We start from the raw sequence: 72,089 nt of genomic DNA, 5'->3' as shown, positions 1-72,089 counted from the left end.
ATTCCGATGCAATTTCTGTGTTTCACCGCCAATAAGAAGGTCCAAGGGATGCAGTAAACCTGAAGTGAAGCATTTGAATCTATAACGAGTGTTACAGGAATGGTTCATAACATAGTCAGTAAGAAGTGTCGGTCTTCATGTACTTAAGTCGGCATTGTGCCTTTTGTATTTAATTACGATGCAACAATTTCTGTGTTTCATCGTCAATAAGATGGTCCAAGGGATACAGTAAACCTGAAGTGATGCATCGGAATCTATAACTAGTGTCACAGGAATGGACAGTAGGAAGAGTCAGTCTTCTTGTCCTTAAGTCGGCATTGTGCCCTTTGTATATATTTCCGATGCAATTTCAGTGTTTCATCGTCAATAAGAAGGTCCAAGGGATACAGTGAACCTGAAGTGAAGCATCGGAATCTATAACTAGTGTCACAGGAATGGTTCAAAACATAGTCAGTAAGAAGTGTCGGTCATCATGTACTTAAGTCGGCATGGTGCTTTTGTATTTAATTCCGATGCAATTTCTGTGTTTCATCGTCAATAAGAAGGTCCAAGGGATATAGTAAACCTGAAGTGAAGCATCGGAATCTATAAATAGTGTCACAGGAATGGTCAGTAGGAAGAATCAGTCTTCTTGTCCTTAAGCCGGCATTGTGCCTTTTGTATTTAATTCCCATGCAACTTCTGTGTTTCATCGTCAATAAGAAGGTCCAAGGGATACAGTAAGCCCGAAGTGAAGCATCGGAATCTATAACTAGTGTTACAGGAATGGTTCAAAACATAGTCAGTAAGAAGTGTCGGTCTTCATGTACTTTAGTCGGCATTGTGCATTTTGTATTTAATTACGATGCAATTTCTGTGTTTCATCGTCAATAAGATAGTCCAAGGGATACAGTGAACCTGAAGTGAAGCATCGGAATCTATAACTAGAGTCACAGGAATGGTCAGTAGGAAGAGTCAGTCTTCTTGTCCTTAAGTCGGCATTGTGCCCTTTGTATTTAATTCCGATGCAATTTCAGTGTTTCATCGTCAATAAGAAGGTCCAAGGGATACAGTGAACCTGAAGTGAAGCATCGGAATCTATAACTCGTGTCACAGGAATGGTTCAAAACATAGTCAGTAAGAAGTGTCGGTCTTCATGTACTTAAGGCGGCATGGTGCCTTTTGTATTTAATTCCGATGCTATTTCTGTGTTTCATCGTCAATAAGAGGGTCCAAGGGATATAGTAAACCTGAAGTGAAGCATCGGAATATATAAATAGTGTCACAGGAATGATCAGTAGGAAGAGTCAGTCTTCTTGTCCTTAAGTCGGCATTGTGCCTTTTGTATTTAATTCCCATGCAACTTCTGTGTTTCATCGTCAATAAGAAGGTCCAAGGGATACAGTAAACCTGAAGTGAAGCATCGGAATCTATAACTAGTGTTACAGGAATGGTTCAAAACATAGTCAGTAAGAAGTGTCGGTCTTCATGTACTTAAGTCGGCATTGTGCCTTTTGTATTTAATTCCGATGCAATTTCCGTGTTTCATCGGCAATAAGAAGGTCCAAGGGACACAGTAAACCTGGAGTGAAACATCGGAATCTATAACTAGTGTCACAGGAATGTATCAAAACATAGTCAGTAAGAAGTGTCGATCTTCATGTACTAAAGTCGGCATTGCGCCTTTTGTATTTAATTCCGATGCAATTTCTGTGTTTCATCGTCAATAAGAAGGTTCAAGGGATACAGAAAACCTGAAGTGAAGCATCGGAATCTATAACTAGTGTCACTGGAATGATCAGTAGGAAGAGTCAGTCTTCTTGCCCTTAAGTCGGCATAGTGCCTTTTGTATTTAATTCCGATGCAGTTTCTTTGTCTCATCGTCAATAAGAAGGTCCAAGGGATACAGTAAACCTGGAGTGAAGCATGGAAATCTATAACTAGTGTCACAGGAGTGGGTCAAAACATAGACAGTAAGAAGTGTCAGTCTTCATGTACTTAAGTCGGCATTGAGCCTTTTGTATTTAATTCCGATTCAATTTCTGTGTTTCATCGTAAATAAGAAGGTCCAAGGGATACAGTAAACCTGAAGTGAATCATCGGAATCTATAACTAGTGTCAGAGGAATGGTTCAAAACTGAGACAGTAGGAAGAGTCAGTCTTCTTGTACTTAAGCCAGCATTGTGCCTTTTGTATTTAATTCCGATGCAATTTCTGTGTTTCATCGTCAATAAGTAGGTCCAAGGCATACAGTAAACCTGGAAGGAAACATGGAAATCAATAACTAGTGTCACAGGAATGGATCAAAACATAGTTAGTAAGAAGTGTCGGTCTTCATGTACTTATGTCAGCATTGTGCCTTTAGTATTTAATTCCGATGCAGTTTCTGTGTTTCATCGTCAATAAGAACGTCCAAGGGATACAGTAAACCTGGAGTGAATCATGGAAATCTATAACTAGTGTCACAGGAGTGGGTCAAATCATAGTAAGTAAGAAGTGTCAGTCTTCAAGTACTTATGTCGTCATTGAGCCTATTGTATTTAATTCCGATTCAATTTCTGTGTTTCATCGTCAATAAGAAGGTCCAAGGGATACAGTAAACCTGAAGTGAATCATCGGAATCTATAACTAGTGTCAGAGGAATGGTTCAAAACTGAGACAGTAGGAAGAGAGTCGACATTGTGCTTTTTGTTCTTAATTCCGATGCAATTTCTGTGTTTCACCGTCAATAAGAAGGTCCAAGGGATACAGTAAACCTGGTGTGAAGAATCGGAATCTATAACTAGCGTCACAGGAATGGTCAGTAGGAAGAGCCAGTCTTCTTGTCCTTAAGTCGGCATTGTGCCTTTTGTATGTAATTCCGAAGCAATTTCAGTGTTTCATCGTCAATAAGAAGGTCCAAGTTATACAGTAAACCTTACGTGAAGCATCGGAATCTATAACTAGTGTCATAGGAATGGTTCAAAACATAGTCAGTAAGAAGTGTCGGTCTTCATGTACTTAAGTCAGCATTGTGCCTTTTGTATTTAATTCCGATGCAATGTCTGTGTTTCATCGTCAATAAGAAGGTCCAAGGGATACAGTGAACCTGGAGTGAAGCATCGGAATCTATAACTAGAGTCACAGGAATGGTTCAAAACATAGTCAATAAGAAGTGTCGGTCTTCATGTACTTAAGTCGGCATTGTGCCTTTTGTATTTAATTCCGATGCAATTTCTGTGTTACATCGTCAATAAGAAGGTCCAAGGGGTACAGTAAACCAGGAGTGAAGCATCGGAATCTATAACTAGTGTCACAGGAATGGTCAGTAGGAAGAGTCAGTGTTCTTGTCCTTAAGTCGGCATTGTGATTTTTGTATTTAATTCCGATGCAATTTCTGTGTTTCATCGTCAATACGAAGTTCCAAGGGATACAGTAAACCTGAAGTGAAGCATCGGAATCTATAACTAGTGTCACAAAAATGGTCAGTATGAAGAGTCAGTCTTCTTGTCCTTAAGTCGGCATTGTGCCTTTTGTATTTAATTCCGATGCATTTTCTGTGTTTCATCGTCAATAAGAAGGTCCAAGGGATACAGTAAACCTGAAGTGAAGCATCGGAATCTGTAACTAATGTTGCAGGAATGGTTCAAAACATAGTCAGTTTGAAGTGTTGGTCTTCATGTACTTAAGTCGGCATTGTGCCTTTTGTATTTAATTCCGATGCAATTTCTGTGTTTCATCGTCAATAAGAAGGTCCAAGGGATAATGTAAACCTGAAGTGAAGCATCGGAATCTATAACTAGTGTTGCAGGAATGGTTCAAATCTTAGTCAGTAGGATGTGTCGGCTTCATGTACTTAAGTCGGCATTGTGCCTTTTGTATTTAATTCCGATGCAATTTCTGTGTTTCATCGTCAATAAGTAGGTCCAAGGGATACAGTGAACCTGACGTGAAGCATCGGAATCTATAACTAATGTCACAGGAATGGTTCAAAACATAGTCAGTAAGAAGTGTCGGTCTTCATGTACTTAAGTCAGCATGGTGCCTTTTGTATTTAATTCCGATGCGATTTCTGTGTTTCATCGTCAATAAGAAGGTCCAAGGGATATAGTAAACCTGAAGTGAAGCATCGGAATCCAAAAATTGTGTCACAGGAATGGTCAGTAGGAAGAGTCAGTCTTCTTGTCCTTAGGTCGGCATTGTGCCTTTTGTATTTAATTCCCATGCAACTTCTGTGTTTCATCGTCAATAAGAAGGTCCAAGGGATACAGTAAACCTGAAGTGAAGTATCGGAATCTGTAACTAGTGTTACAGGAATGTTTCAAATCATAGTAAGAAGTGTCGGTCTTCATGTACTTAAGTCGGGATTGTGCCTTTTGTATTTATTTCCGATGCAATTTCCGTGTTTCATCGGCAATAAAAAGGTCCAAGGGACACAGTAAACCTGGAGTGAAACATCGGAATCTATAACTAGTGTCACAGGAATGTATCAAAACATAGTCAGTAAGAAGTGTCGTTCTTCATGTACTTAAGTCGGCATTGCGCCTTTCGTATTTAATTCCGATGCAATTTCTGTGTTTCATCGTCAATAAGAAGGTCCAAGGGATACAGTAAACCTGAAGTGAAGCATCGGAATCTATAACTAGTGTCACAGGAATGATCAGTAGGAAGAGTCAGTCTTCTTGCCCTTAAGTCGGCATTGTGCTTTTTGTATTTAATTTCGATGCAATTTCTGTGTTTCATCGTCAATAAGAAGGTCCATGGGATACAGTAAACCTGAAGTGAAGCATCGGAATCTATAACGAGTGTTACAGGAATGGTTCATAACATAGTCAGTAAGAAGTGTCGGTTTTCATGTACTTAAGTCGGCATTGTGAATTTTGTATTTCTTTCCGATGCCATTTCTGTGTTTCATCGTCAATAAGTAGGTCCAAGGCATACAGTAAACCTGGAATGAAACATGGAAATCAATAACTAGTGTCACAGGAATGGATCAAAACATAGTTAGTAAGAAGTGTCGGTCTTCATGTACTTAAGTCGGCATTGTGCCTTTTGTATTTAATTCCGATGCAGTTTCTGTGTTTCATCGTCAATAAGAAGGTCCAAGGGATACAGTAAACCTGGAGTGAAGCATGGAAATCTATAACTAGTGTCACAGGAGTGGGTCAAAACATAGTAAGTAAGAAGTGTCAGTCTTCATGTACTTATGTCGGCATTGAGCCTTTTGTATTTAATTCCGATTCAATTTCTGTGTTTCATCGTCAATAAGAAGGTCCAAGGGATACAGTAAACCTGAAGTGAATCATCGGAATCTATAACTAGTGTCAGAGGAATGGTTCAAAACTGAGACAGTAGGAAGAGAGTCGACATTGTGCTTTTTGTATTTAATTCCGATGCAATTTCTGTGTTTCACCGTGAATAAGAAGGTCCAAGGGATACAGTAAACCTGGCGTGAAGAATCGGATTCTATAACTAGTGTCACAGGAATGGTCAGTAGGAAGAGTCAGTCTTCTTGTCCTTAAGTCGGCATTGTGCCTTTTGTATTTAATTCCGATGCAATTTCTGTGTTTCATCGTCAATAGGAAGGTCCAAGGGATACAGTAAACCTGGAGTGAAGCATGGGAATCCATAACTAGTGTCACAGGAATGGTTCAAAACTTAGATAGTAGGAAGAGTCAGTCTTCTTGTACTTAACTCGGCATTGCGCATTTTGTATTTAATTCCGATGCAATCTCTGTGTTTCATCGTCAATAAGAAGGTCCAAGGGATACAGTAAACCTGAAGTGAAGCATCAGAATCTATAACTAGTGTCACAGGAATGGTCAGTATGAAGAGTCAGTCTTCTTCTCCTTAAGTCGGCATTATGCCTTTTGTATTTAATTCCGGTGCATTTTCTTTGTTTCATCGTCAATACGAAGGTCCAACGGATACAGTAAACCCGAAGTGAAGCATCGGAATCTATAACTAGTGTTGCAGGAATGGTTCAAAACATAGTCAGTATGAAGTGTTGGTCTTCATGTACTTAAGTCGGCATTGTGCCTTTTGTATTTAATTCCGATGCAATTTCTGTGTTCCATCGTCAATAAGAAGGTCCAAGGGATACAGTAAACATGAAGTGAAGCATGGAAATCTATAACTAGTGTCACAGGAATGGTCAGTAGGAAGAGTCAGACTTTTTGTCCTTAAGTCGGCATTGTGCCTTTTGTATTTAATTCCGATGCAGGTTCTGTGTTTCATCGTCAAAAAGAAGGTCCAAGGTTTACAGTAAACCTGAAGTGAAGCATCGGAATCTATAACTATTGATACAGGAATGGTTCAAAACATAGTCAGTAAGAAGTGTCGGTCTTCATGTACTTAAGTCGGGATTGTGCCTTTTGTATTTAATTCCGATGCAATTTCTGTGTTTCATCGTCAATAAGAAGGACCAAGGGATACAGTAAACCTGAAGTGAATCACCGGAATTTATAACTAGTGTCAAAGGAATGGTTCGAGACATAGTCAGTAAGAAGTGTCGGTCTTCATGTACTTAAGTCGGCATTGTGGCTTTTGTATTTAATTCCGATGCAATTTCTGTGTTTCATCGTCAATAAGAAGGACCAAGGGATACAGTAAACCAGAAGTGAAGCATCGGAATCTATAACTAGTGTCACAGGGATGGTCAGTAGGATGATTCAGTCTTCTTGTCCTTAAGTCGGCATTGTGCTTTTGTATTTAATTCCGATGCAATTTCTGTGTTTCATCGTCAATAAGAAGGTCCAAGGGATACAGTAAAAATGAAGTGAAGCATCGGAACCAATAACTAGTGTCACTGGAATGGTCAGTAGGAATAGTCAGTCTTCTTGTCCTTAGGTCGACATAGTGCCTTTTGTATTTAATTCCGATGCAATTTCTGAGTTTCATCGTCAATAAGAAGGTCCAAGGGATACAGTAAACCTGAAGTGAAGCATCGGAATCTATAACTAGTGTTGAAGGAATGGTTCAAAACTTAGTCAGTAAGAAGTGTCGGTCTTCTTGTACTTAAGTCGGCATTGTGCCTTTTGTATTTAATTCCGATGCAATTTCTGTGTTTCATCGTCAATAAGATGGTCCAAGAGATACAGTAAACCTGAAGTGAAGCATCGGAATCTATAACTAGTGTCACAGGAATGGTTCAAAACATAGTCAGTAGGAAGTGTCGGTGGTTATGTACTTAAGTCGGCATTGTGCCTTTTGTATTTAATTCCGATGCAATTTCTGTGTTTCATCGTCAATAAGAAGGTCCAAGGGATACAGTAGACCTGGAGGGAAGCATCGGAATCTATAACTAGTGTCACAGGAATGGTTCAAAACATAGTCAGTAAGAAATGTCGGTCATCGTGTACTTAAGTCGGCATTGTGCCTTTTGTATTTATTTCCGATGCAATTTCTGTGTTTCATCGTCAAGAAGAAGGTCCAAGGGATACAGTAAACATGGAGTGAAGCATGGGAATCTATAACTAGTGTCACAGGAATGGTCAGTAGGAAGAGTCAGACTTCTTGCCCTTAAGTCGGCATTGTGCCTTTTGTATTTAATTCCGATGCAGTTTCTGTGTTTCATCGTCAAAAAGAAGGTCCAAGGTATACAGTAAACCTGAAGTGAAGCATCGGAATCTATAACTAGTGTCACAGGAATGGTTCAAAGCAAAGTCAGTAAGAAGTGTCGGTCTCCATGTACTTAAGTCGGCATTGTGCCTTTTGTATTTAATTCCGATGCAATTTCTCTGTTTCATCGTCAATACGAAGGTCCAAGGGATACAGTAAGCCTGAAGTGAAGCATCGGAATCTGTAACTAGTGTTACAGGAATGGTCAGTAGGAAGAGTCTTTCTTCTTGTCCTTAAGACGGCATTGTGCCTTTTGTATTTAATTCCGATGCAATTTCTGTGTTTCATCGTCAATAAGAAGGTCCAAGGGATACAGTATACCTGAAGTGAAGCATCGGAATCTATAACTAGTGTCACAGGAATGGTTCAAGACATAGTCAGTAAGAAGTGTCGGTCTTCATGTACTTAAGTCGGCATTGTGCCTTTTGTATTTAGTTCCGATGCAATTTCTGTGTTTCATCGTCAATAAGAACGTCCAAGGGATACAGTAAACCTGAAGTGAAGCCTCGGAATCTATAACTAGTGTCACAGGAATGGTCAGTAGGAGGAGTCAGTCTTCTTGTCCTTAAGTCGGCATTGTGCCTTTTGTATTTAATGCCGATGCAATTACTGTGTTTCATCGTCAATAAGAAGGTCCAAGGACACAGAAAACCTGATGCGAAGCATCGGAATCTATAAGTAGTGTCACAGGAATGGTTCAAAACATAGTCAGTAAGAAGTGTCGTTCTTCATGTACTTAAGACGGCATTGTGCTTTTTGTATTTAATTCCGATGCAATTTCTGTGTTTCTTCGTCAATAAGAAGGTCCAAGGGATACAGTAAACCAGATGTGAAGCCTCGGAATCTATAACTAGTGTCACAGGAATGGTCAGTAGGAATAGTCAGTCTTCTTGCCCTTAAGTCGACATTGTGCCTTTTGTATTTAATTCCGAGCAATTTCTGTGTTTCATCGTCAATAAGAAGGTCCAAGGGGTACAGCAAACCTGAAGTGAAGCATAGGAATCTATAACTAGTGGCACAGGAATGGTCAGTAGAAAGAGTCAGTCTTCTTGTCCTTAGGTCGGCATTGTGCCTTTTGTATTTAATTCCGATGCAATTCCTGTGTTTCATCGTCAATAAGAAAGTCCAAGGGATACAGGAAAACTGAATTGAAGCATCAGAATCTATTACTAGTGTCACAGGAATGGGAGCTAAACATAGTCAGTAAGAAGTGTCGGTCTTCATGTACTTAAGTCGGCATTGTGCCTTTTGTATTTAATTCCGATGCAATTTCTGTGTTTCATCGTCAATAAGAAGGTTCAAGGGATACAGTAAACCTGAAGTGAAGCATCGGAATCTATAACTAGTGTCACAGGAATGGTCAGTATGAAGAGTCAGTCTTCTTGTCCTTAAGTCGGCATTGTGCCTTTTGTATTTAATTCCGATGCATTTTCTGTGTTTCATCGTCAATAAGAAGGTACAAAGGATACAGTAAACCTGAAGTGAAGCATGGGAATCTATAACTAGTGTTGCAGGAATGGTTCAAAACATAGTCAGTATGAAGTGTTGGTCTTCATGTACTTAAGTCGGCATTGTGCCTTTTGTATTTAATTCCGTTGCAATTTCTGTGTTTCATCGTTAATAAGAAGGTCCAAGGGATACAGTAAACCTGGAAGGAAGCATCGGAATCTATAACTAGTGTCACAGGAATGGTTCAAAACATAATCAGTAAGAAGTGTCGCTCTTCATGTACTTAAGTCGGCATTGTGCTATTTGTATATAATTCCGATGCAATTTCTGTGTTTCATCGTCAATAAGAAGGTCCAAGGGATACAGTAAACCTGAAGTAAAGCATCGGAATCTATAACTAGTGTCACAGGAATGGTCAGTAGGAAGAGTCAGACTTCTTGTCCTTAAGTCGGTATTGTGCCTTTTGTATTTAATTCCGATGCAATTTCTGTGTTTCATCGTCAATAAGAAGGTCCAAGGGATACAGTAAACCTGAAGTGAAGCATCGGAATCTATAACTATTGTTACAGGAATGGTTATAAACATAGTCAGTAAGAAGTGTCGCTCTTCATGTACTTAAGTCGGCATTGTGCCTGTTGTATTTAATTCCGATGCAATTTCTGTGTTTCATCGTCAATAAGAAGGTCCAAGGGATACAGTGAACCTGGAGTGAAGCATCGGAATCTATAACTAGAGTCACAGGAATGGTTCAAAACATAGTCAGTAAGAAGTGTCGGTCTTCATGTACTTAAGTCGGCATTGTGCCTTTTGTATTTATTTCCGATGCAATTTCTGTGTTCCATCGCCAATAAGAAGGTCTAAGGGATACAGTAAACATGAAGTGAAGCATGGAAATCTATAACTAGTGTCACAGGAATGGTCCGTAGGAAGAGTCAGACTTCTTGTCCTTAAGTCGGAATTGTGCCTTTTGTATTTAATTCCGATGCAGTTTCTGTGTTTCATCGTCAAAAAGAAGGTCCAAGGTATACAGTAAACCTGAAGTGAAGCATCGGAATCTATAACTATTGTTACAGGAATGGTTCAAAACATAGTCAGTAAGAAGTGTCGGTCTTCATGTACTTAAGTCGGGATTGTGCCTTTTGTATTTAATTCCGATGCAATTTCTGTGTTTCATCGTCAATAAGAAGGTCCAAGGGATACAGTAATTCTGAAGTGAAGCATCGGAATCTGTAACTAGTGTCACAGGAATAGTCAGTAGGAAGAGTCAGTCTTCTTGTCCTTAAGTCGGCATTGTGCCTTTTGTATTTAATTCCGATGCAATTTCTATGTTTTATCGTCAATAAGAAGGTCCAAGGGATACAGTAAACCTGAAGTGAAGCATCGGAATTTATAACTAGTGTCACAGGAATGGTTCAAGACATAGTCAGTAAGAAGTGTCGGTCTTCATGTAGTTAAGTCGGCATTGTGGCTTTTGTATTTAATTCCGATGCAATTTCTGTGTTTCATCGTCAATAAGAATGTCCAAGGGATACAGTAAACCTGAAGTGAAAAATCGGAATCTATAACTAGTGTCACAATAATGGTCAGTACGAAGAGTCATTCTTCTTGTCCTTAAGTCGGCATTGTGCCTTTAGTATTTAATTCCGATGCAATTTCTGTGTTTCATCGTCAATAAGAAGGTCCAAGGGATACAGTAAACCTGAAGTGAAGCATCGGAATCTATAACTAGTGTCACAGGAATGGTTCAAGACATAGTCAGTGAGAAGTGTCGGACTTCAAGTACTTAAGTCGGCATTGTGGCTTTTGTATTTAATTCCGATGCAATTTCTGTGTTTCATCGTCAATAAGAAGGACCAAGGGATACAGTAAACCTGAAGTGAAGCATCGGAATCTATAACTAGTGTCACAGGGATGGTCAGTAGGAAGAGTCGGTCTTCTTGACCTTAAGTCGGCATTGCGCTTTTGTATTTAATTCCGATGCAATTTCTGTGTTTCATCGTCAATAAGAAGGTCCAAGGGATACAGTAGACTTGGAGGGAAGCATCGGAATCTATAACTAGTGTCACAGGAATGGTTAAAACATAGTCAGTAAGAAGATTCGCTCTTCATGTACTTAGGTCGGAATTATGCCTTTTGTATATAATTCCGATGCAATTTCTGTGTCTCATCGTCAATAAGAAGGTCCAAGGGATACAGTAAACCTGAAGTGAAGCATCGGAATCTCTAACTAGTGTCACAGGAATGGTCAGTAGGAAGAGTCAGTCTTCTTGTCCTTAAGTCGGCATTGTGCCTTTTGTATTTAATTCCGATGCAATTTCTGTGTTTCATCGTCAATAAGAAGGTCCAAGGCATACAGTAAACCTCAAGTGAAGCATCGGAATCTATAACTAGTGTCACAGGTATGGTTCAAAACAAAGTCAGTAAGAAGTGTCGGTCTTCATGTACTTAAGTCGGCATTGTGCCTTTTGTATTTAATTGCGATGCAATTTCTGTGTTTCATCGTCAATACGAAGGTCCAAGGGATACAGTAAGCCTGAAGTGAAGCATCGGAATCTGAAACTAGTGTTACAGGAATGGTCAGTAGGAAGAGTCTTTCTTCTTGTCCTTAAGACGGCATTGTGCCTTTTGTATTTAATTCCGATGCAATTTCTGTGTTTCATCGTCAATAATAAGGTCCAAGGGATACAGTAAACCTGAAGTGTAGCATCGGAATCTATAACTAGTGTCACAGGAATGGTTCAAGACATAGTCAGTAAGAAGTGTCGGTCTTCATGTACTTAAGTCGGCATTGTGCCTTTTGTATTTAATTCCGTTGCAATTTCTGTGTTTCATCGTCAATAAGAAGGTCCAAGGGATACAGTGAAAATGAAGTGATGCATCGGAACCTAAAACTAGTGTCACTGGAATGGTCAGTAGGAAGAGTCAGTCTTCGTGTCCTTAGGTCGGCATAGTGCCTTTTGAATTTAATTCCCATGCAATTTCTGTGTTTCATCGTCAATAAGAAGGTCCAAGGGATACAGTAAACCTGAAGTGAAGCATCGGAATCTATAACTAGAGTTACAGGAATGGTTTAAAACATAGTCAGTAAGAAGTGTCGGTCTTCATGTACTTAAGTCGGCATTGTGCCTTTTGTATTTAGTTCCGATGCAATTTCTGTGTTTCATCGTCAATAAGAAGGTCCAAGGGATACAGTAAACCTGATGTGAAGCCTCGGAATCTATAACTAGTGTCACAGGAATGGTCAGTAGGAAGAGTCAGTCTTCTTGCCCTTAAGTCGGCATTGTGCCTTTTGTATTTAATTCCGAGCAATTTCTGTGTTTCATCGTCAATAAGAAGGTCCAAGGGATACAGTAAACCTGAAGTGAAGCATCGGAATCTATAACTAGTGTCACAGGAATGGTCAGTAGGGAACAGTCAGTCATCTTGTCCTTAAGTCGGCATTGTGCCTTTTGTATTTAATTCCGATGCAATTTCTGTGTTTCATCGTCAATAAGAAGGTCCAATGGATACAGTAAACCTGAAGTGAAGCATCGGAATCTATAACTATTGTTACAGTCATGGTTCAAAACATAGTCAGTAAGAAGTGTCGGTCTTCATGTACTTAAGTCGGCATTGTGCCTTTTGTATTTAATTCCGATGCAATTTCTGTGTTTCATCGTCAATAAGAAGGTCCAAGGGATACAGTGAACCTGGAGTGAAGCATCGGAATCTATAACTAGTGTCACAGGAATGGTTCAAAACATAGTCAGTACGAAGTGTCGGTCTTCATGTACTTAAGTCGGCATTGTGCCTTTTGTATTTATTTCCGATGCAATTTCTGTGTTTCATCGTCAATAAGAACGTCCAAGGGATACAGTAAACATGAAGTGAAGCATGGGAATCTATAACTAGTGTCACAGGAATGGTCAGTAGGAAGAGTCAGTCTTCTTGTCCTTAAGTCGGCATTGTGCCTTTTGTATTTAATTCCGATGCAATTTCTGTGTTTCATCGTCAATAAGAAGGTCCAATGGATACAGTAAACCTGAAGTGAAGCATCGGAATCTATAACTATTGTTACAGGAATGGTTCAAAACATAGTCAGTAAGAAGTGTCGGTCTTCATGTACTTAAGTCGGCATTGTGCCTTTTGTATTTAATTCCGATGCCATTTCTGTGTTTCATCGTCAATAAGAAGGTCCAAGGGATACAGTGAACCCTGGAGTGAAGCATCGGAATCTATAACTAGTGTCACAGGAATGGTTCAAAACATAGTCAGTACGAAGTGTCGGTCTTCATGTACTTAAGTCGGCATTGTGCCTTTTGTATTTAATTCCGATGCAGTTTCTGTGTTTCATCGTCAAAAAGAAGGTCCAAGGTATACAGTAAACCTGAAGTGAAGCATCGGAATCTATAACTAGTGTCACAGGTATGGTTCAAAACAAAGTCAGTAAGAAGTGTCGGTCTTCATGTACTGAAGTCGGCATTGTGCCTTTTGTATTTAATTCCGATGCAATTTCTGTGTTTCATCGTCAATACGAAGGTCCAAGGGATACAGTAAGCCTGAAGTGAAGCATCGGAATCTGCAACTAGTGTTACAGGAATGGTCAGTAGGAAGAGTCTTTCTTCTTGTCCTTAAGACGGCATTGTGCCTTTTGTATTTAATTCCGATGCAATTTCTGTGTTTCATCGTCAATAATAAGGTCCAAGGGATACAGTAAACCTGAACTGTAGCATCGGAATCTATAACTAGTGTCACAGGAATGGTTCAAGACATAGTCAGTAAGAAGTGTCGGTCTTCATGTACTTAAGTCGGCATTGTGCCTTTTGTATTTAGTTCCGATGCAATTTCTGTGTTTCATCGTCAATAAGAAGGTCCAAGGGATACAGTAAACCTGAAGTGAAGCCACGGAATCTATAACTAGTGTCACAGGAATGGTCAGTAGGAAGAGTCAGTCTTCTTGTCCTTAAGTCGGCATTGTGCTTTTGTATTTAATTCCGTTGCAATTTCTGTGTTTCATCGTCAATAAGAAGGTCCAAGGGATACAGTAAAATTGAAGTGATGCATCGGAACCTAAAACTAGTGTCACTGGAATGGTCAGTAGGAAGAGTCAGTCTTCGTGTCCTTAGGTCGGAATAGTGCCTTTTGAATTTAATTCCCATGCAATTTCTGTGTTTCATCGTCAATACGAAGGTCCAAGGGATACAGTAAACCTGAAGTGAAGCATCGGAATCTATAACTAGAGTTACAGGAATGGTTTAAAACATAGTCAGTAAGAAGTGTCGGTCTTCATGTACTTAAGTCGGCATTGTGCCTTTTGTATTTAGTTCCGATGCAATTTCTGTGTTTCATCGTCAATAAGAAGGTCCAAGGGATACAGTAAACCTGATGTGAAGCCTCGGAATCTATAACTAGTGTCACAGGAATGGTCAGTAGGAAGAGTCAGTCTTCTTGCCCTTAAGTCGGCATTGTGCCTTTTGTATTTAATTCCGAGCAATTTCTGTGTTTCATCGTCAATAAGAAGGTCCAAGGGATACAGTAAACCTGAAGCGAAGCATCGGAATCTATAACTAGTGTCACAGGAATGGTCAGTAGGGAACAGTCAGTCTTCTTGTCCTTAAGTCGGCATTGTGCCTTTTGTATTTAATTCCGATGCAATTTCTGTGTTTCATTGTCAATAAGAAGGTCCAAGGGATACAGTAAACCTGAAGTGAAGCATCAGAATCTATAACTAGAGTTACAGGAATGGTTTAAAACATAGTCAGTAAGAAGTGTCGGTCTTCATGTACTTAAGTCGGCATTGTGCCTTTTGTATTTAATTCCCATACAAAAATCTGTGTTTCATCGTCTATATGAAGGTCCAAGGGATACAGTAAACCTGAAGTGAAGCATCGGAATCTATAACTAGTGTTGCAGGAATGGTTCAAAACATAGTCAGTAAGAAGTGTGGGTCTTCATGTACTTAAGTCGGCATTGTGACTTTTGTATTTAATTCCGATGCAATTTCTGTGTTTCATCGTAAATAAGAAGGTCCAAGGGATACAGTAAACCTGAAGTGAAGCATCGGAATCTATAACTAGTGTCACAGGAATGGTCAGTAGGAAGAGTCAGTCATCTTGTCCTTAAGTCGGCATTGTGCCTTTTGTATTTAATTCCGATGCAATTTCTGTGTTTCATTGTCAATAAGAAGGTCCAAGGGATACAGTAAACCTGAAGTGAAGCATCGGAATCTATAACCAGTGTTGCAGGAATGGTTCAAACCATAGTCAGTAAGAAGTGTCGGTCTTCATGTACTTAAATCTTCATTGTGCCTTTTGTATTTAATTCCGATGCAATTTCTGTGTTTCATCGTCAATGAGAAGGTCCATGGGTTACAGTGAACCTGGAGTGAAGCATCGGAATCTATAACTAGTGTCACAGGAATAGTTCAAAACATAGTCAGTAAGAAGTGTCGGTCTTTATGTACTTAAGTCGGCATTGTGCCTTTTGTATTTATTGCCGATACAATTTCTGTGTATCATCGTCAATAAGAAGGTCCAAGGGATACAGTAAACATGAAGTGAAGCATGGCAATCTATAACTTGTGTCACAGGAATGGTCAGTAGGAAGAGTCAGACTTCTTGTCCTTAAGTCGGCATTGTGGCTTTTAAATTTAATTCCGATGCAATTTCTGTGTTTCATCGTCAAAAAGAAGGTCCAAGGTATACAGTATACCTGAAGTGAAGCATCGGAATCTATAACTAGTGTCACAGGAATGGTTCAAAACATAGTCGGTAAGAAGTGTCGGTCTTCATGTACTTAAGTCGCATTGTGCCTTTTGTATTTAATTCCGATCCAATTTCTGTGTTTCTTCGTCAATACGAAAGTCCAAGGTATACAGTAAAAATGAAGTGAAGCATCGGAACCTATAACTAGTGTCACTGAAATGGTCAGTAGGAAGAGTCAGTCTTCTTGTCCTTAGGTCGGCGTAGTGCCTTTTGTATTTAATTCCCATGCAATTTCTGTGTTTCATCGTCAATAAGAAGGTCCAAGGGATACAGTAAACCTGAAGTGAAGCATCGGAATCTATAACTAGTGTTACAGGAATGGTTCAAAACATAGTCAGTAAGAAGTGTCGGTCTTCATGTACTTAAGTCGGCATTGTGTCTTTTGTATTTAATTCCGATGCAATATCTGTGTTTCATCGTCAATAAGAAGGTCCAAGGGATACAGTAAACCTGGAGTGAAGCATCGGAATCTATAACTAGTGGCACGGGAATGGTTCAAAACATAGTCAGTAAGATGTTTCGGTCTTCATGTACTTAAGTCGGCATTGTGCCTTTTGCATTTAATTCCGATGCAATTTCAGTGTTTCATCGTCAATAAGAAGGTCCAAGGGATACAGTAAACCTGAAGTGAAGCATCGGAATCTATAACTAGAGTCATAGGAGTGGTCAGTATGAAGAGTCAGTCTTCTTGTCCTTAAGTCAGCATTGTGCTTTTTGTATTTAATTCCAATTCAATTTCTGTGTTTCATGGTCAATAAGAAGGTCGAAGGGATACAGTATACCTGAAGTGAAGCATCGGAATCTATAACTAGTGTCACAGCAATGGTTCAAAACGTAGTCAGTAAGAAGTGTCGGTCTTCATGTACTTAAGTCGGCATTGTGCCTTCTGTATTTAATTCCGATGCAATTTCTGTGTTTCATCGTCAATAAGATGGTCCAAGAGATACAGTAAACCTCGTGTGAAGAATCGGAATCTATAACTAGTGTCACAGGAATGGTCAGAAGGAAGAGTCAGTCTTCTTGTCCTTAAGTCGGCATTGTGCCTTTTTTTTTTTAATTCCGATGCAATTTCTGTGTTTTATCGTCAATAAGAGGGTCCAAGGGATACAGTAAACCTGGAGTGAAGCATCGGAATCTATAACTAGTGTTACAGGGATGGTTCAAAACATAGTAAGACGTGTCGGTCTTCATGTACTTAAGTCGGCATTGAGCCTTTTGTATTTAATTCCGATGCAATTTCTGTGTTTCATCGTCAATAAGAAGGTCCAAGGGATACAGTAAACATGAAGTGAAGCACGGGAATCTATAACTAGTGTCACAGGAATGGTCAGTAGGAAGAGTCAGACTTCTTGTCCTTAAGTCGGCATTGTGCCTTTTGTATTTAATTCCGATGCAATTTCTGTGTTTCATCGTCAAAAAGAAGGTCCAAGGTATACAGTAAACCTGAAGTGAAGCATCGGAATCTATAACTAGTGTCACAGGAATGGTTCAAAACATAGTCGGTAAGATGTGTTGGTCTTCATGTACTTAAGTCGGCATTGTGCCTTTTGTATTTAATTCCGATGCAATTTCTGTGTTTCATCGTCAATACGAAGGTCCAAGGGATACAGTAAAAATTAAGTGAAGCATCGGAACCTATAACTAGTGTCACTGGAAAGGACAGTAGGAAGATTCAGTCTTCTTGTCCTTAGGTCGGCATAGTTCCTTTTGTATTTTTTTCCCATGCAATTTCTGTGTTTCATCGTCAATAAGAAGTTCCAAGGGATACAGTAAACCTGGAGTGAAGCATCGGAATCTATAACTAGTGTCACAGGAATGGTTCAAAACTTAGACATTAGGAAGAGTCAGTCCCCTTGTACTTAAGTCGGAATTTTGCTTTTGTATTTAATTCCGATGCAATTTCTGCGTTTCATCGTCAATAATACGGTCCAAGGGATACAGTAAACCTGAAGTGAAGCATCGGAATCTATAACTAGTGTCACAGGAATTGTTCAAAACTTAGACAGTAGGAAGAGTCAGTCTTCTTGTACTGAAGTCGGCATTGTGCCTTTTGCATTTATTTCCGATGCAATTACTGTGTTTCATCGTCAATAAGAAGGTCCAAGGGATACAGTAAACCTGGAGTGAAGCATCGGAATCTATAACTAATGTCACAGGAATGGTTCAAAAATTAGACAGTAGGAAGAGTCAGTCTTCTTGTCCTTAAGTCGGCATTGTGCCTTTTGTATTTAATTCCGATGCAATTTCTGTGTTTCATCGTCAATAAGAAGGTCCAAGGGATACAGTAAACCTGGAGTGAAGCAACGGAAACTATAACTAGTGTCACAGGAATGGTTCAAATCTTAGACATTAGGAAGAGTCAGTCTTCTTGTCCTTAAGTCCTCATTGTGCCTTTTGTTTTTAATTCCGATGAAATTCCTGTGTTTCTTCATCAATAAGATGGTCCAAGGGATACAGTAAACCTGAAGTGAAGCATCGGAATCTATAACTAGTGTAACAGGAATAGTTCAAAACATAGACAGTAAGAAGTGTCGTTCTTCATGTACTCAAGTCGGCATTGTGCTTTTTGCAATTAGTTCCCATGCAATTTCTGTGTTTCTTCGTGAATAACAAGTTCCAAGGGATACAGTAAACCTGATGTGAAGCATCGGAATCTATAACTAGTGTCACAGGAATGGTCAGTAGGAAGAGTCAGTCTTCTTGCCCTTAAGTCGGCATTGTGCCTTTTGTATTTAAATCCGATGCAACTTCTGTGTTTCATCGTCAATAAGAAGGTCCAAGGGATACAGTAAAAATGAAGTGATGCATCGGAACCTAAATCTAGTGTCACTGGAATGGTCAGTAGGAAGAGTCAGTCTTCTTGTCCTTAGGTCGGCATAGTTCCTTTTGTATTTTTTTCCCATGCAATTTCTGTGTTTCATCGTCAATAAGAAGTTCCAAGGGATACAGTAAACCTGGAGTGAAGCATCGGAATCTATAACTAGTGTCACAGGAATGGTTCAAAACTTAGACATTAGGAAGAGTCAGTCCCCTTGTACTTAAGTCGGAATTTTGCTTTTGTATTTAATTCCGATGCAATTTCTGCGTTTCATCGTCAATAATACGGTCCAAGGGATACAGTAAACCTGAAGTGAAGCATCGGAATCTATAACTAGTGTCACAGGAATTGTTCAAAACTTAGACAGTAGGAAGAGTCAGTCTTCTTGTACTGAAGTCGGCATTGTGCCTTTTGCATTTATTTCCGATGCAATTACTGTGTTTCATCGTCAATAAGAAGGTCCAAGGGATACAGTAAACCTGGAGTGAAGCATCGGAATCTATAACTAATGTCACAGGAATGGTTCAAAAATTAGACAGTAGGAAGAGTCAGTCTTCTTGTCCTTAAGTCGGCATTGTGCCTTTTGTATTTAATTCCGATGCAATTTCTGTGTTTCATCGTCAATAAGAAGGTCCAAGGGATACAGTAAACCTGGAGTGAAGCAACGGAAACTATAACTAGTGTCACAGGAATGGTTCAAATCTTAGACATTAGGAAGAGTCAGTCTTCTTGTCCTTAAGTCCTCATTGTGCCTTTTGTTTTTAATTCCGATGAAATTCCGGTGTTTCTTCGTCAATAAGATGGTCCAAGGGATACAGTAAACCTGAAGTGAAGCATCGGAATCTATAACTAGTGTTACAGGAATGGTTCAAAACATAGTCAGTAAGAAGTGTCGGTCTTCATGTACATAAGTCGGCATTGCGACTTTTGTATTTAATTCCAATGCAATGTCTGTGTTTCATCGTCAATAAGAAGGTCCAAGGGATACAGTAACCTGAAGTGAAGCATCGGAATCTATAACTAGTGTCTCAGGAGTGGTTCAAGACTTAGACAGTAGGAAGAGTCAGTCATCTTGTACTTAAGTCGGCTTTGTGCCTTTTGTATTTAATTCCGATGCAATTTCTGTGTTTCATCGTCAATAAGAAGGTCCAAGGATACAGTAAACCTGAAGTGAAGCATCGGAATCTATAACTAGAGTTACAGGAATGGTTTAAAACATAGTCAGTAAGAAGTGTCGGTCTTCATGTACTTAAGTCGGCATTGTGCCTTTTGTATTTGATTCCGATGCAGTTTCTGTGTTTCATCGTCAAAAAGAAGGTCCAAGGGATACAGTAAACCTGGAGTGAAGCAACGGAAACTATAACTAGTGTCACAGGAATGGTTCAAATCTTAGACATTAGGAAGAGTCAGTCTTCTTGTCCTTAAGTCCTCATTGTGCCTTTTGTTTTTAATTCCGATGAAATTCCTGTGTTTCTTCGTCAATAAGATGGTCCAAGGGATACAGTAAACCTGAAGTGAAGCATCGGAATCTATAACTAGTGTAACAGGAATAGTTCAAAACATAGTCAGTAAGAAGTGTCGTTCTTCATGTACTCAAGTCGGCATTGTGCTTTTTGCAATTAGTTCCCATGCAATTTCTGTGTTTCTTCGTGAATAACAAGTTCCAAGGGATACAGTAAACCTGATGTGAAGCATCGGAATCTATAACTAGTGTCACAGGAATGGTCAGTAGGAAGAGTCAGTCTTCTTGCCCTTAAGTCGGCATTGTGCCTTTTGTATTTAAATCCGATGCAACTTCTGTGTTTCATCGTCAATAAGAAGGTCCAAGGGATACAGTAAAAATGAAGTGATGCATCGGAACCTAAATCTAGTGTCACTGGAATGGTCAGTAGGAAGAGTCAGTCTTCGTGTCCTTAGGTCGGCATAGTGCCTTTTGAATTTAATTCCCATGCAATTTCTGTGTTTCATCGTCAATAAGAAGGTCCAAGGGATACAGTAAACCTGAAGTGAAGCATCGGAATCTATAACTAGAGTTACAGGAATGGTTTAAAACATAGTCAGTAAGAAGTGTCGGTCTTCATGTACTTAAGTCGGCATTGTGCCTTTTGTATTTGATTCCGATGCAGTTTCTGTGTTTCATCGTCAAAAAGAAGGTCCAAGGTATACAGTAAACCTCAAGTGAAGCATCGGAATCTATAACTAGTGTCACAGGTATGGTTCAAAACAAAGTCAGTAAGAAGTGTCGGTCTTCATGTACTTAAGTCGGCATTGTGCCTTTTGTATTTAATTGCGATGCAATTTCTGTGTTTCATCGTCAATACGAAGGTCCAAGGGATACAGTAAGCCTGAAGTGAAGCATCGGAATCTGAAACTAGTGTTACAGGAATGGTCAGTAGGAAGAGTCTTTCTTCTTGTCCTTAAGACGGCATTGTGCCTTTTGTATTTAATTCCGATGCAATTTCTGTGTTTCATCGTCAATAATAAGGTCCAAGGGATACAGTAAACCTGAAGTGTAGCATCGGAATCTATAACTAGTGTCACAGGAATGGTTCAAGACATAGTCAGTAAGAAGTGTCGGTCTTCATGTACTTAAGTCGGCATTGTGCCTTTTGTATTTAGTTCCGATGCAATTTCTGTGTTTCATCGTCAATAAGAAGGTCCAAGGGATACAGTAAACCTGAAGTGAAGCCTCGGAATCTATAACTAGTGTCACAGGAATGGTCAGTAGGAAGAGTCAGTCTTCTTGTCCTTAAGTCGGCATTGTGCTTTTGTATTTAATTCCGTTGCAATTTCTGTGTTTCATCGTCAATAAGAAGGTCCAAGGGATACAGTAAAAATGAAGTGATGCATCGGGACCTAAAACTAGTGTCACTGGAATGGTCAGTAGGAAGAGTCAGTCTTCGTGTCCTTAGGTCGGCATAGTGCCTTTTGAATTTAATTCCCATGCAATTTCTGTGTTTCATCGTCAATAAGAAGGTCCAAGGGATACAGTAAACCTGAAGTGAAGCATCGGAATCTATAACTAGAGTTACAGGAATGGTTTAAAACATAGTCAGTAAGAAGTGTCGGTCTTCATGTACTTAAGTCGGCATTGTGCCTTTTGTATTTAGTTCCGATGCAATTTCTGTGCATCATCGTCAATAAGAAGGTCCAAGGGATACAGTAAACATGAAGTGAAGCATGGCAATCTATAACTTGTGTCACAGGAATGGTCAGTAGGAAGAGTCAGACTTCTTGTCCTTAAGTCGGCATTGTGGCTTTTAAATTTAATTCCGATGCAATTTCTGTGTTTCATCGTCAAAAAGAAGGTCCAAGGTATACAGTATACCTGAAGTGAAGCATCGGAATCTATAACTAGTGTCACAGGAATGGTTCAAGACATAGTCAGTAAGAAGTGTCGGTCTTCATGTACTTAAGTCGGCATTGTGCCTTTTGTATTTAGTTCCGATGCAATTTCTGTGTTTCATCGTCTATAAGAAGGTCCAAGGGATACAGTAAACCTGAAGTGAAGCATCGGAATCTATAACTAGTGTTGCAGGAATGGTTCAAAACATAGTCAGTAAGAAGTGTGGGTCTTCATGTACTTAAGTCGGCATTGTGACTTTTGTATTTAATTCCGATGCAATTTCTGTGTTTCATCGTAAATAAGAAGGTCCAAGGGATACAGTAAACCTGAAGTGAAGCATCGGAATCTATAACTAGTGTCACAGGAATGGTCAGTAGGAAGAGTCAGTCATCTTGTCCTTAAGTCGGCATTGTGCCTTTTGTATTTAATTCCGATGCAATTTCTGTGTTTCATTGTCAATAAGAAGGTCCAAGGGATACAGTAAACCTGAAGTGAAGCATCGGAATCTATAACCAGTGTTGCAGGAATGGTTCAAACCATAGTCAGTAAGAAGTGTCGGTCTTCATGTACTTAAATCTTCATTGTGCCTTTTGTATTTAATTCCGATGCAATTTCTGTGTTTCATCGTCAATGAGAAGGTCCATGGGTTACAGTGAACCTGGAGTGAAGCATCGGAATCTATAACTAGTGTCACAGGAATAGTTCAAAACATAGTCAGTAAGAAGTGTCGGTCTTTATGTACTTAAGTCGGCATTGTGCCTTTTGTATTTATTGCCGATACAATTTCTGTGTATCATCGTCAATAAGAAGGTCCAAGGGATACAGTAAACATGAAGTGAAGCATGGCAATCTATAACTTGTGTCACAGGAATGGTCAGTAGGAAGAGTCAGACTTCTTGTCCTTAAGTCGGCATTGTGGCTTTTAAATTTAATTCCGATGCAATTTCTGTGTTTCATCGTCAAAAAGAAGGTCCAAGGTATACAGTATACCTGAAGTGAAGCATCGGAATCTATAACTAGTGTCACAGGAATGGTTCAAAACATAGTCGGTAAGAAGTGTCGGTCTTCATGTACTTAAGTCGCATTGTGCCTTTTGTATTTAATTCCGATCCAATTTCTGTGTTTCTTCGTCAATACGAAAGTCCAAGGTATACAGTAAAAATGAAGTGAAGCATCGGAACCTATAACTAGTGTCACTGAAATGGTCAGTAGGAAGAGTCAGTCTTCTTGTCCTTAGGTCGGCGTAGTGCCTTTTGTATTTAATTCCCATGCAATTTCTGTGTTTCATCGTCAATAAGAAGGTCCAAGGGATACAGTAAACCTGAAGTGAAGCATCGGAATCTATAACTAGTGTTACAGGAATGGTTCAAAACATAGTCAGTAAGAAGTGTCGGTCTTCATGTACTTATGTCGGCATTGTGTCTTTTGTATTTAATTCCGATGCAATATCTGTGTTTCATCGTCAATAAGAAGGTCCAAGGGATACAGTAAACCTGGAGTGAAGCATCGGAATCTATAACTAGTGGCACGGGAATGGTTCAAAACATAGTCAGTAAGATGTTTCGGTCTTCATGTACTTAAGTCGGCATTGTGCCTTTTGCATTTAATTCCGATGCAATTTCAGTGTTTCATCGTCAATAAGAAGGTCCAAGGGATACAGTAAACCTGAAGTGAAGCATCGGAATCTATAACTAGAGTCATAGGAGTGGTCAGTATGAAGAGTCAGTCTTCTTGTCCTTAAGTCAGCATTGTGCTTTTTGTATTTAATTCCAATTCAATTTCTGTGTTTCATCGTCAATAAGAAGGTCGAAGGGATACAGTATACCTGAAGTGAAGCATCGGAATCTATAACTAGTGTCACAGCAATGGTTCAAAACGTAGTCAGTAAGAAGTGTCGGTCTTCATGTACTTAAGTCGGCATTGTGCCTTCTGTATTTAATTCCGATGCAATTTCTGTGTTTCATCGTCAATAAGATGGTCCAAGAGATACAGTAAACCTCGTGTGAAGAATCGGAATCTATAACTAGTGTCACAGGAATGGTCAGAAGGAAGAGTCAGTCTTCTTGTCCTTAAGTCGGCATTGTGCCTTTTTTTTTTAATTCCGATGCAATTTCTGTGTTTTATCGTCAATAAGAGGGTCCAAGGGATACAGTAAACCTGGAGTGAAGCATCGGAATCTATAACTAGTGTTACAGGGATGGTTCAAAACATAGTAAGACGTGTCGGTCTTCATGTACTTAAGTCGGCATTGAGCCTTTTGTATTTAATTCCGATGCAATTTCTGTGTTTCATCGTCAATAAGAAGGTCCAAGGGATACAGTAAACATGAAGTGAAGCACGGGAATCTATAACTAGTGTCACAGGAATGGTCAGTAGGAAGAGTCAGACTTCTTGTCCTTAAGTCGGCATTGTGCCTTTTGTATTTAATTCCGATGCAATTTCTGTGTTTCATCGTCAAAAAGAAGGTCCAAGGTATACAGTAAACCTGAAGTGAAGCATCGGAATCTATAACTAGTGTCACAGGAATGGTTCAAAACATAGTCGGTAAGATGTGTTGGTCTTCATGTACTTAAGTCGGCATTGTGCCTTTTGTATTTAATTCCGATGCAATTTCTGTGTTTCATCGTCAATACGAAGGTCCAAGGGATACAGTAAAAATTAAGTGAAGCATCGGAACCTATAACTAGTGTCACTGGAAAGGACAGTAGGAAGATTCAGTCTTCTTGTCCTTAGGTCGGCATAGTTCCTTTTGTATTTTTTTCCCATGCAATTTCTGTGTTTCATCGTCAATAAGAAGTTCCAAGGGATACAGTAAACCTGGAGTGAAGCATCGGAATCTATAACTAGTGTCACAGGAATGGTTCAAAACTTAGACATTAGGAAGAGTCAGTCCCCTTGTACTTAAGTCGGAATTTTGCTTTTGTATTTAATTCCGATGCAATTTCTGCGTTTCATCGTCAATAATACGGTCCAAGGGATACAGTAAACCTGAAGTGAAGCATCGGAATCTATAACTAGTGTCACAGGAATTGTTCAAAACTTAGACAGTAGGAAGAGTCAGTCTTCTTGTACTGAAGTCGGCATTGTGCCTTTTGCATTTATTTCCGATGCAATTACTGTGTTTCATCGTCAATAAGAAGGTCCAAGGGATACAGTAAACCTGGAGTGAAGCATCGGAATCTATAACTAATGTCACAGGAATGGTTCAAAAATTAGACAGTAGGAAGAGTCAGTCTTCTTGTCCTTAAGTCGGCATTGTGCCTTTTGTATTTAATTCCGATGCAATTTCTGTGTTTCATCGTCAATAAGAAGGTCCAAGGGATACAGTAAACCTGGAGTGAAGCAACGGAAACTATAACTAGTGTCACAGGAATGGTTCAAATCTTAGACATTAGGAAGAGTCAGTCTTCTTGTCCTTAAGTCCTCATTGTGCCTTTTGTTTTTAATTCCGATGAAATTCCTGTGTTTCTTCGTCAATAAGATGGTCCAAGGGATACAGTAAACCTGAAGTGAAGCATCGGAATCTATAACTAGTGTTACAGGAATGGTTCAAAACATAGTCAGTAAGAAGTGTCGGTCTTCATGTACATAAGTCGGCATTGCGACTTTTGTATTTAATTCCAATGCAATGTCTGTGTTTCATCGTCAATAAGAAGGTCCAAGGGATACAGTAACCTGAAGTGAAGCATCGGAATCTATAACTAGTGTCTCAGGAGTGTTTCAAGACTTAGACAGTAGGAAGAGTCAGTCATCTTGTACTTAAGTCGGCTTTGTGCCTTTTGTATTTAATTCCGATGCAATTTCTGTGTTTCATCGTCAATAAGAAGGTCCAAGTATACAGTAAACCTGAAGTGAAGCATCGGAATCTATAACTAGAGTTACAGGAATGGTTTAAAACATAGTCAGTAAGAAGTGTCGGTCTTCATGTACTTAAGTCGGCATTGTGCCTTTTGTATTTGATTCCGATGCAGTTTCTGTGTTTCATCGTCAAAAAGAAGGTCCAAGGGATACAGTAAACCTGGAGTGAAGCAACGGAAACTATAACTAGTGTCACAGGAATGGTTCAAATCTTAGACATTAGGAAGAGTCAGTCTTCTTGTCCTTAAGTCCTCATTGTGCCTTTTGTTTTTAATTCCGATGAAATTCCTGTGTTTCTTCGTCAATAAGATGGTCCAAGGGATACAGTAAACCTGAAGTGAAGCATCGGAATCTATAACTAGTGTAACAGGAATAGTTCAAAACATAGTCAGTAAGAAGTGTCGTTCTTCATGTACTCAAGTCGGCATTGTGCTTTTTGCAATTAGTTCCCATGCAATTTCTGTGTTTCTTCGTGAATAACAAGTTCCAAGGGATACAGTAAACCTGATGTGAAGCATCGGAATCTATAACTAGTGTCACAGGAATGGTCAGTAGGAAGAGTCAGTCTTCTTGCCCTTAAGTCGGCATTGTGCCTTTTGTATTTAAATCCGATGCAACTTCTGTGTTTCATCGTCAATAAGAAGGTCCAAGGGATACAGTAAAAATGAAGTGATGCATCGGAACCTAAATCTAGTGTCACTTGAATGGTCAGTAGGAAGAGTCAGTCTTCGTGTCCTTAGGTCGGCATAGTGCCTTTTGAATTTAATTCCCATGCAATTTCTGTGTTTCATCGTCAATAAGAAGGTCCAAGGGATACAGTAAACCTGAAGTGAAGCATCGGAATCTATAACTAGAGTTACAGGAATGGTTTCAAACATAGTCAGTAAGAAGTGTCGGTCTTCATGTACTTAAGTCGGCATTGTGCCTTTTGTATTTGATTCCGATGCAGTTTCTGTGTTTCATCGTCAAAAAGAAGGTCCAAGGTATACAGTAAACCTCAAGTGAAGCATCGGAATCTATAACTAGTGTCACAGGTATGGTTCAAAACAAAGTCAGTAAGAAGTGTCGGTCTTCATGTACTTAAGTCGGCATTGTGCCTTTTGTATTTAATTGCGATGCAATTTCTGTGTTTCATCGTCAATACGAAGGTCCAAGGGATACAGTAAGCCTGAAGTGAAGCATCGGAATCTGAAACTAGTGTTACAGGAATGGTCAGTAGGAAGAGTCTTTCTTCTTGTCCTTAAGACGGCATTGTGCCTTTTGTATTTAATTCCGATGCAATTTCTGTGTTTCATCGTCAATAATAAGGTCCAAGGGATACAGTAAACCTGAAGTGTAGCATCGGAATCTATAACTAGTGTCACAGGAATGGTTCAAGACATAGTCAGTAAGAAGTGTCGGTCTTCATGTACTTAAGTCGGCATTGTGCCTTTTGTATTTAGTTCCGATGCAATTTCTGTGTTTCATCGTCAATAAGAAGGTCCAAGGGATACAGTAAACCTGAAGTGAAGCCTCGGAATCTATAACTAGTGTCACAGGAATGGTCAGTAGGAAGAGTCAGTCTTCTTGTCCTTAAGTCGGCATTGTGCTTTTGTATTTAATTCCGTTGCAATTTCTGTGTTTCATCGTCAATAAGAAGGTCCAAGGGATACAGTAAAAATGAAGTGATGCATCGGGACCTAAAACTAGTGTCACTGGAATGGTCAGTAGGAAGAGTCAGTCTTCGTGTCCTTAGGTCGGCATAGTGCCTTTTGAATTTAATTCCCATGCAATTTCTGTGTTTCATCGTCAATAAGAAGGTCCAAGGGATACAGTAAACCTGAAGTGAAGCATCGGAATCTATAACTAGAGTTACAGGAATGGTTTAAAACATAGTCAGTAAGAAGTGTCGGTCTTCATGTACTTAAGTCGGCATTGTGCCTTTTGTATTTAGTTCCGATGCAATTTCTGTGTTTCATCGTCAATAAGAAGGTCCAAGGGATACAGTAAACCTGATGTGAAGCCTCGGAATCTATAACTAGTGTCACAGGAATGGTCAGTAGGAAGAGTCAGTCTTCTTGCCCTTAAGTCGGCATTGTGCCTTTTGTATTTAATTCCGAGCAATTTCTGTGTTTCATCGTCAATAAGAAGGTCCAAGGGATACAGTAAACCTGAATTGAAGCATCGGAATCTATAACTAGTGTCACAGGAATGGTCAGTAGGGAACAGTCAGTCTTCTTGTCCTTAAGTCGGCATTGTGCCTTTTGTATTTAATTCCGATGCAATTTCTGTGTTTCATCGTCAATAAGAAGGTCCAATGGATACAGTAAACCTGAAGTGAAGCATCGGAATCTATAACTATTGTTACAGTCATGGTTCAAAACATAGTCAGTAAGAAGTGTCGGTCTTCATGTACTTAAGTCGGCATTGTGCCTTTTGTATTTAATTCCGATGCAATTTCTGTGTTTCATCGTCAGTAAGAAGGTCCAAGGGATACAGTGAACCTGGAGTGAAGCATCGGAATCTATAACTAGTGTCACAGGAATGGTTCAAAACATAGTCAGTACGAAGTGTCGGTCTTCATGTACTTAAGTCGGCATTGTGCCTTTTGTATTTATTTCCGATGCAATTTCTGTGTTTCATCGTCAATAAGAACGTCCAAGGGATACAGTAAACATGAAGTGAAGCATGGGAATCTATAACTAGTGTCACAGGAATGGTCAGTAGGAAGAGTCAGTCTTCTTGTCCTTAAGTCGGCATTGTGCCTTTTGTATTTAATTCCGACGCAATTTCTGTGTTTCATCGTCAATAAGAGGGTCCAATGGATACAGTAAACCTGAAGTGAAGCATCGGAATCTATAACTATTGTTACAGGAATGGTTCAAAACATAGTCAGTAAGAAGTGTCGGTCTTCATGTACTTAAGTCGGCATTGTGCCTTTTGTATTTAATTCCGATGCCATTTCTGTGTTTCATCGTCAATAAGAAGGTCCAAGGGATACAGTGAACCCTGGAGTGAAGCATCGGAATCTATAACTAGTGTCACAGGAATGGTTCAAAACATAGTCAGTACGAAGTGTCGGTCTTCATGTACTTAAGTCGGCATTGTGCCTTTTGTATTTAATTCCGATGCAGTTTCTGTGTTTCATCGTCAAAAAGAAGGTCCAAGGTATACAGTAAACCTGAAGTGAAGCATCGGAATCTATAACTAGTGTCACAGGTATGGTTCAAAACAAAGTCAGTATGAAGTGTCGGTCTTCATGTACTGAAGTCGGCATTGTGCCTTTTGTATTTAATTCCGATGCAATTTCTGTGTTTCATCGTCAATACGAAGGTCCAAGGGATACAGTAAGCCTGAAGTGAAGCATCGGAATCTGCAACTAGTGTTACAGGAATGGTCAGTAGGAAGAGTCTTTCTTCTTGTCCTTAAGACGGCATTGTGCCTTTTGTATTTAATTCCGATGCAATTTCTGTGTTTCATCGTCAATAATAAGGTCCAAGGGATACAGTAAACCTGAAGTGTAGCATCGGAATCTATAACTAGTGTCACAGGAATGGTTCAAGACATAGTCAGTAAGAAGTGTCGGTCTTCATGTACTTAAGTCGGCATTGTGCCTTTTGTATTTAGTTCCGATGCAATTTCTGTGTTTCATCGTCAATAAGAAGGTCCAAGGGATACAGTAAACCTGAAGTGAAGCCTCGGAATCTATAACTAGTGTCACAGGAATGGTCAGTAGGAAGAGTCAGTCTTCTTGTCCTTAAGTCGGCATTGTGCTTTTGTATTTAATTCCGTTGCAATTTCTGTGTTTCATCGTCAATAAGAAGGTCCAAGGGATACAGTAAACCTGATGTGAAGCCTCGGAATCTATAACTAGTGTCACAGGAATGGTCAGTAGGAAGAGTCAGTCTTCTTGCCCTTAAGTCGACATTGTGCCTTTTGTATTTAATTCCGAGCAATTTCTGTGTTTCATCGTCAATAAGAAGGTCCAAGGGATACAGTAAACCTGAAGTGAAGCGTCGGAATCTATAACTAGTGTCACAGGAATGGTCAGTAGGGAACAGTCAGTCTTCTTGTCCTTAAGTCGGCATTGTGCCTTTTGTATTTAATTCCGATGCAATTTCTGTGCTTCATCGTCAATAAGAAGGTCCAATGGATACAGTAAACCTGAAGTGAAGCATCGGAATCTATAACTATTGTTACAGTCATGGTTCAAAACATAGTCAGTAAGAAGTGTCGGTCTTCATGTACTTAAGTCGGCATTGTGCCTTTTGTATTTAATTCCGATGCAATTTCTGTGTTTCATCGTCAATAAGAAGGTCCAAGGGATACAGTGAACCTGGAGTGAAGCATCGGAATCTATAACTAGTGTCACAGGAATGGTTCAAAACATAGTCAGTACGAAGTGTCGGTCTTCATGTACTTAAGTCGGCATTGTGCCTTTTGTATTTATTTCCGATGCAATTTCTGTGTTTCATCGTCAATAAGAACGTCCAAGGGATACAGTAAACATGAAGTGAAGCATGGGAATCTATAACTAGTGTCACAGGAATGGTCAGTAGGAAGAGTCAGTCTTCTTGTCCTTAAGTCGGCATTGTGCCTTTTGTATTTAATTCCGATGCAATTTCTGTGTTTCATCGTCAATAAGAAGGTCCAATGGATACAGTAAACCTGAAGTGAAGCATCGGAATCTATAACTATTGTTACAGGAATGGTTCAAAACATAGTCAGTAAGAAGTGTCGGTCTTCATGTACTTAAGTCGGCATTGTGCCTTTTGTATTTAATTCCGATGCCATTTCTGTGTTTCATCGTCAATAAGAAGGTCCAAGGGATACAGTGAACCCTGGAGTGAAGCATCGGAATCTATAACTAGTGTCACAGGAATGGTTCAAAACATAGTCAGTATGAAGTGTCGGTCTTCATGTACTTAAGTCGGCATTGTGCCTTTTGTATTTAATTCCGATGCAGTTTCTGTGTGTCATCGTCAAAAAGAAGGTCCAAGGTATACAGTAAACCTGAAGTGAAGCATCGGAATCTATAACTAGTGTCACATGTATGGTTCAAAACAAAGTCAGTAAGAAGTGTCGGTCTTCATGTACTGAAGTCGGCATTGTGCCTTTTGTATTTAATTCCGATGCAATTTCTGTGTTTCATCGTCAATAAGAAGGTCCAAGGGATACAGTAAAATTGAAGTGATGCATCGGAACCTAAAACTAGTGTCACTGGAATGGTCAGTAGGAAGAGTCAGTCTTCGTGTCCTTAGGTCGGCATAGTGCCTTTTGAATTTAATTCCCATGCAATTTCTGTGTTTCATCGTCAATACGAAGGTCCAAGGGATACAGTAAACCTGAAGTGAAGCATCGGAATCTATAACTAGAGTTACAGGAATGGTTTAAAACATAGTCAGTAAGAAGTGTCGGTCTTCATGTACTTAAGTCGGCATTGTGCCTTTTGTATTTAGTTCCGATGCAATTTCTGTGTTTCATCGTCAATAAGAAGGTCCAAGGGATACAGTAAACCTGATGTGAAGCCTCGGAATCTATAACTAGTGTCACAGGAATGGTCAGTAGGAAGAGTCAGTCTTCTTGCCCTTAAGTCGGCATTGTGCCTTTTGTATTTAATCCGAGCAATTTCTGTGTTTCATCGTCAATAAGAAGGTCCAAGGGATACAGTAAACCTGAAGTGAAGCATCGGAATCTATAACTAGTGTCACAGGAATGGTCAGTAGGAACAGTCAGTCTTCTTGTCCTTAAGTCGGCATTGTGCCTTTTGTATTTAATTCCGATGCAATTTCTGTGTTTCATTGTCAATAAGAAGGTCCAAGGGATACAGTAAACCTGAAGTGAAGCATCGGAATCTATAACTAGAGTTACAGGAATGGTTTAAAACATAGTCAGTAAGAAGTGTCGGTCTTCATGTACTTATGTCGGCATTGTGCCTTTTGTATTTAATTCCCATACAATTTTTGTGTTTCATCGTCTATAAGAAGGTCCAAGGGATACAGTAAACCTGAAGTGAAGCATCGGAATCTATAACTAGTGTTGCAGGAATGGTTCAAAACATAGTCAGTAAGAAGTGTGGGTCTTCATGTACTTAAGTCGGCATTGTGACTTTTGTATTTAATTCCGATGCAATTTCTGTGTTTCATCGTAAATAAGAAGGTCCAAGGGATACAGTAAACCTGAAGTGAAGCATCGGAATCTATAACTAGTGTCACAGGAATGGTCAGTAGGAAGAGTCAGTCATCTTGTCCTTAAGTCGGCATTGTGCCTTTTGTATTTAATTCCGATGCAATTTCTGTGTTTCATTGTCAATAAGAAGGTCCAAGGGATACAGTAAACCTGAAGTGACGCATCGGTATCTATAACCAGTGTTGCAGGAATGGTTCAAACCACAGTCAGTAAGAAGTGTCGGTCTTCATGTACTTAAATCGGCATTGTGCCTTTTGTATTTAATTCCGATGCAATTTCTGTGTTTCATCGTCAATGAGAAGGTCCATGGGTTACAGTGAACCTGGAGTGAAGCATCGGAATCTATAACTAGTGTCACAGGAATAGTTCAAAACATAGTCAGTAAGAAGTGTCGGTCTTTATGTACTTAAGTCGGCATTGTGCCTTTTGTATTTATTGCCGATACAATTTCTGTGTATCATCGTCAATAAGAAGGTCCAAGGGATACAGTAAACATGAAGTGAAGCATGGCAATCTATAACTTGTGTCACAGGAATGGTCAGTAGGAAGAGTCAGACTTCTTGTCCTTAAGTCGGCATTGTGGCTTTTAAATTTAATTCCGATGCAATTTCTGTGTTTCATCGTCAAAAAGAAGGTCCAAGGTATACAGTAAACCTGAAGTGAAGCATCGGAATCTATAACTAGTGTCACAGGAATGGTTCAAAACATAGTCGGTAAGAAGTGTCGGTCTTCATGTACTTAAGTCGCATTGTGCCTTTTGTATTTAATTCCGATCCAATTTCTGTGTTTCTTCGTCAATACGAAAGTCCAAGGTATACAGTAAAAATGAAGTGAAGCATCGGAACCTATAACTAGTGTCACTGAAATGGTCAGTAGGAAGAGTCAGTCTTCTTGTCCTTAGGTCGGCGTAGTGCCTTTTGTATTTAATTCCCATGCAATTTCTGTGTTTCATCGTCAATAAGAAGGTCCAAGGGTTACAGTAAACCTGAAGTGAAGCATCGGAATCTATAACTAGTGTTACAGGAATGGTTCAAACATAGTCAGTAAGAAGTGTCGGTCTTCATGTACTTAAGTCGGCATTGTGTCTTTTGTATTTAATTCCGATGAAATATCTGTGTTTCATCGTCAATAAGAAGGTCCAAGGGATACAGTAAACCTGGAGTGAAGCATCGGAATCTATAACTAGTGGCACGGGAATGGTTCAAAACATAGTCAGTAAGATGTTTCGGTCTTCATGTACTTAAGTCGGCATTGTGCCTTTTGCATTTAATTCCGATGCAATTTCAGTGTTTCATCGTCAATAAGAAGGTCCAAGGGATACAGTAAACCTGAAGTGAAGCATCGGAATCTATAACTAGAGTCATAGGAGTGGTCAGTATGAAGAGTCAGTCTTCTTGTCCTTAAGTCAGCATTGTGCTTTTTGTATTTAATTCCAATTCAATTTCTGTGTTTCATCGTCAATAAGAAGGTCGAAGGGATACAGTATACCTGAAGTGAAGCATCGGAATCTATAACTAGTGTCACAGCAATGGTTCAAAACGTAGTCAGTAAGAAGTGTCGGTCTTCATGTACTTAAGTCGGCATTGTGCCTTCTGTATTTAATTCCTATGCAATTTCTGTGTTTCATCGTCAATAAGATGGTCCAAGAGATACAGTAAACCTCGTGTGAAGAATCGGAATCTATAACTAGTGTCACAGGAATGGTCAGAAGGAAGAGTCAGTCTTCTTGTCCTTAAGTCGGCATTGTGCCTTTTGTATTTAATTCCGATGCAATTTCTGTGTTTTATCGTCAATAAGAGGGTCCAAGGGATACAGTGAACCTGGAGTGAAGCATCGGAATCTATAACTAGTGTCACAGGAATGGTTCAAAACATAGTCAGTACGAAGTGTCGGTCTTCATGTACTTAAGTCGGCATTGTGCCTTTTGTATTTATTTCCGATGCAATTTCTGTGTTTCATCGTCAATAAGAACGTCCAAGGGATACAGTAAACATGAAGTGAAGCATGGGAATCTATAACTAGTGTCACAGGAATGGTCAGTAGGAAGAGTCAGTCTTCTTGTCCTTAAGTCGGCATTGTGCCTTTTGTATTTAATTCCGATGCAATTTCTGTGTTTCATCGTCAATAAGAAGGTCCAATGGATACAGTAAACCTGAAGTGAAGCATCGGAATCTATAACTATTGTTACAGGAATGGTTCAAAACATAGTCAGTAAGAAGTGTCGGTCTTCATGTACTTAAGTCGGCATTGTGCCTTTTGTATTTAATTCCGATGCCATTTCTGTGTTTCATCGTCAATAAGAAGGTCCAAGGGATACAGTGAACCCTGGAGTGAAGCATCGGAATCTATAACTAGTGTCACAGGAATGGTTCAAAACATAGTCAGTACGAAGTGTCGGTCTTCATGTACTTAAGTCGGCATTGTGCCTTTTGTATTTAATTCCGATGCAGTTTCTGTGTGTCATCGTCAAAAAGAAGGTCCAAGGTATACAGTAAACCTGAAGTGAAGCATCGGAATCTATAACTAGTGTCACAGGTATGGTTCAAAACAAAGTCAGTAAGAAGTGTCGGTCTTCATGTACTGAAGTCGGCATTGTGCCTTTTGTATTTAATTCCGATGCAATTTCTGTGTTTCATCGTCAATACGAAGGTCCAAGGGATACAGTAAGCCTGAAGTGAAGCATCGGAATCTGCAACTAGTGTTACAGGAATGGTCAGTAGGAAGAGTCTTTCTTCTTGTCCTTAAGACGGCATTGTGCCTTTTGTATTTAATTCCGATGCAATTTCTGTGTTTCATCGTCAATAATAAGGTCCAAGGGATACAGTAAACCTGAAGTGTAGCATCGGAATCTATAACTAGTGTCACAGGAATGGTTCAAGACATAGTCAGTAAGAAGTGTCGGTCTTCATGTACTTAAGTCGGCATTGTGCCTTTTGTATTTAGTTCCGATGCAATTTCTGTGTTTCATCGTCAATAAGAAGGTCCAAGGGATACAGTAAACCTGAAGTGAAGCCTCGGAATCTATAACTAGTGTCACAGGAATGGTCAGTAGGAAGAGTCAGTCTTCTTGTCCTTAAGTCGGCATTGTGCTTTTGTATTTAATTCCGTTGCAATTTCTGTGTTTCATCGTCAATAAGAAGGTCCAAGGGATACAGTAAAATTGAAGTGATGCATCGGAACCTAAAACTAGTGTCACTGGAATGGTCAGTAGGAAGAGTCAGTCTTCGTGTCCTTAGGTCGGCATAGTGCCTTTTGAATTTAATTCCCATGCAATTTCTGTGTTTCATCGTCAATACGAAGGTCCAAGGGATACAGTAAACCTGAAGTGAAGCATCGGAATCTATAACTAGAGTTACAGGAATGGTTTAAAACATAGTCAGTAAGAAGTGTCGGTCTTCATGTACTTAAGTCGGCATTGTGCCTTTTGTATTTAGTTCCGATGCAATTTCTGTGTTTCATCGTCAATAAGAAGGTCCAAGGGATACAGTAAACCTGATGTGAAGCCTCGGAATCTATAACTAGTGTCACAGGAATGGTCAGTAGGAAGAGTCAGTCTTCTTGCCCTTAAGTCGGCATTGTGCCTTTTGTATTTAATCCGAGCAATTTCTGTGTTTCATCGTCAATAAGAAGGTCCAAGGGATACAGTAAACCTGAAGTGAAGCATCGGAATCTATAACTAGTGTCACAGGAATGGTCAGTAGGGAACAGTCAGTCTTCTTGTCCTTAAGTCGGCATTGTGCCTTTTGTATTTAATTCCGATGCAATTTCTGTGTTTCATTGTCAATAAGAAGGTCCAAGGGATACAGTAAACCTGAAGTGAAGCATCGGAATCTATAACTAGAGTTACAGGAATGGTTTAAAACATAGTCAGTAAGAAGTGTCGGTCTTCATGTACTTAAGTCGGCATTGTGCCTTTTGTATTTAATTCCCATACAATTTTTGTGTTTCATCGTCTATAAGAAGGTCCAAGGGATACAGTAAACCTGAAGTGAAGCATCGGAATCTATAACTAGTGTTGCAGGAATGGTTCAAAACATAGTCAGTAAGAAGTGTGGGTCTTCATGTACTTAAGTCGGCATTGTGACTTTTGTATTTAATTCCGATGCAATTTCTGTGTTTCATCGTAAATAAGAAGGTCCAAGGGATACAGTAAACCTGAAGTGAAGCATCGGAATCTATAACTAGTGTCACAGGAATGGTCAGTAGGAAGAGTCAGTCATCTTGTCCTTAAGTCGGCATTGTGCCTTTTGTATTTAATTCCGATGCAATTTCTGTGTTTCATTGTCAATAAGAAGGTCCAAGGGATACAGTAAACCTGAAGTGACGCATCGGTATCTATAACCAGTGTTGCAGGAATGGTTCAAACCACAGTCAGTAAGAAGTGTCGGTCTTCATGTACTTAAATCGGCATTGTGCCTTTTGTATTTAATTCCGATGCAATTTCTGTGTTTCATCGTCAATGAGAAGGTCCATGGGTTACAGTGAACCTGGAGTGAAGCATCGGAATCTATAACTAGTGTCACAGGAATAGTTCAAAACATAGTCAGTAAGAAGTGTCGGTCTTTATGTACTTAAGTCGGCATTGTGCCTTTTGTATTTATTGCCGATACAATTTCTGTGTATCATCGTCAATAAGAAGGTCCAAGGGATACAGTAAACATGAAGTGAAGCATGGCAATCTATAACTTGTGTCACAGGAATGGTCAGTAGGAAGAGTCAGACTTCTTGTCCTTAAGTCGGCATTGTGGCTTTTAAATTTAATTCCGATGCAATTTCTGTGTTTCATCGTCAAAAAGAAGGTCCAAGGTATACAGTAAACCTGAAGTGAAGCATCGGAATCTATAACTAGTGTCACAGGAATGGTTCAAAACATAGTCGGTAAGAAGTGTCGGTCTTCATGTACTTAAGTCGCATTGTGCCTTTTGTATTTAATTCCGATCCAATTTCTGTGTTTCTTCGTCAATACGAAAGTCCAAGGTATACAGTAAAAATGAAGTGAAGCATCGGAACCTATAACTAGTGTCACTGAAATGGTCAGTAGGAAGAGTCAGTCTTCTTGTCCTTAGGTCGGCGTAGTGCCTTTTGTATTTAATTCCCATGCAATTTCTGTGTTTCATCGTCAATAAGAAGGTCCAAGGGTTACAGTAAACCTGAAGTGAAGCATCGGAATCTATAACTAGTGTTACAGGAATGGTTCAAACATAGTCAGTAAGAAGTGTCGGTCTTCATGTACTTAAGTCGGCATTGTGTCTTTTGTATTTAATTCCGATGCAATATCTGTGTTTCATCGTCAATAAGAAGGTCCAAGGGATACAGTAAACCTGGAGTGAAGCATCGGAATCTATAACTAGTGGCACGGGAATGGTTCAAAACATAGTCAGTAAGATGTTTCGGTCTTCATGTACTTAAGTCGGCATTGTGCCTTTTGCATTTAATTCCGATGCAATTTCAGTGTTTCATCGTCAATAAGAAGGTCCAAGGGATACAGTAAACCTGAAGTGAAGCATCGGAATCTATAACTAGAGTCATAGGAGTGGTCAGTATAAAGAGTCAGTCTTCTTGTCCTTAAGTCAGCATTGTGCTTTTTGTATTTAATTCCAATTCAATTTCTGTGTTTCATCGTCAATAAGAAGGTCGAAGGGATACAGTATACCTGAAGTGAAGCATCGGAATCTATAACTAGTGTCACAGCAATGGTTCAAAACGTAGTCAGTAAGAAGTGTCGGTCTTCATGTACTTAAGTCGGCATTGTGCCTTCTGTATTTAATTCCTATGCAATTTCTGTGTTTCATCGTCAATAAGATGGTCCAAGAGATACAGTAAACCTCGTGTGAAGAATCGGAATCTATAACTAGTGTCACAGGAATGGTCAGAAGGAAGAGTCAGTCTTCTTGTCCTTAAGTCGGCATTGTGCCTTTTGTATTTAATTCCGATGCAATTTCTGTGTTTTATCGTCAATAAGAGGGTCCAAGGGATACAGTAAACCTGGAGTGAAGCATCGGAATCTATAACTAGTGTTACAGGGATGGTTCAAAACATAGTAAGACGTGTCGGTCTTCATGTACTTAAGTCGGCATTGAGCCTTTTGTATTTAATTCCGATGCAATTTCTGTGTTTCATCGTCAATAAGAAGGTCCAAGGGATACAGTAAACATGAAGTGAAGCATGGGAATCTATAACTAGTGTCACAGGAATGGTCAGTAGGAAGAGTCAGACTTCTTGTCCTTAAGTCGGCATTGTGCCTTTTGTATTTAATTCCGATGCAATTTCTGTGTTTCATCGTCAAAAAGAAGGTCCAAGGTATACAGTAAACCTGAAGTGAAGCATCGGAATCTATAACTAGTGTCACAGGAATGGTTCAAAACATAGTCGGTAAGATGTGTTGGTCTTCATGTACTTAAGTCGGCATTGTGCCTTTTGTATTTAATTCCGATGCAATTTCTGTGTTTCATCGTCAATACGAAGGTCCAAGGGATACAGTAAAAATTAAGTGAAGCATCGGAACCTATAACTAGTGTCACTGGAAAGGACAGTAGGAAGATTCAGTCTTCTTGTCCTTAGGTCGGCATAGTTCCTTTTGTATTTTTTTCCCATGCAATTTCTGTGTTTCATCGTCAATAAGAAGTTCCAAGGGATACAGTAAACCTGGAGTGAAGCATCGGAATCTATAACTAGTGTCACAGGAATGGTTCAAAACTTAGACATTAGGAAGAGTCAGTCCCCTTGTACTTAAGTCGGAATTTTGCTTTTGTATTTAATTCCGATGCAATTTCTGCGTTTCATCGTCAATAATACGGTCCAAGGGATACAGTAAACCTGAAGTGAAGCATCGGAATCTATAACTAGTGTCACAGGAATTGTTCAAAACTTAGACAGTAGGAAGAGTCACTCTTCTTGTACTGAAGTCGGCATTGTGCCTTTTGCATTTATTTCCGATGCAATTACTGAGTTTCATCGTCAATAAGAAGGTCCAAGGGATACAGTAAACCTGGAGTGAAGCATCGGAATCTATAACTAATGTCACAGGAATGGTTCAAAAATTAGACAGTAGGAAGAGTCAGTCTTCTTGTCCTTAAGTCGGCATTGTGCCTTTTGTATTTAATTCCGATGCAATTTCTGTGTTTCATCGTCAATAAGAAGGTCCAAGGGATACAGTAAACCTGAAGTGAAGCATCGGAATCTATAACTAGTGTTACAGGAATGGTTGAAAACATAGTCAGTAAGAAGTGTCGGTCTTCATGTACATAAGTCGGCATTGCGACTTTTGTATTTAATTCCAATGCAATGTCTGTGTTTCATCGTCAATAAGAAGGTCCAAGGGATACAGTAACCTGAAGTGAAGCATCGGAATCTATAACTAGTGTCTCAGGAGTGGTTCAAGACTTAGACAGTAGGAAGAGTCAGTCATCTTGTACTTAAGTCGGCTTTGTGCCTTTTGTATTTAATTCCGATGCAATTTCTGTGTTTCATCGTCAATAAGAAGGTCCAAGGATACAGTAAACCTGAAGTGAAGCATCGGAATCTATAACTAGTGTAACAGGAATGGTTCAAAACATAGTCAGTAAGAAGTGTCGTTCTTCATGTACTCAAGTCGGCATTGTGCTTTTTGCAATTAATTCCCATGCAATTTCTGTGTTTCTTCGTGAATAACAAGTTCCAAGGGATACAGTAAACCTGATGTGAAGCATCGGAATCTATAACTAGTGTCACAGGAATGGTCAGTAGGAAGAGTCAGTCTTCTTGCCCTTAAGTCGGCATTGTGCCTTTTGTATTTAATTCCGATGCAACTTCTGTGTTTCATCGTCAATAAGAAGGTCCAAGGGATACAGTAAACTTGGAGTGAAGCATCGGAATCTATAACTAGTGTCACAGGAATGGTTCAAATCGTAGTCAGTGAGAAGTGTCGGTCTTCATGTACATAAGTCGGCATTGTGCCTTTTGTATTTAATTCCGATGCAATTTCTGTGTTTCATCTTCAATAAGAAGGTCCAAGGGATACAGTAAACGTGAAGTGAGGCATCGGAATCTATAACTAGTGTCACAGGAATGGTCAGTAGGAAGAGTCAGTCTTCTTGTCCTTAAGTCGGCATTGTGCCTTTTGTATTTAATTCCGATTCAATTTCTGTGTTTCAACGTCAATAAGAAGGTCCAAGGGATACAGTAAACCTGAAGTGAAGCATCGGAATCTACAACTAGTGTCACAGGAATGGTTCAAAACATAGTCAGTAGGAAGTGTCGGTCTTCATGTACTTATGTCGGCATTATGCCCGTTGTATTTAATTCCGATGCAATTTCTGTGTTTCATCGTCAATAAGATGGTCCAAGGGATACAGTAAACCTGGTGTGAAGAATCGTAATCTATAAGTAGTGTCACAGGAATGGTCAGTAGGAAGAGTCAGTGTTCTTGTCCTTAAGTCGGCATTGTGCCTTTTGTATTTAATTCCGATGCAATTTCTGTGTTTCATCGTCAATAAGAAGGTCCAAGGGATACAGTAAACCTGAAGTGAAGCATCGGAATCTATAACTAGTGTTATAGGAATGGTTCAAAGCATAGTAAGAAGTGTCGGTGTTCATGTACTTATGTCGGCATTGATCCTTTTGTATTTAATTCCGATGCAATTTCTGTGTTTCATCGTCAATAAGAAGGTCCAAGGGATACAGTAAACCTGAAGTGAAGCATCGGAATCTATAACTAGTGTCACAGGAATGGTTCAAAACGTAGACATTAGGAAGAGTCAGTGTTCTTGTACTTAAGTCGGCATTGTGCCTTTGTATTTAATTCCGATGCAATTTCTGTGTTTCTTCGTCAATAAGAAGGTCCAAGGGATACAGTAACCTGAAGTGAAGCATCAGAATCTATAACTAGTGTCTCAGGAATGGTTCAAGACTTAGACAGTAGGAAGAGTCAGTCATCTTGTACTTAAGTCGGCTTTGTGCCTTTTGTATTTAATACCGATGCAATTTCTGTGTTTCATCGTCAATAAGAAGGTCCAAGGGAAACAGTAAACCTTAAGTGAAGCATCGGAATCTATAACTAGTGTCACAGGAATTGTTCAAAACTTAGACAGTAGGAAGAGTCAGTCTTCTTGTACTGAAGTCGGCATTGTGCCTTTTGCATTTATTTCCGATGCAATTACTGTGTTTCATCGTCAATAAGAAGGTCCAAGGGATACAGTAAACCTGGATTGAAGCATCGGAATCTATAACTAATGTCACAGGAATGGTTCAAAAATTAGACAGTAGGAAGAGTCAGTCTTCTTGTCCTTAAGTCGGCATTGTGCCTTTTGTATTTAATTCCGATGCAATTTCTGTGTTTCATCGTCAATAAGAAGGTCCAAGGGATACAGTAAACCTGGAGTGAAGCAACGGAAACTATAACTAGTGTCACAGGAGTGGTTCAAATCTTAGACATTAGGAAGAGTCAGTCTTCTTGTCCTTAAGTCCTCATTGTGCCTATTGTTTTTAATTCCGATGAAATTCCTGTGTTTCTTCGTCAATAAGATGGTCCAAGGGATACAGTAAACCTGAAGTGAAGCATCGGAATCTATAACTAGTGTTACAGGAATGGTTCAAAACATAGTCAGTAAGAAGTGTCGGTCTTCATGTACATAAGTCGGCATTGCGACTTTTGTATTTAATTCCAATGCAATGTCTGTGTTTCATCGTCAATAAGAAGGTCCAAGGGATACAGTAAACATGGAGTGAAGCATCGGAATCTATAACTAGTGTCTCTGGAATGGTTCAAAACAAAGTCAGTAAGAAGTGTCGGTCTTCATGTACTTAAGTCAGCATTGTGCCTTTTGTATTTAATTCCGATGCATTTTCTGTGTTTCATCGTCAATAAGAAGGTCCAAGGATACAGTAAACCTGAAGTGAAGCATCGGAATCTATAACTAGTGTAACAGGAATGGTTCAAAACATAGTCAGTAAGAAGTGTCGTTCTTCATGTACTCAAGTCGGCATTGTGCTTTTTGCAATTAATTCCCATGCAATTTCTGTGTTTCTTCGTGAATAACAAGTTCCAAGCGATACAGTAAACCTGATGTGAAGCATCGGAATCTATAACTAGTGTCACAGGAATGGTCAGTAGGAAGAGTCAGTCTTCTTGCCCTTAAGTCGGCATTGTGCCTTTTGTATTTAATTCCGATGCAACTTCTGTGTTTCATCGTCAATAAGAAGGTCCAAGGGATACAGTAAACTTGGAGTGAAGCATCGGAATCTATAACTAGTGTCACAGGAATGGTTCAAAACTTAGTCAGTAGGAAGAGTCAGTCTTCTTGTACTTAAGTCGGCATTGTGCCTTTTGTATTTAATTCCGATGCAATTTCTGTGTTTCATCGTCAATAAGATGGTCCAAGGGATACAGTAACCTGAAGTGAAGCATCGGAATCTATAACTAGTGTCTCAGGAATGGTTCAAGACTTAGACAGTAGGAAGAGTCAGTCATCTTGTACTTAAGTCGGCTTTGTGCCTTTTGTATTTAATTCCGATGCAATTTCTGTGTTTCATCGTCAATAAGAAGGTCCAAGGGAAACAGTAAACCTGAAGTGAAGCATCGGAATCTATAACTAGTGTCACAGGAATTGTTCAAAACTTAGACAGTAGGAAGAGTCAGTCTTCTTGTACTGAAGTCGGCATTGTGCCTTTTGCATTTATTTCCGATGCAATTACTGTGTTTCATCGTCAATAAGAAGGTCCAAGGGATACAGTAAACCTGGAGTGAAGCATCGGAATCTATAACTAATGTCACAGGAATGGTTCAAAACTTAGACAGTAGGAAGAGTCAGTCTTCTTGTCCTTAAGTCGGCATTGTGCCTTTTGTATTTAATTCCGATGCAATTTCTGTGTTTCATCGTCAATAAGAAGGTCCAAGGTATACAGTAAACCTGGAGTGAAGCAACGGAATCTATAACTAGTGTCACAGGAATGGTTCAAATCTTAGACATTAGGAAGAGTCAGTCTTCTTGTCCTTAAGTCCTCGTGGGACTTTTGTATTTAATTCCAATGCAATGTCTGTGTTTCATCGTCAATAAGAAGGTCCAAGGGATACAGTAAACCTGGAGTGAAGCATCGGAATCTATAACTAGTGTCACAGGAATGGTTCAAAACATAGTCAGTAAGAAGTGTCGTTCTTCATGTACTCAAGTCGGCATTGTGCTTTTTGCAATTAATTCCGATGCAATTTCTGTGTTGCTTCGTGTATAACAAGTTCCAAGGGATACTGTAAACCTGATGTGAAGCATCGGATTCTATAACTAGTGTCACAGGAATGGTCAGTAGGAAGAGTCAGTCATCTTGCCATTAAGTCGGCATTGTGCCTTTTGTATTTAATTCCGATGCAACTTCTGTGTTTCATCGTCAACAAGAAGGTCCTAGGGATACAGTAAACTTGGAGTGAAGCATCGGAATCTATAACTAGTGTCACAGGAATGGTTCAAATCGTAGTCAGTAAGAAGTGTCGGTCTTCATGTACATAAGTCGGCATTGTGCCTTTTGTATTTAATTCCGATGCAATTTCTGTGTTTCATCGTCAATAAGAAGGTCCAAGGGATACAGTAAACGTGAAGTGAGGCATCGGAATCTATAACTAGTGTCACAGGAATGGTCAGTAGGAAGAGTCAGTCTTCTTGTCCTTAAGTCGGCATTGTGCCTTTTGTATTTAATTCCGATTCAATTTCTGTGTTTCAACGTCAATAAGAAGGTCCAAGGGATACAGTAAACCTGAAGTGAAGCATCGGAATCTACAACTAGTGTCACAGGAATGGTTCAAAACATAGTCAGTAGGATGTGTCGATCTTCATGTACTTAAGTCGGCATTGTGCCCGTTGTATTTAATTCCGATGCAATTTCTGTGTTTCATCGTCAATACGATGGTCCAAGGGATACAGTAAACCTGGTGTGAAGAATCGGAATCTATAACTAGTGTCACAGGAATGGTCAGTAGGAAGAGTCAGTGTTCTTGTCCTTAAGTCGACATTGTGCCTTTTGTATTTAATTCCGATGCAATTTCTGTGTTTCATCGTCAATAAGAAGGTCCAAGGGAAACAGTAAACCTGAAGTGAAGCATCGGAATCTATAACTAGTGTCACAGGAATGGTTCAAAACTTAGACAGTAGGAAGAGTCAGTCATCTTGTACTTAAGTCGGCTTTGTGCCTTTTGTATTTAATTCCGATGCAATTTCTGTGTTTCATCGACAATAAGAAGGTCCAAGGGAAACAGTAAACATGAAGTGAAGCATCGGAATCTATAACTAGTGTCACAGGAATGGTTCAAAACTTAAACATTAGGAAGAGTCAGTCCCCTTGTACTTAAGTCGGAATTTTCCTTTTGCATTTAATTCCGATGCAATTTCTGTGTTTCATCGTCAATAAGACGGTCCAAGGGATACAGTAAACCTGGAGTGAAGCATCGGAATCCATAACTAGTGTCACAGCAATGGTTCAAAACTTAGACAGTGGGAAGTGTCAGTCTTCTTGTACTTAAGTCGGCATTGTGCCTTTTGTATTTAATTCCGACGCAATTTCTGTGTTTCATCGTCAATTAGAAGGTCCAAGGGATACAGTAAACCTGAAGTGATGCATCGGAATCTATAACTAGTGTCACAGGAATTGTTCAAAACTTAGACAGTAGGAAGAGTCAGTCTTCTTGTACTGAAGTCGGCATTGTGCCATTTGCATTTATTTCCGATGCAATTACTGTGTTTCATCGTCAATACGAAGGTCCAAGGGATACAGTAAACCTGGAGTGAAGCATCGGAATCTATAACTAGTGTCACAGGAATGGTTCGAAACTTAGACCGTAGGAAGAGTCAGTCTTCTTGTCCTTAAGTCGGCATTGTGCCTTTTGTATTTAATTCCGATGCAATTTCTGTGTTTCATCGTCAATAAGAAGGTCCAAGGGATACAGTAAATCTGAAGTGAAGCATCGGAATCTATAACTAGTATCACAGGAATGGTTCCAAACTTAGTCAGTTAGAAGTGTCGTTCTTCATGTACTCAAGTCAGCATTGTGCATTTTGTATTTAATTCCGATGCAATTTCTGTGTTTCATCGTCAACAAGAAGTTCCAAGGGATACAGTAAATCTGATGTGAAGCATCGGAATCTATAACTAGTGTCACAGGAATGGTCAGTAGGAAGAGTCAGTCTTCTTGCCCTTAAGTCGGCATTGTGCCTTTTGTATTTCATTCCGATGCAATTTCTGTGTTTCATCGTCAATAGGAAGTTCCAAGGGATACACTAAACCTGGAGTGAAGCATCGGAATCTATAACTAGTGTCACAGGAATGGTTCAAAACTTAGACAGTAGGAAGAGTCAGTCTTCTTGTACTTAAGTCGGCATTGTGCCTTTTGTATTTAATTCCGATGCAATTTCTGTGTTTCATCGTCAATAAGATGGTCCAAGGGATACAGTAACCTGAAGTGAAGCATCGGAATCTATAACTAGTGTCTCAAGAATGGTTCAAAACTTAGACAGTAGGAAGAGTCAGTCATCTTGTACTTAAGTCGGCTTTGTGCCATTTGTATTTAATTCCGGTGCAATTTCTGTGTTTCATCGTCAATAAGAAGGTCCAAGGGAAACAGTAAACCTGAAGTGAAGCATCGGAATCTATAACTAGTGTCACAGGAATGGTTCAAATCTTAAACATTAGGAAGAGTCAGTCCCCTTGTACTTAAGTCGGAATTTTCCTTTTGTTTTAATTCCGATGCGATTTCTGTGTTTCATCGTCAATAAGACGGTCCAAGAGATACAGTAAACCTGGAGTGAAGCATCGGAATCCATAACTAGTGTCACAGGAATGGTTCAAAACTTAGACAGTAATAAGAGTCAGTCTTCTTGTACTTAAGTCGGCATTGTGCATTTTGTATTTAATTCCGATGCAATTTCTGTGTTTCATCGTCAATTAGAAGGTCCAAGGGATACAGTAAACCTGAAGTGAAGCATCGGAATCTATAACTAGTGTCACAGGAATTGTTCAAAACTTAGACAGTAGGAAGAGTCAGTCTTCTTGTACTGAAGTCGGCATTGTGCCTTTTGCATTTATTTCCGATGCAATTACTGTGTTTCATCGTCAATAAGAAGGTCCAAGGGATACAGTAAACCTGAAGTGAAGCATCGGAATCTGTAACTAGTGTTACAGGAATGGTTCAAAACATAGTCAGTAAGAAGTGTCGGTCTTCATGTACTTAAGTCGGCATTGTGCCTTTCGTATTTAATTCCGATGCAATTCCTGTGTTTCATCGTCAATAAGAAGGTCCAAGGGATACAGTCAACCTGGAGTGAAGCAACGGAATCTATAACTAGTGGCACAGGAATGGTTCTAATCATAGTCAGTAAGATGTGTCGGTGTTCATGTACTCAAGTCGGCATTGTGCCTTTTGCATTTAATTCCGATGCAATTTCTGTGTTTCATCGTCAATAAGAAGGTCCAAGGGATACAGTAAACCTGAAGTGAAGCATCGGAATCTATAACTAGTGTTACAGGAATGGTTCAAAACATAGTCTGTAAGAAGTGTCGGTCTTCATGTACATAAGTCGGCATTGTGACTTTTGTATTTTAATTCCAATGCAATGTCTGTGTTTCATCGTCAATAAGAAGGTCCAAGGGATACAGTAAACCTGGAGTGAAGCATCGGAATCCATAACTAGTGTCTCTGGAATGGTTCAAAACAAAGTCAGTAAGAAGTGTCGGTCTTCATGTACTTAAGACGGCATTGTGCCTTTTGTATTTAATTCCGATGCAATTCCGTGTTGCATCGTCAATAAGAAGGTCCAAGGATACAGAAAACCTGAAGTGAAGCATCGGAATCTATAACTAGTATCACAGGAATGGTTCAAAACATAGTCAGTAAGAAGTGTCGTTCTTCATGTACTCAAGTCAGCATTGTGCATTTTGTATTTAATTCCGATGCAATTTCTGTGTTTCATCGTCAACAAGAAGTTCCAAGGGACACAGTAAATCTGATGTGAAGCATCGGAATCTATAACTAGTGTCACAGGAATGGTCAGTAGGAAGAGTCAGTCTTCTTGCCCTTAAGTCGGCATTGTGCCTTTTGTATTTAATTCCGATGCAATTTCTTTGTTTCATCGTCAATAAGAAGGTCCAAGGGATACACTAAACCTGGAGTGAAGCATGGGAATCTATAACTAGTGTCACAGGAATGGTTCAAAACATAGTCAGTAAGGAGTCTCGGTCTTCATGTAAATAAGTCGGCATTGTGCCTTTTGTATTTAATTCCGATGCAATTTCTGTGTTTCATCGTCACTACGATGGTCCAAGGGATACAGTAACCTGAAGTGAAGCGTCGGAATCTATAACTAGTGTCTCAGGAATGGTTCAAAACTTAGACAGTGGGAAAAACCAGTCATCTTGTACTTAAGTCGGCTTTGTGCCTTTTGTATTTAATTCCGATGCAATTTCTGTGTTTCATCGTCAATAAGAAGGTCCAAGGGAAACAGTAAACCTGAAGTGAAGCATCGGAAACTATAACTAGTGTCACAGGAATGGTTCAATACTTAGACATTAGGAAGAGTCAGTCCCCTTGTACTTATGCCGGAATTTTGCTTTTGTATTTAATTCCGATGCAATTTCTGTGTTTCATCGTCAATAAGACGGTCCAAGGGATACAGTAAACCTGGAGTGAAGCATCGGAATCTATAACTAGTGTCACAGGAATGGTTCAAAACTTAGACAGTAGGAAGAGTCAGTCTTCTTGTCCTTAAGTCGGCATTGTGCCTTTTGTATTTAATTCCGATACAATTTCTGTGTTTCATCGTCAATAAGAAGGTCCAAGGGATACAGTAAACCTGAAGTAAGGTATCGGAATCTATAACTAGTGTCACAGGAAAGGTTCAAAACATAGACAGTAAGAAGAGCCAGTCTCATTGTACTTGAGTCGTCGTTGTGCCTTTTGTATTTAATTCCGATGCAATTTCTGTGTTTCATCGTCAATAAGAAGGTCCAAGGGATACAGTAAACCTGATGTGAAGCATCGGAATCTATAACTTATGTCACAGGAATGGTTCAAAGCATAAACGGTAAGAAGTGTCAGTTTTCTTGCAATTAAGTCGACATTGTGCCTTTTGTATTTAATTCCGAAGCAATTTCTGTGTTTCATCGTCAATAAGAAAGTCAGAGGGATACAGTAAACCTGAAAAGAAGCATCGGAATCTATAACTAGTGTCACAGGAATGGTTCAAATCATAGACTGTGAGGAGAGTCAGTTTTCTTGTACTTAAGTCGGCATTGTGCCTTTTGTATTTAAATTCGATGCAATTTCTGTGTTTCATCGTCAATAAAAAGGTCCAAGGGATACAGTAAACCTGAAGTAAAGCATCGGACACTATAAGTGGTGTCACAGGAATGGTTCAAAACATAGACAGTAGGAAGAGTCAGTCTTCTTGTGCTTAAGTCGGCATTGTGCCTTTTGTATTTCATTCCGATGCAATTTCTGTGTTTCATCGTCAATAAGAAGGTCCAAGCGATAATGTAAACTTGGAGTGAAGCATCGGAATCTATAACTAGTGTCACAGGAATGGTTCTAAACGTAGACAGTAAGAAGTGTCGGTCTTCATGTACTTAAGTCGGCATTGTGCAGTTTGTATTTAATTCCGATGCAATTTCTGTGTTTCATCGTCAATAAGAAGGTCCAAGGGATACAGTAAAGCTGAAGTGAAGCATCGGAATCTATAGCTAGTGTCAAAGGAATGGTTCAAAACATAGTCAGTAAGAAGTGTCGGTCTTCATGTACTTAAGTCGGCGTTGTGCCTTTTGTATTTAATTCCGATGCAATTTCTATTTTTCATCGTCAATAAGAAGGTCCAAGGGATACAGTAAACCTGAAGTGAAGCATCGGAATATATAAGTAGTGTCACAGGAATGGTCAGTAGGAAGAGTCAGTCTTCTTGACCTTAAGTCGGCATTGTGCCTTTTGTATTTAATTCCGATGCAAATTCTGTGTTTCATCGTCAATAAGAAGGTCCAAGGGATACAGTAAACCTGGTGTGAAGAATCGGAATCTATAACTAGTGTCACAGGAATGGTCAGTAGGAAGAGTCAGTCTTCTTGTCCATAAGTCGGCATTGTGCCGTTTGTATTTAATTCCGATGCAATTTCTGTGTTTCAACGTCAATAAGAAGGTCCAAGGGATACAGTAAACCTGACGTGAAGCATCGGAATCTATAACTAGTGTTACAGGAATGGTTCAAAGCATAGTCAGTAAGAAGTGTCGGTCTTCATGTACTTAAGTCGGCATTGAGCATTTTGTATTTAATTCCCATGCAATTTCTGTGTTTCATCGTCAATAAGAAGGTCCAAGGGATACAGTAAACATGAAGTGAAGCAACGGAATCTTTAACTAGTGTCACAGGAATGGTTCAAATCTTAGACATAGGAAGAGTCAGTCTTCTTGTCCTTAAGTCCTCATTGTGCCTTTTGTATTGAATTCCGATGAAATTTCTGTGTTTCATCGTCAATAAGAAGGTCCAAGGGATACAGTAAACCTGAAGTAAAGTATCGAAATCTATAACTAGTGTCACAGGAAAGGTTCAAAGCATAAACTGTAAGAAGTGTCAGTTTTCTTATAATTAAGTCGGCATTGTGCCTTTTGTATTTAACTCCGATGCAATTTCTGTGTTTCATCGTCAATAAGAAAGTCAGAGGGATACAGTAAACCTGAAAAGAAGCATCGGAATCTATAACTAGTGTCACAGGTATGGTTCAAATCATAGACTGTGAGGTGAGTCAGTTTTCTTGTACTTAAGACGGCATTGTGCCTTTTGTATTTAAATTCGATGCAATTTCTGTGTTTCATCGTCAATAAAAAGGTCCAAGGGATACAGTAAACCTGAAGTAAAGCATCGGACTCTATAAGTGGTGTCACAGGAATGGTTCAAAACATAGACAGTAGGAAGAGTCAGTCTTCTTGTGCTTAAGTCGGCATTGTGCCTTTTGTATTTCATTCCGATGCAATTTCTGTGTTTCATCGTCAATAAGAAGGTCCAAGCGATAATGTAAACCTGGAGTGAAGCATCGGAATCTATAACTAGTGTCACAGGAATGGTTCTAAACGTAGACAGTAAGAAGTGTCGGTCTTCATGTACTTAAGTCGGCATTGTGCAGTTTGTATTTAATTCCGATGCAATTTCTGTGTTTCATCGTCAATAAGAAGGTCCAAGGGATACAGTAAAGCTGAAGTGAAGCATCGGAATCTATAGCTAGTGTCAAAGGAATGGTTCAAAACATAGTCAGTAAGAAGTGTCGGTCTTCATGTACTTAAGTCGGCATTGTGCCTTTTGTATTTAATTCCGATGCAATTTCTATTTTTCATCGTCAATAAGAAGGTCCAAGGGATACAGTAAACCTGAAGTGAAGCATCGGAATATATAAGTAGTGTCACAGGAATGGTCAGTAGGAAGAGTCAGTCTTCTTGACCTTAAGTCGGCATTGTGCCTTTTGTATTTAATTCCGATGCAAATTCTGTGTTTCATCGTCAATAAGAAGGTCCAAGGGATACAGTAAACCTGGTGTGAAGAATCGGAATCTATAACTAGAGTCACAGGAATGGTCAGTAGGAAGAGTCAGTCTTCTTGTCCATAAGTCGGCATTGTGCCGTTTGTATTTAATTCCGATGCAATTTCTGTGTTTCAACGTCAATAAGAAGGTCCAAGGGATACAGTAAACCTGACGTGAAGCATCGGAATCTATAACTAGTGTTACAGGAATGGTTCAAAGCATAGTCAGTAAGAAGTGTCGGTCTTCATGTACTTAAGTCGGCATTGAGCATTTTGTATTTAATTCCCATGCAATTTCTGTGTTTCATCGTCAATAAGAAGGTCCAAGGGATACAGTAAACATGAAGTGAAGCATCGGAATCTTTAACTAGTGTCACAGGAATGGTTCAAATCTTAGACATTAGGAAGAGTCAGTCGTCTTGTCCTTAAGTCCTCATTGTGCCTTTTGTATTGATATCCGATGAAATTTCTGTGTTTCATCGTCAATAAGAAGGTCCAAGGGATACAGTAAACCTGAAGTAAAGTATCGAAATCTATAACTAGTGTCACAGGAAAGGTTCAAAGCATAAACTGTAAGAAGTGTCAGTTTTCTTATATTTAAGTCGGCATTGTGCCTTTTGTATTTAACTCCGATGCAATTTCTGTGTTTCATCGTCAATAAGAATGTCAGAGGGATACAGTAAACCTGAAAAGAAGCATCGGAATCTATAACTAGTGTCACAGGAATGGTTCAAATCATAGACTGTAAGGAGGGTCAGTTTTCTTGTACTTAAGTCGGCATTGTGCCTTTTGTATTTAATTCCGATGCAATTTCTGTGTTTCATCGTTAATAAGAAGGTCCAAGGGATACAGTAAACCTGAAGTAAAGCATCGGAATCTATAACTAGTGTCACAGGAATGGTTCAAAACATTGACAGTAGGAAGAGTCAGTCATCTTGTGCTTAAGTCGGCTTTGTGCCTTTTGTATTTAATTCCGATGCAATTTCTGTGTTTCATCGTCAATAAGAAGGTCCAATCGATACAGTAAACCTGGAGTGAAGCATCGGAATCTATAACTAGTGTCACAGGAATGGTTGTTAACGTAGACAGTAAGAAGTGTCGGTCTTCATGTACTTAAGTCGGCATTGTGCATTTCGTATTTAATTCCGATGCAATTTCTGTGATTCATCGTCAATAAGAAGGTCCAAGGGATACAGTAATCCTGGTGTGAAGAATCGTAATCTATAACTAGTTTCGCAGGAATGGTCAGTAGGAAGAGTCAGTCTTCTTGTCCATAAGTCGGCATTGTGCCGTTTGTATTTAATTCCGATGCAATTTCTGTGTTTCATCGTCAATAAGAAGGTCAGAGGGATACAGTAAACCTGAACTGAAGCATCGGAATCTATAACTAGTGTTACAGGAATGGTTCAAAACATAGTCTGTAAGAAGTATCGGTCTTCATGTACTTAAGTCGGCATTGAGCATTTTGTATTTAATTCCCATGCAATTTCTGTGTTTCATCGTCAATAAGAAGGTCCAAGGGATACAGTAAACCTGAAGTGAAGCATCGGTATCTATAACTAGTGTCGCAGGAAAGGTTCAAATCTTAGACATTAGGAGAGTCAGTCTTCTTGTACTTAAGTCGGCATTGTGCCTTTTGAATTTAATTCCGATGCAATTTCTGTGTTTCATCGTCAATAAGAAGGTCCAAGGGATACAGTAAACATGGTGTGAAGAATCGTAATCTATAACTAGCTTCGCAGGAATGGTCAGTAGGAAGAGTCAGTCTTCTTGTCCATAAGACGGCATTGTGCCGTTTGTATTTAATTCCGATGCAATTTCTGTGTTTCATCGTCAATAAGAAGGTCAGAGGGATACAGTAAACCTGAAGTGAAGCATCGGAATCTATAACTAGTGTTACAGGAATGGTTCAAAACATAGTCAGTAAGTAGTGTCGGTCTTCATGTACTTAAGTCGGCATTGAGCATTTTGTATTTAATTCCCATGCAATTTCTGTGTTTCATCGTCAATAAGAAGGTCCAAGGGATACAGTAAACCTGAAGTGAAGCATCGGTATCTGTAACTAGTGTCGCAGGAAAGGTTCAAATCTTAGACATTAGGAGAGTCAGTCTTCTTGTACTTAAGTCGGCATTGTGCCTTTTGAATTTAATTCCGATGCAATTTCTGTGTTTCATCGTCAATAAGAAGGTCCAAGGGATACAGTAAACCTGGTGTGAGAATCGTAATCTATAACTAGTTTCGCAGGAATGGTCAGTAGGAAGAGTCAGTCTTCTTGTCCATAAGACGGCATTGTGCCGTTTGTATTTAATTCCGATGCAATTTCTGTGTTTCATCGTCAATAAGAAGGTCAGAGGGATACAGTAAACCTGAAGTGAAGCATCGGAATCTATAACTAGTGTTACAGGAATGGTTCAAAACATAGTCAGTAAGAAGTGTCGGTCTTCATGTACTTAAGTCGGCATTGAGCATTTTGTATTTAATTCCCATGCAATTTCTGTGTTTCATCGTCAATAAGAAGGTCCAACGGATACAGTAAACCTGAAGTGAAGCATCGGTATCTATAACTAGTGTCACAGGAAAGGTTCAAATCTTAGACATTAGGAGAGTCAGTCTTCTTGTACATAAGTCGGCATTGTGCCTTTTGTATGTATTTCCGATGCAATCTCTGTGTTTCATCGTCAATAAGAACGTCCAAGGGATACAGTAAACCTGGAGTGATGCATCGGAATCTATAACTAGTGTCACAGGAAATGTTCAAAACTTAGACAGTAGGAAGAGTCAGTCTAATTGTACTTAAGTCGGCATTGTGCCTTTTGAATTTAATTCCGATGCAATTTCTGTGTTTCAACGTCAATAAGAAGGTCCAAGGGATACAGTAAACCTGAAGTGAAGCATCGGAATCTATAACTAGTGTTACTGGAATGGTTCAAAGCATAGTCAGTAAGAAGTGTCGGTCTTCATGTACTTAAGTCGGCATTGAGCATTTTGTATTTAATTTCCATGCAATTTCTGTGTTTCATCGTCAATAAGAAGGTCCAAGGGATACAGTAAACATGAAGTGAAGCATCGGAATCTTTAACTAGTGTCACAGGAATGGTTCAAATCTTAGACATTAGGAAGAGTCAGTCTTCTTGTCCTTAAGTCCTCATTGTGCCTTTTGTATTTAATTCCGATGAAATTTCTGTGTTTCATCGTCAATAAGAAGGTCCAAGGGATACAGTAAACCTGAAGTAAAGTATCGGAATCTATAACTAGTGTCACAGGAAAGGTTCAAAGCATAAACTGTAAGAAGTGTCAGTTTTCTTATAATTAAGTCGGCATTGTGCCTTTTGTATTTAACTCCGATGCAATTTCTGTGTTTCATGGTCAATAAGAATGTCAGAGGGATACAGTAAACCTGAAAAGAAGCATCGGAATCTATAACTAGTGTCACAGGAATCGTTCAAATCATAGACTGTAGGGAGGGTCAGTTTTCTTGTACTTAAGTCGGCATTGTGCCATTTGTATTTAATTCCGATGCAATTTCTGTGTTTCATCGTTAATAAGAAGGTCCAAGGGATACAGTAAACCTGAAGTAAAGCATCGGAATCTATACCTAGTGTCACAGGAATGGTTCAAAACATAGACAGTAGGAAGAGTCAGTCATCTTGTGCTTAAGTCGGCTTTGTGCCTTTTGTATTTAATTCCGATGCAATTTCTGTGTTTGATCGTCAATAAGAAGGTCCAATCGATACAGTAAACCTGGAGTGAAGCATCGGAAACTATAACTAGTGTCACAGGAATGGTTGTTAACGTAGACAGTAAGAAGTGTCGGTCTTCATGTACTTAAGTCGGCATTGTGCATTTCGTATTTAATTCCGATGCAATTTCTGTGTTTCATCGTCAATAAGAAGGTCCAAGGGATACAGTAAACCTGGTGTGAAGAATCGTAATCTATAACTAGTTTCGCAGGAATGGTCAGTAGGAAGAGTCAGTCGTCTTGTCCATAAGTCGGCATTGTGCCGTTTGTATTTAATTCCGATGCAATTTCTGTGTTTCATCGTCAATAAGAAGGTCAGAGGGATACAGTAAACCTGAAGTGAAGCATCGGAATCTATAACTAGTGTTACAGGAATGGTTCAAAACATAGTCTGTAAGAAGTGTCGGTCTTCATGTACTTAAGTCGGCATTGAGCATTTTGTATTTAATTCCCATGCAATTTCTGTGTTTCATCGTCAATAAGAAGGTCCAAGGGATACAGTAAACCTGAAGTGAAGCATCGGTATCTATAACTAGTGTCGCAGGAAAGGTTCAAATCTTAGACATTAGGAGGGTCAGTCTTTATTGTACTTAAGTCGGCATTGTGCCTTTTGAATTTAATTCCGATGCAATTTCTGTGTTTCATCGTCAATAAGAAGGTCCAAGGGATACAGTAAACCTGGTGTGAAGAATCGTAATCTATAACTAGTTTCGCAGGAATGGTCAGTAGGAAGAGTCAGTCTTCTTGTCCATAAGTCGGCATTGTGCCGTTTGTATTTAATTCCGATGCAATTTCTGTGTTTCATCGTCAATAAGAAGGTCAGAGGGATACAGTAAACCTGAAGTGAAGCATCGGAATCTATAACTAGTGTTACAGGAATGGTTCAAAACATAGTCAGTAAGAAGTGTCGGTCTTCATGTACTTAAGTCGGCATTGAGCATTTTGTATTTAATTCCCATGCAATTTCTGTGTTTCATCGTCAATAAGAAGGTCCAAGGGATACAGTAAACCTGAAGTGAAGCATCGGAATCTATAACTAATGTCACAGGAATGGTTCAAAGCATAAACAGTAAGAAGTGTCAATTTTCTTATACTTAAGTCGGCATTGTGCCTTTTGTATTTAATTCCGATGCAATTTCTGTGTTTCATCGTCAATAAGAAGGTCCAAGGGATACAGTAAACCTGGAGTGAAGCATCGGAATCTATAACTAGTGTCACAGGAATGGTTCAAATCTTAGACAGTAGGAAGAGTCAGTCTACTTGTACTTAAGTCGGCATTGTGCCTTTTGAATTTACTTCCGATGCAATTTCTGTGTTTCATCGTCAATAAGAAGGTCCAAGGTATACAGTAAACCTGGTGTGAAGAATCGGAATATATAACTAGTGTCACAGGAATGGTCAGTAGGAAGAGTCAGTCTTCTTGTCGTTAAGTCGGCATTGTGCCGTTTGTATTTAATTCCAATGCAATTTCAGTGTTTCATCGTCAGTAAGAAGGTCCAAGGGATACAGTAAACCTGAAGTGAAGCATCGGAATCTATAACTAGTGTTACAGGAATGGTTCAAACATAGTAAGCAAGAAGTGTCGGTCTTCATGTACTTAAGTCGGCATTGAGCCTTTGTATTTAATTCCGATGCAATATCTGTGTTTCATCGTCAATAAGAAGGTCCAAGGGATACAGTAAACCTGAAGTGAAGCATCGGAATCTATAACTAGTGTCACAGGAATGGTTCAAAACTTAGGTATTAGGAAGTCTCAGCCTTCTTGCACTTAAGTCGGCATTGTGCCTTTTGTATTTAATTCCGATGCAATATCTGTGTTTCATCGCCAATAAGAAGGTCCAAGGGGTACAGTAAACCTGAAGTGAAGCATCGGAATCTATAACTAGTGTTACAGGAATGGTTCAAATCATAGTCAGTAAGAAGTGTCAGTCTTCATGTACTTAAGTCGGCATTGTGCCTTTTGTATTTAACTCCGATGCAATTTCTGTGTTTCATCGTCAATAAGAAGGTCCAAGCGATACAGTAAACCTGGAGTGAAGCATCGCAAACTATAACTAGTGTCACAGGAATGGTTCTAAACGTAGACAGTATGAAGTGTCGGTCTTCATGTACTGAAGTCGGCATTGTGCATTTTGTATTTCATTCCGATGCAATTTCTGTGTTTCATCGTCAATAAGAAGGTCCAAGGGATACAGTAAAGCTGAAGTGAAGCTTCGGCATCTATAGCTAGTGTCACAGGAATGGTTCAAAACATAGTCAGTAAGAAGTGTCGGTCTTCATGTACTTAAGTCGGCATTGTGCATTTTGTATTTAATTCCGATGCAATTTCTGTGTTTCATCGTCAATAAGAAGGTCCATGGGATACAGTAAACCTGAAGTGAAGCATCGGAATCTATAAGTAGTGTCACAGGAGTGGTCAGTAGGAAGAGTCAGTCTTCTTGACCTTAAGTCGGCATTGTGCCTTTTGTATTTAATTCCGATGCCAATTCTGTGTTTCATCGTCAATAAGAAGGTCCAAGGGATACAGTAAACCTGGTGTGAAGAATCGGAATCTATAACTAGTGTCACAGGAATGGTCAGTAGTAAGAGTCAGTCTTCTTGTCCACAAGTCGGCATTGTGCCGTTTGTATTTAATTCCGATGCCATTTCTGTGTTTCAACGTCAATAAGAAGGTCCAAGGGATACAGTAAACCTGAAGTAAAGCATCGCAATCTATAGCTAGTGTTACAGGAATGGTTCAAAGCATAGTCAGTAAGAAGTGTCGGTCTTCATGTACTTAAGTCGGCATTGAGCATTTTGTATTTAATTCCCATGCAATTTCTGTGTTTCATCGTCAATAAGAACGTCCAAGGGATACAGTAAACCTGAAGTGAAGCATCGGAATTTTTAACTAGTGTCACAGGAATGGTTCACATCTTAGACATTAGGAAGAGTCAGTCTTCTTGTCCTTAAGTCGGCATTGTGCCTTTTGAATTTAATTCCGATGCAATTTCTGTGTTTCATCGTCAATAAGAAGGTCCAAGGGATACAGTAAACCTGAAGTGAAGCATCGGAATCTATAACTAATGTCACAGGAATGGTTCAAAGCATAAACAGTAAGAAGTGTCAATTTTCTTATACTTAAGTCGGCATTGTGCCTTTTGTATTTAATTCCGATGTAATTTCTGTGTATCATCGTCAATTTGAAGGTCCAAGGGATACAGTAAACCTGGAGTGAAGCATCGGAATCTATAACTAGTGTCACAGGAATGGTTCAAAACATAGACAGTAGGAAGAGTCAGTCTACTTGTACTTAAGTCGGCATTGTGCCTTTTGAATTTAATTCCGATGCAATTTCTGTGTTTCATCGTCAATAAGAAGGTCCAAGGTATACAGTAAACCTGGCGTGAAGAATCGGAATATATAACTAGTGTCACAGGAATGGTCAGTAGGAAGAGTCAGTCTTCTTGTCCTTAAGTCGGCATTGTGCCGTTTGTATTTAATTCCGATGCAATTTCAGTGTGTCATCGTCAGTAAGAAGGTCCAAGGGATACAGCAAACCTGAAGTGAAGCATCGGAATCTATAACTAGTGTTACAGGAATGGTTCAAACATAGTAAGCAAGAAGTGTCGGTCTTCATGTACTTAAGTCGGCATTGAGCCTTTGTATTTAATTCCGATGCAATATCTGTGTTTCATCGTCAATAAGAAGGTCCAAGGGATACAGTAAACCTGAAGTGAAGCATCGGAATATTTAACTAGTGTCACAGGAATGGTTCAAAACTTAGGTATTAGGAAGAGTCGGTCTTCTTGCACTTAAGTCGGCATTGTGCCTTTTGTATTTAATTCCGATGCAATTTCTGTGTTTCATCGTCAATAAGAAGGTCCAAGGGATACAGTAAACCTGAAGTGAAGCATCGGAATCTATAACTAGTGTTACAGGAATGGTTCAAATCATAGTCAGTAAGAAGTGTCGGTCTTCATGTACTTAAGTCGGCATTGTGCCTTTTGTATTTAACTCCGATGCAATTTCTGTGTTTCATCGTCAATAAGAAGGTCCAAGCGATACAGTAAACCTGGAGTGAAGCATCGCAATCTATAACTAGTGTCACAGGAATGGTTCTAAACGTAGACAGTAAGAAGTGTCGGTCTTCATGTACTTAAGTCGGCATTGTGCATTTTGTATTTCATTCCGATGCAATTTCTGTGTTTCATCGTCAATAAGAAGGTCCAAGGGATACAGTAAAGCTGAAGTGAAGCATCGGCATCTATAGCTAGTGTCACAGGAATGGTTCAAAACATAGTCAGTAAGAAGTGTCGGTCTTCATGTACTTAAGTCGGCATTGTGCCTTTTGTATTTAATTCCGATGCAATTTCTGTGTTTCATCGTCAATAAGAAGGTCCAAGGGATACAGTAAACCTGAAGTGAAGCATCGGAATCTATAAGTAGTGTCACAGGAGTGGTCAGTAGGAAGTGTCAGTCTTCTTGACCTTAAGTCGGCATTGTGCCTTTTGTATTTAAATCCGATGCCAATTCTGTGTTTCATCGTCAATAAGAAGGTCCAAGGGATACAGTAAACCTGGCGTGAAGAATCGGAATCTATAACTAGTGTCACAGGAATGGTCAGTAGTAAGAGTCAGTCTTCTTGTCCACAAGTCGGCATTGTGCCGTTTGTATTTAATTCCGATGCCATTTCTGTGTTTCAACGTCAATAAGAAGGTCCAAGGGATACAGTAAACCTGAAGTAAAGCATCGCAATCTATAACTAGTGTTACAGGAATGGTTCAAAGCATAGTCAGTAAGAAGTGTCGGTCTTCATGTACCTAAGTCGGCATTGAGCATTTTGTATTTAATTCCCATGCAATTTCTGTGTTTCATCGTCAATAAGAAGGTCCAAGGGATACAGTAAACCTGAAGTGAAGCATCGGAATCTTTAACTAGTGTCACAGGAATGGTTCACATCTTAGACATTAGGAAGAGTCAGTCTTCTTGTCCTTAAGTCGGCATTGTGCCTTTTGTATTTAATTACGATGCAATTTCTGTGTTTCATCGTCAATAAGAAGGTCCAAGGGATACAGTAAACCTGAAGTAAAGCATCGGACTCTATAAGTGGTGTCACAGGAGTGGTTCAAACATAGACAGTAGGAAGAGTCAGTCTTCTTGTGCTTAAGTCGGCATTGTGCCTTTTGTATTTAATTCCGATGCAATTTCTGTGTTCCATCGTCAATAAGAAGGTCCAAGGGATACAGTAAAGCTGAAGTGAAGCATCGGAATCTATAGCTAGTATCAAAGGAATGGTTCAAAACATAGTCAGTAAGAAGTGTCGGTCTTCATGTACTTAAGTCGGCATTGTGCCTTTTGTATTTAATTCCGATGCAATTTCTATTTTTCATCGTCAATAAGAAGGTCCAAGGGATACAGTAAACCTGAAGTGAAGCATCGGAATATATAAGTAGTGTCACAGGAATGGTCAGTAGGAAGAGTCAGTCTTCTTGACCTTAAGTCGGCATTGTGCCTTTTGTATTTAATTCCGATGCAAATTCTGTGTTTCATCGTCAATAAGAAGGTCCAAGGGATACAATAAACCTGGTGTGAAGAATCGGAATCTATAACTAGTGTCACAGGAATGGCCAGTAGGAAGAGTCAGTCTTCTTGTCCATAAGTCGGCATTGTGCCGTTTGTATTTAATTCCGATGCAATTTCTGTGTTTCAACGTCAATAAGATGGTCCAAGGGATACAGTAAACAAGAAGTGAAGCATCGGAATCTTTAACTAGTGTCACAGGAATGGTTCAAATCTTAGACCTTAGGAAAAGTCAGTCTTCTTGTCCTTAAGTCCTCATTGTGCCTTTTGTATTTAATTCCGATGAAATTTCTGTGTTTCATCGTCAATAAGAAGGTCCTGAAGTAAAGTATTGGAATCTATAACTAGTGTCACAGGAAAGGTTCAAAGCATAAACTGTAAGAAGTGTCAGTTTTCTTATAATTAAGTCGGCATTGTGCCTTTTGTATTTAATTCCGATGCAATTTCTGTGTTTCATCGTCAATAAGAATGTCAGAGGGATACAGTAAACCTGAAAAGAAGCATCGGAATCTATAACTAGTGTCACAGGAATGGTTCAAATCATAGACTGTAAGGAGGGTCAGTTTTCTTGTACTTAAGTCGGCATTGTGCCATTTGAATTTAATTCCGATGCAATTTCTGTGTTTCATCGTCATTAAGAAGGTCCAAGGGATACAGTAAACCTGAAGTAAAGCATCGGAATCTATAACTAGTGTCACAGGAATGGTTCAAAACATAGACAGTAGGAAGAGTCAGTTATCTTGTGCTTAAGTCGGCTTTGTGCCTTTTGTATTTAATTCCGATGCAATTTCTGTGTTTCATCGTCAATAAGAAGGTCCAATCGATACAGTAAACCTGGAGTGAAGCATCGGAATCTATAACTAGTGTCACAGGAATGGTTGTAAACGTAGACAGTAAGAAGTGTCGGTCTTCATGTACTTAAGTCGGCATTGTGCATTTCGTATTTAATTCCGATGCAAATTCTGAGTTTCATCGTCAATAATAAGGTCCAAGGGATACAGTAAACCTGGTGTGAAGAATCGTAATCTATAACTAGTTTCGCAGGAATGGTCAGTAGGAAGAGTCAGTCTTCTTGTCCATAAGTCGGCATTGTGCCGTTTGTATTTAATTCCGATGCAATTTCTGTGTTTCATCGTCAATAAGAAGGTCCAAGGGATACAGTAAACCTGAAGTGAAGCATCGGTATCTATAACTAGTGTCACAGGAAAGGTTCAAATCTTAGACATTAGGAGAGTCAGTCGTCTTGTACTTAAGTCGGCATAGTGCCTTTTGTATGTATTTCCGATGCAATCTCTGTGTTTCATCGTCAATAAGAAGGTCCAAGGGATACAGTACACCTGGAGTGAAGCATCGGAATCTATAACTAGTGTCACAGGAATGGTTCAAAACTTAGACAGTAGGAAGAGTCAGTCTACTTGTACTTAAGTCGGCATTGTGCCTCTGAATTTAATTCCGATGCAATTTCTGTGTTTCATCGTCAATAAGAAGGTCCAAGGGATACAGTAAAGCTGAAGTGAAGCATCGGAATCTATAGCTAGTGTCACAGGAATGGTTCAAAACATAGTCAGTAAGAAGTGTCGGTCTTCATGTACTTAAGTCGGCATTGTGCCTTTTGTATTTAATTCCGATGCAATTTCTGTGTTTCATCGTCAATAAGAAGGTCCAAGGGATACAGTATACCTGAAGTGAAGCATCGGCATCTATAAGTAGTGTCACAGGAGTGGTCAGTAGGAAGAGTCAGTCTTCATGACCTTAAGTCGGCATTGTGCCTTTTGTATTTAATTCCGATGCAAATTCTGTGTTTCATCGTCAATAAGAAGGTCCAAGGGATACAGTAAACCTGGTGTGAAGAATCGGAATCTATAACTAGTGTCACAGGAATGGTCAGTAGTAAGAGTCAGTCTTCTTGTTCATAAGTCGGCATTGTGCCGTTTGTATTTAATTCCGATGCAATTTCTGTGTTTCAACGTCAATAAGAAGGTCCAAGGGATACAGTAAACCTGAAGTGAAGCATCGCAATCTATAACTAGTGTTACAGGAATGGTTCAAAAAATAGTCAGTAAGAAGTGTCGGTCTTCATGTACTTAAGTCGGCATTGAGCATTTTGTATTTAATTCCCATGCAATTTCTGTGTTTCATCGTCAATAAGAAGGTCCAAGGGATACAGTAAACCTGAAGTGAAGCATCGGAATCTTCAACTAGTGTCACAGGAATGGTTCACATCTTAGACATTAGGAAGAGTCAGTCTTCTTGTCCTTAAGTCGGCATTGTGCCTTTTGTATTTAATTCCGATGCAATTTCTGTGTTTCCTCGACAATAAGAAGGTCCAAGGGATACAGTAAACCTGAAGTGAAGCATCGGAATCTTTAACTAGTGTCACAGGAATGGTTCACATCTTAGACATTAGGAAGAGTCAGTCTTCTTGTCCTTAAGTCGGCATTGTGCCTTTTGTAATTAATTCCGATGCAATTTCTGTGTTTCATCGTCAATAAGAAGGTCCAATTGATACAGTAAACCTGGAGTGAAACATCGGAATCTAAAACTAGTGTCACAGGAATGGTTCAAAACTTAGACAGTAGGAAGAGTCAGTCTTCTTGTACTTAAGTCGGCATTGTGCCTTTTGTATTTAATTCCGATGCCACTTCTGTATTTCATCGTCAATAAGAAGGTCCAAGGGATACAGTAAACCTGAAGTGAAGCATCGGAATCTATAACTAGTGCCACAGGAATGGTTCAAAACTTAGACAGTAGGAAGAGTCAGTCTTCTTGTACTTACGTCGGCATTGTGCCTTTTGTATTTAATTCCGATGCAATATCTGTCTTTCATCGTCAATAAGAACGTCCATGGGATACAGTAAACCTGGAGGGAAGCATCGGAATCTACAACTAGTGCCACAGGAATGGATCAAAGCATAAACAGTAAGAAGTGTCAGTTTTCTTATAATTAAGTCGGCATTGTGCCTTTTGTATTTAATTCCGATGCAATTTCTGTGTTTCATTGTCAATAAGAAAGTCAGAGGGATACAGTAAACCTGAAATGAAGCATCGGAACCTATAACTAGTGTCACACGATTGGTTCAAATCATAGACAGTAAGGAGAGTCAGTTTTCTTGTACTTAAGTCGGCATTGTGCGTTTTGTATTTAATTCCGTTGCAATTTCTGTGTTTCATCGTCAATAAGAAGGTCAGAGGGATACAGTTAACCTGAAGTGAAGCATCGGAAACTATTACTAGTGTCACATGAATGGTTCAAACCATAGACAGTAAGAAGAGTCAGTTTTCTTGTACATATGTCGGCATTGCGCCTTTTCTATTTAAATCCGATGCAATTTTTTGTGTTTCATCGTCAATACGAAGGTCCAAGGGATACAGTAAACCTGAAGTAAAGCATCGGAATCTATAACTAGTGTCACAGGAATGGTTCAAACCTTAGACATTAGGAAGAGTCAGTCCTCTTGTACTTAAGTCGGCATTGTGCTTTTGTATTTAATTCCGATGCAATTTCTGTGTTTCGTCGTCAATTAGAAGGTCCAAGGGATACAGTAAACCAGAAGTGAAGCATCGGAATCTATAACTAGTGTCACAGGAATGGTCAGTAGGAAGAGTCAGTCTTCTTGTCCTTAAGTCGGCATTGTGCCTTTTGTATTTAATTCCGATGCAATTTCTGTGTTTCATCGTCAATAAGAAGGTCCCAGGGATACAGTAAACCTGAAGTGAAGCATCGGAATCTATAACTAGTGTCAGAGGAATGGTTCAAAACTTAGAAAGTAGGAAGAGTCGGTCTTCTTGTACTTAGTCGGTATTGTGCCTTTTGTATTTGACCCCGATGCAATTGCTGTGTATCTTCGTCAATAAGAAGGTCCAAGGGATACAGTAAACCTGGTGTGAAGAATCGGAATCTATAACTAGTGTCACAGGAATGGTCTGTAGGAAGAGTCAGTCTTCTTGTACTTAAGGCTGCATTGTGCCTCTTGTATTTAATTCCGATGCAATTTCTGTGTTTCATCGCCAATAAGAAGGTCAGAGGGATACAGTAAGCCTGAAGTGAAGCATCGGAATCTGTAACTAGTGTCACAGGAATTGTTCAAAACTTAGACATTAGGATGAGTCAGTCCCCGTGTACTTAAGTCGGCATTTTGCTTTTGTATTTAATTCCGATGCAATTTCTGTGTTACATCGTCCATAAGAAGGTCCAAGGGATACAGTAAACCTGGAGTGAAGCATCGGAAGCTATAACTAGTGTCACAGGAATGGTTCAAAACTTAGACAGTAGGAAGAGTCAGTCTTCTTGTACTTATATCGGCATTGTGCCTTTTGTATTTAATTCCGATGCCATTTCTGTGTTTCATCGTCAATAAGAAGGTCCAAAGGATACAGTAAACCTGAAGTGAAGCATCGGAGTCTATAACTAGTGTCACAGGAATGGTTCAAATCTTAGACAGTAGGAACAGTCAGTCTTCTTGTACTTACGTCGGCATTGTGCCTTTTGTATTTAATTCCCATGCAATTTCTGTGTTTCATCGTCAATAAGAAGGTCCATGGGATACAGTAAACCTGGAGGGAAGCATCGGAATCTATAACTAGTGTCACAGGAATGGTTCAAAACTTAGACAGTAGGAAGAGTCAGTCTTCTTGTACTTAAGTCGGCATTGTGGCTTTTGTATTTAATTTCGATGCAATTTCTGTGTGTCATCGTCAATAAGAAGGTCCAAGGGATACAGTAAACCTGAAGTGAAGTATCGGAATCTATAACTAGTGTCACAGGAAAGGTTCAAAACATAGACAGTAAGAAAAGCCCGTCTCCTTGTACTAGAGTCGTCACTGTGCCTCTTGTATTTAATTCCGATGCAATTCCTGTGTTTCATCGTCAATAAGAAGGTCAGAGTGATACAGTAAACCTGAAGTGAAGCATCGTAATCTATAACTAATGTCACAGGAATGGTTCAAAGCATAAACCGTAAGAAGTGTCAGTTTTCTTATAATTAAGTCGGCATTGTGCCTTTTGTATTTAATTCCGATGCAATTTCTGTGTTTCATCGTCAATAAGAAAGTCAGAGGGATACAGTAAACCTGAAGTGAAGCATCGGAACCTATAACTAGTGTCACACGAATGGTTCAAATCATAGACAGTAAGGAGAGTCAGTTTTCTTGTACTTACGTCGGCATTGTGCATTTCGTATTTAATACCGATGCAATATCAGTGTTTCATCGTCAATAAGAATGTCAGAGGGATACAGTAAACCTAAAGTGAAGCATCGGAACCTATATCTAGTGTCACAGGAGTGGTTCAAAACATAGACAGTAAGAACAGTCAGTTATCTTGTACTTAAGTCGGCATTGTGCTTTTGTATTTAATTCCGATGCAATTTCTGTGTTTCATCGTCAATAAGAAGGTCCAAGGGATACAGTAAACCTGAAGTGAAGCATCGGATATATAACTAGTGTCACAAGAATGGTCAGTAGGAAGAGTCAGTGTTCTTGTCCTTAAGTCGGCATTGTGCCTTTTGTATTTTATTCCGATGCAATTTATGTGTTTCATCGTCAATAAGAAGGTCCAAGGGATACAGTAAACGTGAAGTGAAGCATTGGAATGTATTACTAGTGTCACAGGAATGGTTCAAAACATAGTCAGTAGGTAGTGTCGGTCTTCATGTACATAAGTCGGCATTGTGCCTTTTGTATTTAATTCCGATGCAATTTCTGTGATTCATCGTCAATAAGAAGGTCCAAGGGATACAGTAAACCTGAAGTGAAGCATCGGAATCTGTAACTAGTGTCAGAGGAATGGTTAAGAACTTAGACAGTAGGAAGAGTCAGTCCTTTTGTACTTAAGTCGGCATTGTGCCTTTTGTATTTAATTCCGATGCAATTTCTGTGTTTCTTCGTCAATAAGAAGGTCCAAGGGATACAGTAAACCTGGTGTGAAGAATCGGAATCTGTAACTAGTGTCACAGGAATGGTCAGTAGGAAGAGTCAGTCTTCTTGTCCTTGAGTCGGCCATGTGCCTTTTGTATTTAATTCCGATGCAATTTCTGTGTTTCATCGTCAATACGAAGGTCCAAGGGATACAGTAAACCTGAAGTGAAGCATCGGAATCTATAACTAGTGTTACAGGAATGGTTGAAATCATAGTCAGTAAGAAGTCTGGGTCTTCATGTACTTAAGTCGGCATTGAGGATTTTGTATTTAATTCCGATGCAATTTCTGTGTTTCATCGACTATAAGAAGGGCCAAGGGATACAGTAAACCTGAAGTGAAGCATCGGAATCTATAACTAGTGTCACAGGAATGGTTCAAAACATAGACAGTAAGAAGAGCCAGTCTCCTTGTGCTTGAGTCGTCATTGTGCCTTTTGTATTTAATTCCGATGCAATTCCTGTGTTTCATCGTCAATAAGAAGGTCCAATCGATACAGTAAACCTGGAGTGAAGCATCGGAATCTATAACTAGTGTCACAGGAATGGTTGTAAACGTAGACAGTAAGAAGTGTCGGTCTTCATGTACTTAAGTCGGCATTGTGCATTTCGTATTTAACTCCGATGCAAATTCTGAGTTTCATCGTCAATAATAAGGTCCAAGGGATACAGTAAACCTGGTGTGAAGAATCGTAATCTATAACTAGTTTCGCAGGAATGGTCAGTAGGAAGAGTCAGTCTTCTTGTCCATAAGTCGGCATTGTGCCGTTTGTATTTAATTCCGATGCAATTTCTGTGTTTCATCGTCAATAAGAAGGTCAGAGGGATACAGTAAACCTGAAGTGAAGCATCGGAATCTATAACTAGTGTTACAGGAATGGTTCAAAACATAGTCAGTAAGAAGTGTAGGTCTTCATGTACTTAAGTCGGCATTGAGCATTTTGTATTTAATTCCCATGCAATTTCTGTGTTTCATCGTCAATAAGAAGGTCCAAGGGATACAGTAAACCTGAAGTGAAGCATCGGTATCTATAACTAGTGTCACAGGAAAGGTTCAAATCTTAGACATTAGGAGAGTCAGTCGTCTTGTACTTAAGTCGGCATAGTGCCTTTTGTATGTATTTCCGATGCAATCTCTGTGTTTCATCGTCAATAAGAAGGTCCAAGGGATACAGTACACCTGGAGTGAAGCATCGGAATCTATAACTAGTGTCACAGGAATGGTTCAAAACTTAGACAGTAGGAAGAGTCAGTCTACTTGTACTTAAGTCGGCATTGTGCCTCTGAATTTAATTCCGATGCAATTTCTGTGTTTCATCGTCAATAAGAAGGTCCAAGGGATACAGTAAAGCTGAAGTGAAGCATCGGAATCTATAGCTAGTGTCACAGGAATGGTTCAAAACATAGTCAGTAAGAAGTGTCGGTCTTCATGTACTTAAGTCGGCATTGTGCCTTTTGTATTTAATTCCGATGCAATTTCTGTGTTTCATCGTCAATAAGAAGGTCCCAGGGATACAGTATACCTGAAGTGAAGCATCGGCATCTATAAGTAGTGTCACAGGAGTGGTCAGTAGGAAGAGTCAGTCTTCATGACCTTAAGTCGGCATTGTGCCTTTTGTATTTAATTCCGATGCAAATTCTGTGTTTCATCGTCAATAAGAAGGTCCAAGGGATACAGTAAACCTGGTGTGAAGAATCGGAATCTATAACTAGTGTCACAGGAATGGTCAGTAGTAAGAGTCAGTCTTCTTGTTCATAAGTCGGCATTGTGCCGTTTGTATTTAATTCCGATGCAATTTCTGTGTTTCAACGTCAATAAGAAGGTCCAAGGGATACAGTAAACCTGAAGTGAAGCATCGCAATCTATAACTAGTGTTACAGGAATGGTTCAAAAAATAGTCAGTAAGAAGTGTCGGTCTTCATGTACTTAAGTCGGCATTGAGCATTTTGTATTTAATTCCCATGCAATTTCTGTGTTTCATCGTCAATAAGAAGGTCCAAGGGATACAGCAAACCTGAAGTGAAGCATCGGAATCTTCAACTAGTGTCACAGGAATGGTTCACATCTTAGACATTAGGAAGAGTCAGTCTTCTTGTCCTTAAGTCGGCATTGTGCCTTTTGTATTTAATTCCGATGCAATTTCTGTGTTTCCTCGACAATAAGAAGGTCCAAGGGATACAGTAAACCTGAAGTGAAGCATCGGAATCTTTAACTAGTGTCACAGGAATGGTTCACATCTTAGACATTAGGAAGAGTCAGTCTTCTTGTCCTTAAGTCGGCATTGTGCCTTTTGTAATTAATTCCGATGCAATTTCTGTGTTTCATCGTCAATAAGAAGGTCAGAGGGATACAGTTAACCTGAAGTGAAGCATCGGAAACTATTACTAGTGTCACATGAATGGTTCAAACCATAGACAGTAAGAAGAGTCAGTTTTCTTGTACATATGTCGGCATTGCGCCTTTTCTATTTAAATCCGATGCAATTTTTTGTGTTTCATCGTCAATACGAAGGTCCAAGGGATACAGTAAACCTGAAGTAAAGCATCGGAATCTATAACTAGTGTCACAGGAATGGTTCAAACCTTAGACATTAGGAAGAGTCAGTCCTCTTGTACTTAAGTCGGCATTGTGCTTTTGTATTTAATTCCGATGCAATTTCTGTGTTTCGTCGTCAATTAGAAGGTCCAAGGGATACAGTAAACCAGAAGTGAAGCATCGGAATCTATAACTAGTGTCACAGGAATGGTCAGTAGGAAGAGTCAGTCTTCTTGTCCTTAAGTCGGCATTGTGCCTTTTGTATTTAATTCCGATGCAATTTCTGTGTTTCATCGTCAATAAGAAGGTCCCAGGGATACAGTAAACCTGAAGTGAAGCATCGGAATCTATAACTAGTGTCAGAGGAATGGTTCAAAACTTAGAAAGTAGGAAGAGTCGGTCTTCTTGTACTTAGTCGGTATTGTGCCTTTTGTATTTGACCCCGATGCAATTGCTGTGTTTCTTCGTCAATAAGAAGGTCCAAGGGATACAGTAAACCTGGTGTGAAGAATCGGAATCTATAACTAGTGTCACAGGAATGGTCTGTAGGAAGAGTCAGTCTTCTTGTACTTAAGGCTGCATTGTGCCTCTTGTATTTAATTCCGATGCAATTTCTGTGTTTCATCGCCAATAAGAAGGTCAGAGGGATACAGTAAGCCTGAAGTGAAGCATCGGAATCTGTAACTAGTGTCACAGGAATTGTTCAAAACTTAGACATTAGGATGAGTCAGTCCCCGTGTACTTAAGTCGGCATTTTGCTTTTGTATTTAATTCCGATGCAATTTCTGTGTTACATCGTCCATAAGAAGGTCCAAGGGATACAGTAAACCTGGAGTGAAGCATCGGAATCTATAACTAGTGTCACAGGAATGGTTCAAAACTTAGACAGTAGGAAGAGTCAGTCTTCTTGTACTTATATCGGCATTGTGCCTTTTGTATTTAATTCCGATGCCATTTCTGTGTTTCATCGTCAATAAGAAGGTCCAAAGGATACAGTAAACCTGAAGTGAAGCATCGGAGTCTATAACTAGTGTCACAGGAATGGTTCAAATCTTAGACAGTAGGAAGAGTCAGTCTTCTTGTACTTACGTCGGCATTGTGCCTTTTGTATTTAATTCCCATGCAATTTCTGTGTTTCATCGTCAATAAGAAGGTCCATGGGATACAGTAAACCTGGAGGGAAGCATCGGAATCTATAACTAGTGTCACAGGAATGGTTCAAAACTTAGACAGTAGGAAGAGTCAGTCTTCTTGTACTTAAGTCGGCATTGTGGCTTTTGTATTTAATTTCGATGCAATTTCTGTGTGTCATCGTCAATAAGAAGGTCCAAGGGATACAGTAAACCTGAAGTGAAGTATCGGAATCTATAACTAGTGTCACAGGAAAGGTTCAAAACATAGACAGTAAGAAAAGCCCGTCTCCTTGTACTAGAGTCGTCACTGTGCCTCTTGTATTTAATTCCGATGCAATTCCTGTGTTTCATCGTCAATAAGAAGGTCAGAGTGATACAGTAAACCTGAAGTGAAGCATCGTAATCTATAACTAATGTCACAGGAATGGTTCAAAGCATAAACCGTAAGAAGTGTCAGTTTTCTTATAATTAAGTCGGCATTGTGCCTTTTGTATTTAATTCCGATGCAATTTCTGTGTTTCATCGTCAATAAGAAAGTCAGAGGGATACAGTAAACCTGAAGTGAAGCATCGGAACCTATAACTAGTGTCACACGAATGGTTCAAATCATAGACAGTAAGGAGAGTCAGTTTTCTTGTACTTACGTCGGCATTGTGCATTTCGTATTTAATACCGATGCAATATCAGTGTTTCATCGTCAATAAGAATGTCAGAGGGATACAGTAAACCTAAAGTGAAGCATCGGAACCTATATCTAGTGTCACAGGAGTGGTTCAAAACATAGACAGTAAGAACAGTCAGTTATCTTGTACTTAAGTCGGCATTGTGCTTTTGTATTTAATTCCGATGCAATTTCTGTGTTTCATCGTCAATAAGAATGTCCAAGGGATACAGTAAACCTGAAGTGAAGCATCGGATATATAACTAGTGTCACAAGAATGGTCAGTAGGAAGAGTCAGTGTTCTTGTCCTTAAGTCGGCATTGTGCCTTTTGTATTTTATTCCGATGCAATTTATGTGTTTCATCGTCAATAAGAAGGTCCAAGGGATACAGTAAACGTGAGGTGAAGCATTGGAATGTATTACTAGTGTCACAGGAATGGTTCAAAACATAGTCAGTAGGTAGTGTCGGTCTTCATGTACATAAGTCGGCATTGTGCCTTTTGTATTTAATTCCGATGCAATTTCTGTGATTCATCGTCAATAAGAAGGTCCAAGGGATACAGTAAACCTGAAGTGAAGCATCGGAATCTGTAACTAGTGTCAGAGGAATGGTTAAGAACTTAGACAGTAGGAAGAGTCAGTCCTTTTGTACTTAAGTCGGCATTGTGCCTTTTGTATTTAATTCCGATGCAATTTCTGTGTTTCTTCGTCAATAAGAAGGTCCAAGGGATACAGTAAACCTGGTGTGAAGAATCGGAATCTGTAACTAGTGTCACAGGAATGGTCAGTAGGAAGAGTCAGTCTTCTTGTCCTTGAGTCGGCATTGTGCCTTTTGTATTTAATTCCGATGCAATTTCTGTGTTTCATCGTCAATACGAAGGTCCAAGGGATACAGTAAACCTGAAGTGAAGCATCGGAATCTATAACTAGTGTTACAGGAATGGTTGAAATCATAGTCAGTAAGAAGTGTCGGTCTCCATGTACTTAAGTCGGCATTGAGCATTTTGTATTTAATTCCGATGCAATTTCTGTGTTTCATCGACTATAAGAAGGGCCAAGGGATACAGTAAACCTGAAGTGAAGCATCGGAATCTATAACTAGTGTCACAGGAATGGTTCAAAACATAGACAGTAAGAAGAGCCAGTCTCCTTGTGCTTGAGTCGTCATTGTGCCTTTTGTATTTAATTCCGATGCAATTCCTGTGTTTCATCGTCAATACGAAGGTCAGAGGGATACAGTAAACCTGAAGTGAAACATCGGAATCCATAAGTAATGTCACAGGAATGGTTCAAAGCATAAACAGTAAGAAGTGTCAGTTTTCTTATAAATAAGTTGGCATTGTGCCTTTTGTATTTAATTCCGATGCTATTTCTGTGTTTCATCGTCAATAAGAAAATCAGAGGGATACAGTAAACCTGAAAAGAAGCATCGGAATCTATAACTAGTGTCATAGGAATGGTTCAGAACATAGTCAGTAAGAGGTGTCGGTCTTCATGTACTTAAGTCGGCATTGTGCCTTTTGTATTTAATTCCGATGCAATTTCTGTGTTTCATCGTCAATAAGATGGTCCAAGGGATACAGTAACCCTGAAGTGAAGCATCGGAATCTATAACTAGTGTCACAGGAATGGTCAGTAGGAAGAGTCAGTCTTCTTGTCCTTGAGTCGGCATTGTGCCTTTTGTATTTAATTCCGATGCAATTTCTGTGTTTCATCGTCAATAAGATGGTCCAAGGGATACAGTAACCCTGAAGTGAAGCATCGGAATCTATAACTAGTGTCACAGGAATGGTCAGTAGGAAGAGTCAGTTTTCTTGTATATAAGTCGGCATTGTGCGTTTTCTATTTAATTCCGATGCAATTTCTGTGTTTCATCGTCAATAAGAAGGTCCAAGGGATACAATAAACCTGAAGTGAAGCATCGGAATCTATAACTAGTGTCACAGGAATGGTTCAGAACATAGTCAGTAAGAGGTGTCGGTCTTCATGTACTTAAGTCGGCATTGTGCCTTTTGTATTTAATTCCGATGCAATTTCTGTGTTTCATCGTCAATAAGATGGTCCAAGGGA

The sequence above is a fragment of the Schistocerca americana genome, unplaced genomic scaffold (assembly GCF_021461395.2).
Source record: "Schistocerca americana isolate TAMUIC-IGC-003095 unplaced genomic scaffold, iqSchAmer2.1 HiC_scaffold_33, whole genome shotgun sequence".
Lineage (NCBI taxonomy): Eukaryota > Metazoa > Arthropoda > Insecta > Orthoptera > Acrididae > Schistocerca > Schistocerca americana.
The sequence above is the reverse complement of the archived record's forward strand: the minus strand, read 5'-3'. Positions refer to the sequence as shown.